We start from the raw sequence: 72,089 nt of genomic DNA, 5'->3' as shown, positions 1-72,089 counted from the left end.
GGAACTCTGGAAACACTGTCGGCAAGCTTCCATGTCGCAGCCGAACTGTTTGTCCTGTTCGGTCGAAGCATTCCGGGGTGAAATGGACGGAACACAACTGGTATCCGTCTTTCGGCTCCCAGCCCTCTCGACGAACCGCTTGTTTCCACTGGTTTCGCACCTCGGCATTTTTGGGGAATCTGTACAAGAAAAACTAGCTGTGATACCAGAAAACAAAGGACGAAGCGGAAGCAAGGCCCCCAAAATGGGCCCACAACGAGCAGCCGTGGGTGAACACACCATGTATTGTTTTGAACAAACTTCGGTACTTACAGATGAAAAGTTATTCCCGATCCTTTCTTCGCTCTATTCGTACATCCGTAGGCGACGCACGATGACACCATTTCCGCTATTTGCGTCACACTCGCGAACACACGTTTTTCATCTCCGCAGAAGCAAATGCAGCGCCCGCACGAACGAGGCCAGGTGCACGTTGGCCAGGCGTACCGGCGTACCTTCTGCCTTCTGCCTATGGCAAGATGGCGCCGTCGGCGCCGGGTGGCTTCAGCTGAGGAGCGCCCCCGCCACTCCAGCAAATTTATTTAAACCTCCTTGGTTACGCCTGTATTTAGGCCTAAGGTCAGGTAGCACGAACGTCGAGCTTAACGACGTGCCAAGCAACCGCAAACTCTTCGTACGTCAAACTGCGCGCGGTTCACGACGTTAGGCATAGAGAACGTCATGACGGCGTGCGGCAATCTCAACACAAAGAAGCCCGCTTGAAGAGCAAGAGCTTTCCGCCATTTTGGCCAAGCGCGGGGACTAGTCAGACTAGGGAGGCTTTCTAGCGCTTTACCGAAGACTAGGGAAAAATTTCTGGGGAGCAACAACAACTAAACAAACAAATGTAACGCCAAAAAAGTAATGACGTCATGCATATTTTAATGACGTCACACACATTGACCAATCAGCGTTTCCAGCCATTTCTCCCCCTATACGGATGTGTGCATACGGCGACCCCTCTTCCCGCTGCGGCACCAGCAGATCGAGGCACGCGCTTCGAAGCAACATGATGGGTCGCAGCCAACAGGAATTTAGGAGCCTCCTACAGATGCCGGACAACGCGCGCTATTTCGTCCAACGGCCATTATTGCTTTCTCATTACACAATGACCGCAAAAAAAAAAAAAAAAAAAAAGAAAGAGAAAAGCCAAAGTCCGATCGCCGTAATTTAAAATTTAATAAAAATCGTCGGGATGCAGTGGGCATACTCCAAATGACCTTCCGATTATTTTATTTATTTTTTTCTTCGGTGCGTCACAAAATGCGGTATTACGTTCCGAGATGGGTGCAAGCAAGACACTTCCGGTTCGATTCAGAAAGGTAATTAAAGGGGCACTGACACAAAAATTTTGCATCTTGTTTTTTTGTTGTTGTTGTTGCTGTTGTTGCGATAAGTAGCTAGTGACCTACGTATCACCTGTAGAAACCCCATTTGCTTCAGCGTGCGACGGTTGTTTAATTAGAGGCATTTTCAATGCGGCCAGTCGCAGTTTCGGCTACAGCGGGTGCCGCGAAACGATGGATTTTGTGTGAACAAAGCTGACCGCGTGACCGTCGGAGGGATATCACAGAGCAGAGCTGCCGTAGCACTGTCGAATCCGCGTCGCCGGCAGTTTCTGCGAATGCCCCCACGTACTGATCTCGCGAGCCGCTTAACTCAAAAGCGACCGTGGACGTGACGCAGGCGCTGCGAGTGCAAATGCTGCCGCGGCTAGAGAACGACGCGCGCTGGGAGCAGCCGGCCGGTCTGCCCAAATAATCTAGTAACGTTGGGTCTGCCTACAGGTCCGCCTACAGATGTGTTCGGCTTAGCACTGCGGCGGATATTCCATTGCCGCTCTCGTAAGCGGTGCAGATGACCATTTTTAATGCAACCCGCCATCGCATCATTAACTCCTTTCTCATATAAGCTGCCAGTGGCGCGCACACACGGGAAGGGGGGGGGGGGGGAGAGGGGGTTGTAACCCCCCCCCTCCCCCCAGATGTCCGTCGACCCAATCCCCCTCCGCACGCCTCTCCCACCGAACCGAAACCGAAGTTCACCGAGCGAAGTGTGTAGTCTCGGAAGCTTTTATTATTGTGCATTCGCAGTTAAATCTCGAAGAAGAATATTGTATGACCGGCATTAAAAAATAAAACTAGAGCACGAGCTTTTAGGTTTGTGCTTTTAAGACTGTGCGGACCAACTTGCGTATAACTAGAAGTAGTTTAAGAAAAAGAATGAGAAAAAATTTTAGTGACACAAAAAAGTGTCCGCGGGCAAAAAATTTGTGAGGTTTTAAATGATTCCGTAGCCCCCCGCCCCCTCCCCCCTACGGCACGCCTCATAGCCAACGCTGAACCGCAAAGAGTAGCACAAATTTTTTAGGGCCAGATTATACCACTTTCTGAACTTCTGTGCGGAACTTCCATCACGAGATTTGTATCATTCGTCGTCTTCTAGAAAAAAAAAGACGCTAAAATTTCTCCTAGGTTGGGATTGAAGTTATTTTATTTCATTTGAAAGCTTAAACAACTGTTTTCCTTCAATACTAAGCACTGTACGAGCCCTCCCTCTCCCGTTAATAAAAAAAGGTTCGGTTTTCCTTTATATATATCGCCTGAGTTTGTAACATTAAAGCGAGGAAGGCAGCAACGCTTCGTGCGCAGTGATTAAAACCACTGATCACGGATAAAACTGATGTGTTGAATAGGCTTTCAAAAATATGTGTTAATGTGACTGTTCAGTGCAAATTGTGCCAGCCTATACGAACAGATTTCATTCACTTGCAGATAGATCGAATTTGAGTAAACTTTCACATTCAGACGTATTTTAAGTTTGGGCCCTGTCTTTGTTTCTGGAAACTGGCTTCGCCGTGTAAGCCTTTTTTAGTATCTGGTATAGCAGCAAATATGTGTTGCGAAGCTCTCGTTGCGTTTGCTGTCTTTCCCTGTTGTTTAGAACTACTCCGGGCGTCAAGGCCCCCGTTTTAAGAATTTAGAAACGCATGCAGCCTGTGTTTGCACGCCGACCGACCGGAAGGCGCGGCTATTACGAGGTGAGGAGACCGTCCTGGCCGAGTGTCGCAGGGGATCGGGTATCCGCGTTGTAGAAGATTCCGCACCCCCTGTGGTGTTCGCTCCGGGCTCCGAGCCCTCTCTTTACTTCCAACGGCCGTTCCTGTTCTTTCCACTCCTTATTACCCTGCTTTGTCTCAACTATTTCGTCTACGTCAATAATTCTTCTGCCGGAGTGCGCGTTTTCAGGTTCAAACTTTGTCTGTTAGTGTTGGGTTCCTTTGTTGTTGGCGGGACCATGGTTGATTGACTGCGGGAAATGTACCCAGAATGCGCTTTTCTTTTCAATGACACGGTCGAAACAAATCAAAGCCCTGTCCGCCGGGTTCACGGGGAGCAGCTGCCGGCGCCCGGGTCGCAGTTTATAAACGCTGCCGCCCGGCGTTGACACCTTCATCATCAGATATGCCCCGTTCAGTACTCTTGGTCATGTCGCGAAGCCCCCGTTCAAGTAGCGTTTTTCTTCTTTCAACTACTTCTTCGGCCACCAAGGCCCAGGTTTTCTAAGAAATGCATGCGGAGTGTGTCTTTGCCCTCCGACCAACCGGAAGAAGCGGCTGTACGGGGAGCCATCGGCCCAGCTTGGGTTACAGCGCGGCAGCGGCGTTCCCCCCCCCCCCCCCCCCCCCCCCCCCCCCCCGTGGCGTCGGCACTGGCCCGGGCACTCGGTGTAGTTCAAGCGACCTTTTTTTTCCACTGTTTACTTTGGTGTGTTTTGTCTGAACTAAATTCTTTACGTCAATAACTCTGCAAGTGCACGTTTTCCAGTGCAAACTTTGTGTCTGCGTGTCATTGGTCCTTTTCTCTTTGGCGGGTTCAACATGGCTGATTGGTGTTCATAAGTGTCTCCCGTATTGGCTGCAGAAAGTGGGGCCAGAATTCGCTTTTCTTCCACGGGTCCACTTGAAGTAATTATAACGCCGCTCCGCCGGCTTCAAGGGAGTCCGCACCAGGAAATCATTCGAGAAACGCTTCCGCCCGTCGTCTAGCCCTTTCGCCAGGAGACCGCAATCCAGTCAGTCATGTCCCGTTAAGTACTGTTGTTCCCTTTACTGTTTTTCTCATTTAATGTAATAATTGTATTGTTTCAAATTTGTATGCGTTAAAGATATATCAGACAAGGTAATCAGTAAATTAAATCATAGCCTTAAAACTTCTTCAACGTCTCGACTGCTTCACCACTCGACCAACATGCTACCGTAACGGCAGTTATTGGCTAAATTTTGTTGCTACACTCTTTTAACTATTTTCTCGTTTCATGTAATAAGTGTATTGTTTGAAGTTTTTATGTATTATTGGTCTGCCAATGTTATTAGTAATTTCAACCAGTTAACTTAAAAATACTGAAACTTCTGGACTGCTTCCCTGCCGATCACCATGCTACTGTAGCGGCAGAGAAGGGACAATATTCGTCGTTACATAATAGTCAACTGCACTGCAAAGTTTTTTCTCTCTGCATTTTTGTAAAAATAAACGTCACGATGATACTGCACGTGCTTTACTCTTAGCTTGACTTCATCAGTGAAGAAGGCATTCAGGACTGCTTTAATTGTATTTCCTCCCCAACCTGATCTCCTGTCATCCCTTCCTTTCAATTCTTAGCTTGACTTCATCAGTGAAGAAGGCATTCAGGACTGCTTTAATTGTATTTCCTCCCCAACCTGATCTCCTGTCATCCCTTCCTTTCAATTCTTAGCTTGACTTCATCAGTGAAGAAGGCATTCAGGACTGCTTTAATTGTATTTCCTCCCCAACCTGATCTCCTGTCATCCCTTCCTTTCAATTCTTAGCTTGACTTCATCAGTGAAAAAGGCATTCAGGACTGCTTTAATTGTATTTCCTCCCCAACCTGATCTCCTGTCATCCCTTCCTTTCAATTCTTAGCTTGACTTCATCAGTGAAGAAGGCATTCAGGACTGCTTTAATTGTATTTCCTCCCCAACCTGATCTCCTGTCATCCCTTCCTTTCAATTCTTAGCTTGACTTCATCAGTGAAGAAGGCATTCAGGACTGCTTTAATTGTATTTCCTCCCCAACCTGATCTCCTGTCATCCCTTCCTTTCAATTCTTAGCTTGACTTCATCAGTGAAGAAGGCATTCAGGACTGCTTTAATTGTATTTCCTCCCCAACCTGATCTCCTGTCATCCCTTCCTTTCAATTCTTAGCTTGACTTCATCAGTGAAGAAGGCATTCAGGACTGCTTTAATTGTATTTCCTCCCCAACCTGATCTCCTGTCATCCCTTCCTTTCAATTCTTAGCTTGACTTCATCAGTGAAAAAGGCATTCAGGACTGCTTTAATTGTATTTCCTCCCCAACCTGATCTCCTGTCATCCCTTCCTTTCAATTCTTAGCTTGACTTCATCAGTGAAGAAGGCATTCAGGACTGCTTTAATTGTATTTCCTCCCCAACCTGATCTCCTGTCATCCCTTCCTTTCAATTCTTAGCTTGACTTCATCAGTGAAAAAGGCATTCAGGACTGCTTTAATTGTATTTCCTCCCCAACCTGATCTCCTGTCATCCCTTCCTTTCAATTCTTAGCTTGACTTCATCAGTGAAGAAGGCATTCAGGACTGCTTTAATTGTATTTCCTCCCCAACCTGATCTCCTGTCATCCCTTCCTTTCAATTCTACTTTCAAACTTGGTCTGGGGCTTCGGGCAATGGCAAAAGGCTTCGCGTACCCTCTTTTTTTTATGTGAAGGTGCGTCCATTATATTCCTCCAGCAGGCGCATTGTATAGGTTATGGTGGCTGATTTAATGCGTAATCTTTTCGCGTAAAAAATAATAAAAACTCGGCTACTCTTATAGTTTTATATATTTTATTGTTTATGGTTATTTATTTTTATTTATTTGTATTACTTACATTTGTCTTTATATTTTTACATTTATATATTATTATATTTGACATTTATTGTCAAAATTTCAACCCCCCCCCAGACAAAAATCCTGGGTGCGCTAATGTAAGCTGCCATGGTTGGGACCTGGGTCCAATTTCGTGCAACGGTAACAAGCTATCACTCGAGCTACCTGCGCCGGCCTGCGCCACTTCGCGGCCGTGGCCGCCGTCTGCACAGCGACCGTGCGGCCACGGCCTCCGCGATCGGCTGCCGGCGGCGCGCGCGAGCAACGGCGCGCCGCCGCGGAGGCCGTGGTGCGATCGCGGAGGCCGTGGTGCGCCTCGCTCAGTGGGCTTCAGTGGCGGTCCAAAAAGGGGGAGGGGTGGGGGGGCGAAGGGGGCGATCGCCCCCTTCCCCCCTTCCAAAGAGGGCCTCAGCTTCTTATTTATTATTTTTTTTTTTCGAAGCAGTCCACTTGCGCGAGGTTAAATCCCACTTGTGCGAGGTCGCAAACGTGTTGCGACCGTCAGAAATGTGGGCTCGAGTCAGCCGTTCCACCGCCTACGGGGAGTCAGAAACCACTGTGTCGCTAAGTGATTTGTGCGCAAGCGGGTTGCACCACATACGCGCACACGCCGGCATTGTTATCACCTCCTCCGCAGAACTGGCGCAAGGATAGGAGCGGTTCTTATTCGCCCCCCCCCCCCTCCCCCCACCCCCTCCAAAACCAATCTCTGGGACCGCTACTGGTGGGCTTTCCGTAATAATAAAAAGTAATAAAAGTAACAACACAAAACGCTGTAGAACTTTGGTCGTGGCCAGCTGCCCGATGAGCCGACGAAATCACGGCGCCTCCGCCGCCAACGATCGGGTCGTTCGTTCTCGAGAGCAGAAGCTCCGCCCTCCGATTGGAGCGGCGAGCCGGCGGAAAACGCCGGCAGTGCGGAAGTGGCAAACACAAACTCGTGACGTGTTTGGATGTTGTTTATTTACAAAATATCCAGGGGATGTCGATTGCGCGAGGTCCTCTGCTGGCTGCTCGGTTGCGCTTCGCACACTTTAAAATTGATTTTAAATATGTTCTAGGCTATATTCGCCGCTGATATTTTGCAGATGATGTATGTGTGTTCACACCAATCTATCTCCAAAGTTATCTCGTCTTCAAAATTTTGTGTCAGTACCCCTTTAAACGTCTTGGTATTCCGAGCATGGAGGAAGAAAAATGTTAGGAGGGAGCATGACGTCAGGCGGCCCAGCTTCGGCAAGCCAACCTCCTCTGACGCCGCTTTCTCCTCTCCTCGGGCTCCTCCCGCGCAATGCATTATGGAAAATCCACCACGCTCAGGCCCGCGGTAGCATTTAGTGGCTCCGGCTGGTTGCCGGTGGAGATGGAGGCGAGCGCCGTCGCCGAAGGCGCCGTACAAGATTGTTCGCCAGCGTTGCGCTCCAAGCTTCGTATCGTGGAAGTACTACCGCTGTCGCTGTTCAAAGCAAGGCGAGACTTCGATCGCATTCTTACGAAGCACCCTCACGAGCTGCAAGCCGAATTTCACTTCTGACGTTGGATCGCTCGAACGCGCCACCGTAAACATTCACAAGCATGGAGCGGCCTACAGCTGCGCGGTGTTTGCCAGGTGTGCTGTGACGATTGCGTTTGGCATTCTGCTGAGTTATCGAGCGTAACGTGTCGTGTTGGCGGGGAGGTGGTGAAACTAGCTTTGGTTTCGCTCGCGCGCGCTTTTGCATACGTTCGCCTTTTCGGTGCTCCGGCGTGATGGTACGTTTTTATCTACTTCAGTGCACTGGAAAACAAAGGGTTCAGAACCCTTATGTTGGGTGTGACCACCTCGCGCCGCAAGCAGTACGCCGGCTGTTTGTCCGGGACCGCTCGATCGGTGCGATACGTATATGAAAAAAAAAAAAAAAAAAAAAAAAACGAATGCTAGATTACGCCTGGGAGGGACCTTGCTGAATTGTGGACTGACTGCGCCTTGCCAATAAATGGTTTGAAGAAATGGTTGAAATTGTTGATCTTTTCAACTTTGCCTGAGCGGCAAAGTTGAAAAGATCATTTCCACTTCTGCACGCGGCGGCGGCACACAGCTCTCCGACTGCGGCGTGAACTTCGACGGGTCGGAAAGCTCAGTAAACAAAGATGTTTTCTGCCTCTCCCGTCCGACCACTTTGCCCGCACGATCAGGCCGCTGCGCGTTTCGGGTTGCAGGCAGAGCTGCGCGCAACGACTCGTCGCCGAAACTCGAATACGCGGACGGCCCGGCAACCAAACGGATAGACGCACGCACGCAGCGTCGGCGAAGGCCACATGAGGCGCAAAGAACTACCGCTTGCCTGTCACGTGAATAGAACACCTCCCATCAGTCTTTCCTTTTTATTTTTTTATGACTAGGCTTCACGATTGTCACGTGACGCTCCCTCCTAAACTTTTCTTTCCTCCATGATTCCGAGCACCGAGTACGCCACCACTATCCCCGATAAGATAAACCACTGGGTCATTCTCATTAGCGAGTTTTAGCTGACCGTTTTTCACGGTCCGCTCCGCTCCGATAGCGAGCGGGAGCGCCAATGCGCATGCGTGGCGCGCCTGGCCGCGAACGGCATTGGCTCCGGTTGCGCTAAGCGGGCCGCCGATAGCGGAGCGGACCGTGTCAGCTAAAACTCTCTATTCCACGCCAAACATCCCAGCCGTAAAGTCGACCATCGCGGATTTGTTCAGTAAAAATTTTGGGTCATCCTAGCAGGGACCAGTTGGAACCAGCAGCGCGCAGCTGCGAATTTGGCCATAAACCAGCTGGGACCAGCTACCATTTTCTCTAGGGGGCCCTCAAAGTGTTTTTGTCCAAAAAAAATTTTGTTCTTTTCTAGCCGCTTATCTCCAGGTTTTAACGCAAAGCTAGGTCTGACAAAAAATTCATAAAAATATTACTTCTTTTTCAATCACCACCATACTTTTTGTGGACATCATGTTGAGGCCCTGGGGTGCTCTGTGCAGCATTTTTAAAATATTTTTGCTTTTTTTGCTGTCATTACGCCATTCAGAAAACACGCGATGTTCAGTATTTTCAAACATTTTTAGCAAATACAAGCCCATTCTCTCAGCCAATGAATCGTTTCTGTATTTCACCATTGTGGACAATTGGTAAAAAATTGACACTGAAAAGAGGAGAAATGTGCGAAAAAACATTTGTCAAATTTGGAAAAATCTCCTTTTTGGGCCATATTAACCCCCAAAAATTGTGCACTGTTGTGCTCGCACTCAAAATATCTAATACAAGTCGTTCGCTAGCACAAACGATCGCAATTTACTTGATCAGAACAGCTTTTATTTTAGCAGGGAAAAAAACTTTTGAATTTGTGCACCGACACTACTTCACCACGTTGTTCCACACAGCGTCTTCTCTGCATGGCACGTGTTTGCCTGCACGAAAGACGCATGAGCCAGCGTGTTTGCGCTGCAAGAATACCTTTCCCTGCAATGGTATTTCGTAGCGGCAGTACAGGAAAAAGGCATAATTTGCGTGTTGGTGGGAAAAGTACAACGTGGAGCTAGCGGTGGTGCGCCCATTCTACGAGTACATGAAACTCAGCGGCTGGCAGGACATCGAATCCGCATTTAAAGCATCGTTGTACAGTCAAACCCGGTTATAGCGAGCTGTAATATGAGCCGCGATTAGTTCGATATAGCGAAAACCGCCGATAACGAGCTTTTTTGTTACGAGTTCACAATACGTGGGACACCCCCCTTCCCCATACCCCCATGCGGAAACCAGCACATAAAGTATTGCGTTACCATACACAAAACAATCCATTTATTGCAAGCAATACGGCAACTTTCCACCTCAACTGCCTACTTTACAAAAAAGAGATGATTCTTGTTTTCACTTCCATTTTGGCGGCGTAACTAGCACAGCATTCCAGTCCGAGTCTCAATATCGAAGCAATAATGGCGGAGCATATCAACTGCCAAAAGCGCTTCCTTAAGCGTCGCATGGCTTTCACTCGCGGCATCCTCTGCCTCTTTGGCGCTTTCAGCAGCACCAGCTGCCACGACATCGGCGACAGTGTCTGCGTCAGAGAGGGTCACAGTGACGGCAACCTGGCCGTCGACGACAATCAGGAAACTGGCGAAGCAACTCTATGGCCCCGTTTTGTTGTGCGGAGTTGCAGTCATGAACCATTTTCAATTAGCCCGGCTTTCCACTCTGCTTGAATTACAGAAAGTATCCGGTGTCACGTCACTCCATGTGAGGCTCAATGTCTCAACCGTGGCCAATCAACATTTCAATTGCCGCTGTGAGACCATGCGATGGCAATTCTGGGTTCGCCGAGTTCGATATATTTGATGCGAACTTCGTTATAAGGAATATGTTTCGTGTGTACTTTTGCAATTGATTTGTTTTTGTTCGATATATAGCATAATTCACCCTATCTGGGTTTGTTATAATCGGGTTTAACTGTATGTGATTCCCGCTAAGGCATACAAATAAATCCATGCTCAATGACTCCGCCGCTGTTTATTTCATTATGTTCGGCATACATAAAAGATACCACGTATAACATACTTTGATGCTTTAAATGCACGTCTATTGCCCTGCCAGCCGGTGAGTCTACACGTGATCATAGAATGGGCGCACCACCGCTAGTTCGCGTTGCACTTTTCCTACCAACACGCGAATTATCCCTTTTGCACATACTCATGCTACGAAATACCATTACAGGGAGAAGTACTCTTGCAGCGCGGACACGCTGGCTCACGCGTCTTTTATGCAGGCAGACGCATGCCGTGCAGAGAAGACGCTCTGTGGAACAACGTTCAATTTTTTCAAAACAACCAGTGAGAAACGATGAGCACAGTGAGAACACTGGTGCATGAAAGTTGCCACGGCTGGACCAATAATTCCATAAAAAAAAAAAGAAGCAAGTCAAGCAAGGATTATGAAGCCTGTTCACAATGTAATATCCCTGTCACACGGGCACTTTCAATCGCGATTGAGTCGATACGGATCGGGCACTGCTACACGACAGTTTCAATCACGATCGGGCCCGATCCCGTTCAAACTCAATCCTGGTTCCTAAAGCGCTACTGAGGCTTCCAAGCGTGATCGGACGAAAGTAGTGATACTCTCGTCCCCGCTGACTAATGGTACAGAAGGTAACAGCTTCAACTAATGCCAGAAATTGTATAAAATAACTTGACCCAAATCATTTATTAGATGTTTACGCAATGTTAGTGCACAATGTTCATTTGGTTATGTGGTGACGCCAGCAACTGAAAATTCCTTTAGCCTCATTAGCATGGCTCTTCATGATCACTGAAGCACAGCTTTAACACCAAGCACATAATGTCAATCGTCCGTTTATGCATAGAGACCAAACTGACGTACTGAATTACAGCCATGTTACTACCTGTAACACAATCATCCCGCTGCTTGGCTGCGATAACACCAGCTGCACACTTCTTTTTTCCAAATAAACACTAACACCACCTGTAGAGTTAAACAAAATACACCCCTAGATCAACAGCTTTCGTTGTTAATGGTTTCTGAAATAGCTACACCAGGTGCTCAGTACGTAGTGCTCACTGTATCACCCGCAAGCTTCAATGCTCGCTGTATCACTATCCAGCTCACAGAACAGTGCTGGATGTCGTCATTCCTGCTAACAGTGCAGTGTTGGTGTGCACGATCGCAGGTCGCACAAGCGCAGAAGCAGCAGCAAAGTATTATCAAAACAGATGAATGCACAAGCAATCAAAACCCTGGGAGAAAAAGTAAGTATTTATAGAAGGAGAAACAAAATAAGAATAGATTGAACTCGCCACAGCCACAAACAGGTTAAGCTCAAGGCCAAGTCAGCAACGAGCCTTCTCCGCCCCCTGGAGGCGTCCACACAAGAGAAACGGGAGGCTAAAGCCTCAAGGCTACACCTGATGGTTACGTGCACAGCCAGCCACCGGTCCGATGGACACCGTGGGGCAACGACACTCAGAAGCATGTAATGTCAATGCCGACTTCTAACCCTGCAAGACACCAGCCCCAGCAATTCATTGGGATCAATACGCCAACTGCAAAAGCCACTGTCTTCGGACCGTCATAAAAGAAGACATTCCAAGCTTCACAATGGCATGATCTTCCATTCCAGGCAACTTTCAAGGACATTTGCAACCTAGTTTTAAGGACTAGTTGCAGAGTCTCGAGTTCCATTCTATTCTTTGTTTGTACATAGTGTACCATTATTTCTGCCGGCTATTCACAGCAGTGTAAATCGTGAAAAGATTTCAATTTTTCTCTCCCTTGCTGTATTTTCACATAATGTAGCCACTGAGCACGTTATTTGTGTTTTGCCTACACTATAATTCGGCGGTGTGCTTTATCGACAACAAATCATCAAATCAACAACAAAACATTAAGATTGTTTTGTTGTCGATTTGAGACCAACTAACTCGCCACGGTGGCTCAGTGGCTAAGGCGTTGCGCTGCTGAGCACGAGGTCGCGGGTTTGATTCCTGGCTGTGGCGGCCGCTTTTCTGACGGAGGCGAAAAGCAAAAACGCCCGTGTGTTCGAGATTTCGGCGCTCGTTAAAGATCCCCAGGTGGTCAAAATTAATCCGGAGCCCTCCACTACGGCGCGCCTCATCGCCTGCGCTGCGTCGGCGCGTTAAACCCTACACTCAATCAATCGAGACCGACTAGCTTGGTACACTGCTACCGGCAAAAGCCGGGGATCAAGTGCTGACCTTCCCTGTCAAGGGTTGTCAGTGGAGGGCTCTCTCTTCCCATGGACACAACCCTGAAAGGTGACACTGGCCCAAAGATGGTTTCTGCATTCATAACAGAAAAAGTGCACCTTCTGCACCACGCACCTCCTGCAAGTTGTTGCAATGAAATGTGCCTCAAATGTGCCTTTGTGCAGTGAGCAGAAACACCAAAGCAAATATTATGACAATCGCCTTTAATCATCATTTCCTCTGATTATTTCAACATCACGATAATGGTGTCGGAAGAACAATGGGTCTTGCTAACCTATTTGTTACACTTCCATAGACACTCCTTGAGTAACCAACGTATCTCACGCACCATGCCGTACTGAAACAACACTGGTGTTTCTGGCAGATTAAGCAAGAGCACACAGTAAAACAAAGGTCTGCTCCTGAATTTATGCCTCTTGAAGCATCCAAGCACCTTCTGTGAACATGCAGGCACCTTCTTTACATCCATATAGCTGTGTGCCTAGCGCAAACCATAAAGAGGTCCTAAAACATGCTTCGCCACTCAAAATAAACTTGGGCAATCGGGAGGTTTCATGCTCAAGGACATCTGAGCCGAATACTGTTTCCCCCCTCTTTTCTGTGCTTATTTTTAACCTTTTGGTTTGAACACATAAGACTATTCTTTTTGGAAGAAGATTACTTATGCTGTATTCGGGTGGTCGTTTTAGAGCGCTCTGGAGCACTCTGGAAAGCGACTCCGTCTTCGGGTGGTCGAAATCGAGCGTTCGACTTATGTTCGGTTGGTCGTCTCAGAGTGTCGTCCTTCACTCCGAGCGCCAGCGACTGCTCTGACTCTGAAGTGGGAGCGCCGCCGAAATCTGGAGGCAATCGGGTCACGTGACCCCGGCCGCCGCGGCTCACCCCGCTCGCCTGCCTAGTCGGTGGCATTCGCCGAGGCCTAGCCAGCGGTTTGTTGTGGGAGTATTTCGACGTTTTTGCTTCTCGTGCTATTACTGAAGGCATCTCCGCATATGTCGGAACAGAGACTCCTACTGAGTGTAGGGGAACCGTCTCCACTGCTTCTGCGGCTCGAAATAGACGCCGAGGAGGACAGCAGCTCAGACGACGATGACTCGCACATTTACGCGACAAAGTTCGCCAAACTGTTCGCCACACCGCTTCCTGTGTTTAAAGTGCAGGAACACGTTCGCAACTTTGGCTTGGAACATACGCGTCAGATCAGGAGGCTGCCATTTGTTGAAACACGTTGGCCGGCCTGGCTGTTTGCAGTTGCCGTGTTGGCCGCGGCGCGGTGCCACAGTCGCGTGCTGCTCCAAGATCGGGTACGCGTTCGGTTGGGGAGCGGCGACTCTTTTTCGGATTGGGGGAAGCGGCGCATCGGCGTACTCCGAGTCGGAGTATCAGAGCGACCACCCGAATACAGCATTACACTGTATACCGTGCTCCATATACAGTCAGCAACGGGTTATTCAGGACCGCTTTAAAAGCTGCAATATTATAGAACAGCTCATAACGCAAAATCTCACCTTGACCAAAAATACCCCATTTTAACACGCTTTTCAATCATTGTTGGTAGCTACCTAGTTTAAGCCATATTGTTAATCTTTTGCTACCAAAAAAACAAAATTCCAGCAAAAAGGGAGCACTTTTTTGATCAAGCTGCAACGACGCACAATAAATTTATATGCTAAACACTACAATTAAATGAGGGCCCTAAGCTACTGTGTAAAACAACGTCGTCTCAAATGTTCACTGGAACACAGCCACTGGCTGGGTTAGCAAAGATGGACATCTTGCATGAGTAATTAAATTTGTTCCCCCCCCTTTCCATGCCAACATCTATGAACTTCAGCATAAGGAATGAAATCAAGAGCAAATGAAGGGGGAAAGGCAGAACCAGCTTCACATACAGGCAAAACAGTGGTCCGTGTCAGCGATATCACAGTTTTATATCTACAGGCTTCAGGTGCCCTAATGTTTCAGTCTAGGGCAGGCCAGTTACGATGTACAACAGATACACATTTGCTTGATTTTAGTGTAGCCACAGCTGTCCATCGGCTTTAGTTTAGGGCACTGAAACCCACCTGAAGAACACTATGCTACGAGCTCACATCAGTATTCCACGCTAATGTGGAAAGTGTCAGTCAGCTGTTTCAACCTCAGAGCCCTGCATCTTTACACACACCATGCCTTGACATGCAATCGTTCCATTCCTTTAAAATAAAGCGCCACAACCAAAACAAGGTCTTAGATCCGTGGCGCTTCGTTGGAAAACTGGCACACCAAAATGTGAACAATGATTATGCTAATTAAGAGCATTCAGAAATAAAATGTGCAAAGGAACTTGCCTTCACACCATGCCCACAACTCTCCCTAAGTCGCAATGTAAAACTTGAAGGATGGTACCATAACCTCTACGGATAGCGCGCCCTCCGCAACTGCTGTTTGTAACAACAATATTAACAAAAACGTATCTGGCCTGGTTCAGGTGTGGCAAAAATCCCAGACGTATGGTCCAGCAGTTGCAAGGAAAAAAATTATCACGACAACAACAACTCTAAGTCGAGAAAGATATAAGTGGTTACAAAATAATATCTATAGAAAATGTATTGCAACACTGAAATCTAAAAGCAAAAATATGCACTTGGCTAATTCTTTTATTGAATAGGATAGAGATAAGACAAGCTCCTCAAATTATTTTTACTCTGATGCAAATGTACGCATTCAGATTATGCCACCGTGTAAATATCGGGCGTAGAAACTTGCACAATACTCATGTACAATCTTTGTCAAAAAGAGCTTTGAAGATGCGACTCTTGTAGCATTTAAAATATTCATACACAGGGGCTTAGGTCTAAAATGAAGGTAAAAAACTGTGAGTGAAGAGACCAAAGTAGTCATATCCCATCATTATTGGGCGTCTTTTTTATCTTTTTTTTTAGGTTAGTGCACTGGTTTATCTACCCAAGTTGACCGGTTTCGTAGCAACAAAAACTTGGGTGAAGACTTTACACGTGAAGAAACAACAACAACAAGAAGAAAAAAGCATATTCTCAGATATTTACCTCAAAACCACAGTCAAGTTACCGTCACCCATCATTTTAAAACATGCTTTTTTTTTTATGTAAACAACAACTTCACAACTAGCAAAGCACTGCCGAAGTAGCAGGACACTACAAACCCATGACAGTGTTGCAGCCCACAAGCAGTAAATCTCTACTGGTATTTATTTCGTCTAGGAGTGTTGTTGCATAAAAAAATAATACAGGCCCCAAGAACAAGCACGACAAAGTGCCCCTTCTGGTTTCCAGAGTCATGAGGGAACCATGCACACCCAGTGAGTGAATTGTCCATCGCAACCCATTTGCACAGCTTCATCATTAGAACAGCACTCATCACTAGAACAAGTGACACATCAATCAATGTCTACACGGTGATTTCTTCATGCTGATCTGGCATTCTCTGGCCACAGGCATGGCATTCACAAACTTAAACAAGGAAAACTGTTTGTAAGCCAATAGTAGACGAAATCTTTAAAGATATCACCAGTGGTTCAGCTCTCTTTTTCTGTTGACAGCACTAAAGCCCCACACTCAGAAACCTCTGCACAGCCACTTTAAAAGAAAACACATTGAGGAAGTTGACTGTCCCCAATACTTGAACACTTGCACATTATACTTTACTCCTGGAGCAAAACAGGAGCAAAGTGGGAGGACAGCACATAGCAATCACATGCCTTGTGGCTGCCACATAAGTGGGCACTCAGCTCTAAGACAGCCTGCTCAACCAGGCAGCCAGCGCAGCTAACAGGCTGCATTACCCATCACTTGTGAATCTCAAATGTAGAAAATAAAGCAATCTGGTGGCCTGTAGCACATGGCAAACCACTATCCACACAAAATGACACATCCCGCACATGCAACACGACACCTTTTTCAAAAACACCAGCTAGGCACGCAGCGGGGTGGTTAGTGGCAATGGTCTGTCACGTCCACCACGGAAGCTTTCTTCCAGCCGAAGATGAAGTAGCCAAAGCCGGCGCCAAGTATAACACCCAGGCACAGCCAGACATTGTAGGTCATGAAAATCAGCATCAGGAAGTAGCTAATCACCATCTGAACCATATGTAGAAAAGTCTGTAGCAAGTGTGGCCAGCTCACCATCCGGTTCCTGCAAAAATGAATTTTAAAATTGGATCTGTTAGATTTCACACACGAGAATTATTTATCGCTTACTTCCAGCAGCAATCATTATTTTGTTGAAAAATATTAAGCCTGTATCATAAACTAAAAAAATTATTCTCTGAGTTTGGGCAGGTTACCTATACCAATAGAAGCCCAGTCTTTTCTTCGTCTACTTGGGAAGTAAAGGCATTTTGGGGCAGTTGTAGGGAGAGTTTTTCCCTGCACCAAGCCAGAGGCTGAATTCTGAGTTTTGCCCATTTCAAAGTGTCCATTTTGAGTGAGCCCTGATTGACTGAAGGTAGGTGACATGAACACAACACAAAACAAGCAAGGTGGGGCATTGGTTTCTGCGCTTGTCAGAAGCCCAGCAACGTACGTCACACTTCGAAAGAGACACAACTCTGAATTCCACACTTGGTGTCCCATGTGAGATGAGATACACACAGAGTTACTATATCTGTATATAATGATGGCCAGTACCACCTATGAGTATATGATGAGCCTCTACTCAGTAGAGACCCTACAACATTTATCAGGACAACGACCAAAAACTGGGTGCCCTTTTCTGTGTTCTCATGGCAATGGCAATGGTAACACAATGCGCCATGAAGGGCGTACAACTATTTTGAACAATAAAGTAGCACACTTTCTTTACGTCCACAATTTAAAATCGCCCTTCCAAGGCAAAAATCGCAGAATGGCTTAAAGGAACACTACGGCTTAATAAATTTGTTTTAACTGAAAGATCACTTTTCATGGCAATCTTTTCTTTTTCTCAACAGCCAGTGATGCCTTGTTTGCTTATAAATACATTGTTAAAGCCATATCTTTTCCCTCTCCTTTCCCTCCCATTTTCTCATGATCTTACAGAGCCCGTCACAAAGTGTGCTGTGAGCAGGGGCCCTATTCTCGACAAACTTTCGCTGAGCACTACCACACCAAGACAGTGCCAGCAAAAGAGCTGTTTATTGGCTCTTGGTCTTTATGATGCTGCTGAGGGCCTTAGAAAGACACCACTGAAGGAAAAAATAAAAAATAAAAGCAGGCTCTTTGCAGATGGCAATGCTCAGGCACGAGAAAAAAAAAAAAAAAAAAAGTGCGGGGAGAGGTGGGCCCTGGACTGGGCTGCTACCAAGACCCGCCTCTCGCGTGTGATGCCACACCGCCTGGCAGAGGGTGTAGAAAAAATCTGCACAGTTGGCCATCAATAAAGTTGATCAATAAAGTTATTAGTGCAGCATAGCCGACTGCGCAAATAATCTCCGACTTTTGCTGCAGGCTGTTGCATATATACAGGGTGCTTCACCTAACTTTAGCCAGAGTTTAAAAATATGTCGATGCACTCGATGATGCAACCAACGCAACCAAAACGATGCAACCAAATGCATGTTGCTCACTTTTTTGTATGTAGCGTGTCACGCTTCTTTTGAATTTTGCTTAATTAGATAATTAATCTATTTTAATCAGCCAACTTCCAAACCAACGAAGCTAGGCAAAAAATACAAATTATAAAGTTTCAGAGCAGTATGCAAAACGTCCGAATAAACAGCTTCTGTCGTTCTATCTATTACGTATTAGTGTTTTTCAGCTTACTGAGGATACCCGCGAAATACAAAAAAACACTACGTGACATGCCGGCTTGCGCGTCTTGATTGCAGTGCTCCCAAAGTTCTGAGTACAAACTGCCATAGGCGTGCTGCCGCTTAAAAGGCGAGAGGGCAGCAATGTAGGCGTTACCTGTGTCATTTATGCCAGCGATGTGCTTCTCTCGCAACAGTCCATCATAGCGATAAGCACACGCAGCGGTTATTGCTTGTGCTGCCAGATGCAACAGGTTCATCATCTGCCCTGTCACTTTTTAAGCGGCTGCGCACCTATGATTGTACGTGGAATGTTTGGGAGCACTGCAATAACGATGCGCAAGCAGGCATGTCCTGCGGTGTTTTATTTTTTTTTTTTTTTGTATTTTGCAGGCATCTTCAGTAAGCTGAAAAACACTAACACTTAACAGATAGAAAGACAGAAACTGTTTATTTGGGCGTTTTGCAAACCACTCTGCAACTTTCTGATTGAGATTTTTTTGCCTAGCTTCATTGGTTCAGAAGTTGGCTAATTAAAATTGACCAATTATCTAATTAAGCAAAATACAAAAATAGTGTGAGAAACTACATACAAGAGTGAGCAACATGCATTTGGTTGCGTCGTACCCGCCGCGGTGGGTCAGTGGCTAAGGCGTTGTACTGCTGAGCACGAGGACGCGGGTTCAATTCCCAGCCGCGGCGGCCGCTTTTCTGATGGAGGCGAAAAGCAAAAACGCCCATGTGTACAAGATTTCGGCACACATTAAAGATCCCCAGGTGGTCAAAATTAGTCCGGAGCCCTCCACTACGGCGAGCCTCATCGCCTCCGTTGCGTCGGCACGTTAAACCCTACAATCAATCAATCATTTGGTTGTGTCGTCTTTCATTTGGTTGTGTCGTCTTAGAGTGCATGAAAATATTTTTTAACTTTGGGTGAAGTTAGGTGAAATATTCCGTATATGTGCTGGTGAAACTGTTGGGAGCAATATTCTGGATTTCATGCAAACAGCATTGCAGCACTTCTTGGCACTAGATGCAAAGAAGCATCTGGTGCCAAGACACTGGTTATTCAGCCTATTTTAACTGCACGCATCTTCTCTGGCTCATTCCAGTTGATACACTTTTCATTGACAAAAGGACCGAGTGGTGTCACTTTGGCTGCGCTAGTTGGCAGTGTAGTTGGTGTACAGTGATGCATTAAACCGGTGTGCCTTTTTTGTTACTCCTTATCCTGAACTCAAACACACGACACTCTAGATTTAAACAAGGTGCAAACAAGTATTGGCTCACGCTTGAGTCACAGATTGCTTCTATTTGGGATGCACAACAAAGTTGAGTAAAAAAAAAAAAAATAGCACACACAGCCGAGCATTAGTATCTATTTATTTATTTATTTATTTAAGTACCCTAAGGGCCCGGGTGGGCATTACATAGGGGGGGATTGAGGTATTACACACTAATACATCGAGTGAACAGAATAGCAAGAAAAATAGTAATAATACAATAATTGCACTCAGAAATCGCACAGTACAACGCTAAACAAAACTATGAAACAGACAATAACAAGCGATATGATGTCGTACAGGCAAGAACCAATATGTTTACAACATAACCGACACAATAAAATTAAAGTTAGATATTGCTTTCAGTCGTTAAAAAGGAGAGAAGTGCTGTTTGAAAAGAAGAAGCGTCTGTTAGTGTGGCTAGGTTTGCAGGTAAAGAATTCCATTCGTTTATGGCCAATACAAGAGGAGAATTCTGATATTTTTTTTGTGCGGGCAAAAATAGGATTAACTTTGTAAGCATGATCTACGCGTGCCGAAGTATATGGTGCCGGAACGATAAATTTACGAGCGAAGGCCGATGGGTTATGGTACAGTGCATGGAAAAAAGATAACCTTGAAAATTGCCTGCGCAGGGTGAGAGGGGGAAGATTTAGTTGCTCTTTTAAGGCAGAAACGCTTTGGTATCGCGAGTATGAAGACATAATAAATCGAGCGGCTTTGTTTTGCACTGATTCGATTAAGTTAATAAGTCCAACTTGGTGAGGATGCCATATTATTTGCGCGTATTCGAGAGAAGGGCGAATCAGGGTATTATATGCCTGAAGCTTCGTGTCAGAATTAGCCAGATGAAGGCGACGTTTAAGCAATCCAAGCTTTTTAAACGCCTTCGAAGTGATTTTTTCTATGTGGGGACCCCAGTTTAAGTCGGAGGTCAATGTTACGCCCAGGTATTTAAAGGATGAAACCGTCTGAATTTCGTAGTCATTTATTAGATAATTATAACTATCTGATCTAGCTACGGAAGAAAATCGGACATGTTTAGTTTTTTCTACGTTTATTTGCATTTGCCATTTTTGGCACCAGTTAGTTAATGTTAATAAGTCAAGCTGAAGTGCACTAACATCATTTGTTGTTAATATTTCCCTGTAGATCACACAGTCGTCAGCAAATAGGCGAATCAACGAAGAAATATTAGTTACTATGTCATTGACATAAATTAAAAATAGGAGAGGACCTAACACCGACCCCTGAGGGACTCCAGAAGAAACGCCGACAGGATTAGAAACATGCTCATTTAATTTTACAGATTGCCATCTGTTTATTAAAAAGTTTTCGATCCAAGTTGTTGTTGTTTCATCAAGATTAAGGTTCCGAATTTTAATCATTAGGCGCTTATGGGGTACTCGATCGAAAGCCTTCGACAAATCAATAAAAATTGCATCGGTGGAGAGGGTCTTATGCTGTGAAACGTGGAGATCTGTAACCAGCTCAAAAAGTTGCGTTTGACATGAATGATTTTTCCTAAACCCATGTTGATTGCTGATGAAGTTATTCCGGTCAAGGTGGGTGACTATATGCGTGAAAAGGATATGTTCAAGTAACTTGCAGCTGATTGGGGTAAGTGAAATAGGTCTATAGTTTATGGGAGCAGACCTGTCGCCGGATTTAAAAAAAGGCAGGGTGTGAGCGAATTTCCAGTCGTCCGGCAAGCATCCTGTGTTCAGGGATTGTTGGAATAATAATGAAAGCAGGTAAGCTGAGTGAGGGCTCGTTATTTTGAGTAGCTTTGCTGTTATGCTGTCAGGCCCTGGACTAGTCTTAGAAGCTAGTCGGTCAATCGCGCATGCCACGCCATGGGCTGTAATTACAATGGGTGTAAAACTGTTGACTATGTTGGACTGCGACGGCGTCAAAGAGTCACTGAGAGGCAGTTCAACGGTGTAAACCTGGGCAAAGGCATGGCTAAATTCTTCAGCGCAATCTTCTAGTGATAAGGTATCCCCCGTGGCCATTTTTAGGACCGGTACCGAGTTTTTGTCCTTCGGGTTTACAATATTCCAGAATTTTTGGGGGTCAGTTTTCATAATACTTGGGAGCGTAACATTAAAATAGTTATGTTTTGCCTCGCGAATTGCTTGTTCAGTTGAAGTAGAAACAGTCTTATAGTTCCGCCAATCTTCACAATCATTGGATCGAGTTGCCTTTCTGTACAGTCTTTTTTTCCTGTTTAAAAGGCGTTTAACATCACGAGTAAACCATGGGTCATTCGTCCTAGAGCTTATCACTATTTTGGGCACGCAAGCTGCCTCTATCATCTTTAACTTGTCACGAAAGATACACCAGTTTTCATTCATCGTACGCTCTTGAAAGTTAGTCTCAAGTTCGACGGTTAAAGATAGTAGCATATGGTTCATTCTTTCTAGGTCCGCTCGAGGGTAGTTGAAGATTTGTTTTTGTGTTTCTGTTTTGATAACACGCGGCATTGATACCGCGCAGTGAATGGCCTTATGGTCACTTATTTCATCCATAACGTGCGCATTGGTAATGTCGGGTTGATTTGTTAGAATGAGATCCAATAGGTGATTGCCCCTCGTGGGTTCACGTACTATTTGGGTAAGGTGATGGTAGTCCATACAGTGAAGGAAACTGAGGCATTCGAGGCGATTATTTTGCGTAGTGACGGAATATGTTGTCCAATCTATGCCCGGGTAGTTGAAATCGCCTCCTATGATTAGTACACTACTTGGAAATTTGTTTATGATTACGCTTATTGCTTCATTTAAAAAGTCCACAAAATCTGCGCGACTGTCGGGAGGACGGTAACAGGCGCACAGAACACAGGGTGTATGGTCAATGTGAGCACTGACCCAGACCATCTCTAAAGGTGAATCAACAACAATTAGCGATGGACGATATTCTTCTTTAACTGCGATCAGTACGCCGCCTCCACGAGAGCAGCACCTGTCCTTGCGGAAAAGTACAAAGGTCGATGGAAGCGTAAGATCCTTATTCGCTATTTCATCAGAAAGCCAAGTTTCTGTGCCGATAATGATATCAGATGAACACGTGTGAATAATAGCTTTGAGGGCATCAAGCTTGGGAAAAATACTGCGGAAGTTTGCTAGAAGCAAGGAAACTGGTTCTACTTTTTTGGAGCTGCGCGTGTGGTTCACGGGGTGTCATTTAGGGGGAGGCTGATTTTTTGCAGAGACTTGGACGACTTGGCTAGTGGAAGGATCATAACGGTATGTGGCGTGCTCCATGTGAAGCTTGAGCGCACATAATATTTTTCTCCGTCTTTTTTGTTTTCCTTTGCAAATTCACGCAGTTTCATTCTAGCATGCTGAACCTTTGGGGAAAAATCTTCTTCAAGCCATACTTTGGGTGAATCGAGATTTTTTAATCTAGGGCCAAGACTCGGAGCATCTGTTTTTGATTTAAAGTTGAGAAATTTCACAATAAGTGGTCTATGAAAGTCAGGTCGACTGCGACCTACGCGATGAGCCCGTTCAATGTCGCCCACGTCATGTTTAAGATCAACTCATGCGAGGAAATGAAGATGCCTGCAGTTAAAATAGGCGCCACACAGTCAGTATTTTGACAGCAGGCGTGCTTTCGTGGATTGGCACTGCAATGTGTTTTGGCCACTGCTCACATAGAATCCAGACTTTTGCTCCCGACAGTATGCAGGTACTGAAGGCTCTCGCATTCACCTCCATACACCTTATGACTGCGCTTGCATCCCAAGGTGAAACATTTCACCGAAGCAAAGCCTACGATCTGTGGTAGTGAGACAGCCTACAGTCGGCGACCGATTTTTCAGACCCTCAAGGGGTCGAGATAGCGCCTGAAAAATGACTTCCTTCCTCCCTGCAGCTCGCGGGACGGTGCAGCAAGCGGTGCCTGCCATCGAGGCTGTATGTGCGATCACCTGGCGATACGCATGAAACACGGGTTCGAGGCTGCAGAAGAACTAAACGGCAGCGATGTTCTTTGCCTTTTTGGTAACTTTTGACTTCAAATTGAAAGAAGAAGTCAGCAAAATCGAATGAGAAGGCTTTCAAACGTTTGAAATTTCGGTTGGTGCTATAAATTGACTCCATGAACCGCATGAAGGTTGCCATGGCAGAGTCCGGATATTCGGGCAGGTCTGTAAAATAGGGTGTCGACTGTATATACAATGTTTACTGGTCGAGGTTTGTGTTTCTGTAAGAACATGAGCTAAGCAGAAGTTGCCAGGTCAATTTATTTGACATTTATATGAGAAATGCTCAGGCTAGCTCCGCTAATCCCGTATCAAGATTTCCGATTTTTAGTGCCGTAAATGTAGTGCGAAAAAGTGCACGGGGCGGTGATACCCGCTCTCATTCCCTTGGAATGTTCACTATTAACAAACAACTGCTGCTGCTGCGAGTGGCATATATGCAGTCATAGCACTGTAATCTACTGATACAGGCCAACTTGCTTTAACACTTTACTGGCCCTTTAAAAAAATGTCCTACCGCAGGACTTTACTCACACTAGCCAGACTGCGAGTAGCTCTTGGCATGCAGCTCCTGAGAGTTGCAGGCCTCTCAGCGCAGGACATGCAATAGTCCTTGCTCTGCACACTGGCCACAGTTGGTAGCAATACCACTCAATCTATCCCCCTCTCACTCATTTGATTTCAGCATCCCTCCCAACTAAACTGAGCATCCCTCAATTAGTGCTTATGCAGGAAGCTTTCCTCGAGCCCCCCCAGTTAGCTGATAAACAGTGACTACGTTGCTCACGGCAGGCCTGCATTTCAACCTGCACACAGGTTGCAAAGTCTGCTGTAGCTTGTAGGCCCGCCACCAGTGCATTGTGTGGGCTATTCAGCACACCCATATAGAGAAAGTTAATGATTCTGTGAGGAGACCACACAACATTGGCTCATTAGCATACAGGATGGCTTCAGTTGCAGAAAAGCAGCTTATATGGGGCCTATGGACCATGCGAAATGATGTTGAAGGATCGCAATATGGCATGTAGCGTTGGCAGTGGTGAATACGTAAACAGGCAGCTAGCATCTGCACTTCAGGCGTGCCTACGACCACGGCTGCCATGGCGCATGCCTCTGCAAGGTGCACGAATTCTGTAACCCAGGCCAGCATAGGGGCGAATGGTTCTGTCTCATCTATGTATGTAAGCTTGAATGGAAATATACAGCAACTAAATTGCGCATTTATTCCATCGGGCGGTAAACTTTACTCTGTGCAAGATGGTGAAAGCGATGTATGACAGCACGACAAGGGCCCAAATCGACGTTAAGTGACACAATGAGGGTCCAAAGTGATGCGAAGCGACATGACATGGGTTAGTACCCAGCGCTAATACCACTACAAAGCGGTTCCGAGCTAATGCTGTGCACCTCCTATGTGAACAAATCCACAGTTTCAGATTTGAAAAATACAGCAAGATGTTGCGGTTTATGGAATTCATGCTGTCGATTACTTGCACATGGCTGCATTGTCATTAAAAGCTCCCCCTCACTTACGGCAGGCAACTATGGTACATGGTGGCTGTTACCTTATTTTTTCCTCGCATTTCCCCCTTCCCTGAATAAACACTATCTGTTACCTTGCCTCCTTTCAAGCTCCAGGATTATGACTGCATTCAACCTTTTAACAGGGACCTCAAGCTTGTCATGAAGAGATAGTGCCCCGCATAGAAGAACAAGGCACCATCTTTGTGCTTACATATTTACTGAATTAAGTTTTTTACCGACCGGTATTCCAAAGCAACAATATGTCTGGGTGCATTCGTGGTTTCATCCCGCTAATACAGTGTAGCGGGACACTGTAGCAGTCTATTACACAAATGAATACAGGACGTCTTGATGTTATTGTTAAGAGGAGGAAAGCAACGGCCATCCGATGGAATGATTAATGCAAGCGGAAAATTGAAGACCACTTGCCGCAGTGCCGCGAGCTGCAAAACACAAGTCACAGCAGAGGGCATAGTATCGTCAGTCGATGATTCATTTTCTACTCAAGTAACATGGGCAACCATGACGGTAAGCTTACCCTTGCTTACACCAAGCAGCTACGCCGCATGGCTCTTGTTACCGCTTGAATGCAGAGACAGCATGCGTGTCATAAGGGTATATCTACGCACATTATACAAAAGCTCCAGCTAAAGCAAATGATCAAATCTGATTTTTCAGTAGGGAGCTCAAAGGCCCCGTAATGATCTGTTGCAGTGTGATGCTCTGGAGGGGCAGCAGCACCACTTACAAGTGAAAAGACGATCTGGCCCGGGAACCATGACAGTTGCGAACTCTGCGTGCTGAGCTCACACGTGATCTAGCGGGACTCGCTTTTTACTTCTTCCATTGAAAGACAGTCATCCTGAAGAAGGGCACTACAGGTCTTTCTGGTTGTGCCAAAATTACCCTAATTAGATTTTTTGTGTAACAATATTCGTATGTGGTAATATGTCACCACACTTTCTTATCGGATAGAGCAGTGGTTCTCAAATGGGGGTCCGCAGACCCTAGGGGGTCCGCAAAGCCATTTCTAGGATCCGCAAAACCCTCACCCGCTTTTTTTTTTTTTTTACATTTTTTGGAGTTTAGTCCGGCCGTGACTCATTTGGAGATATGCAACTCTGTTTAAGCGCGACTGTGCCACGTATTGATGAACTGTCCAAAATGAAGTGATGTGGCACGTTTGTTTGATGTTTTTGGTAGCAATAAAAGGCACATGTTTCACGCTCCAGTTGTGTTAATTTACCTACGTACCCCCCCCCCCCCCCCCCCTCCCCTCCGCTGCAAGGGGTCCCCCATCACTTCCACCAGTCCACAAGGGGTCCCCGACACATCCATGGCTGAGAACCACTGGGATAGAGCATGAGGCTTTATTGACGGCTGACAGGCAAAAAACAGGAGCCAAGCATGTGTACAAGAGTTAGGCCAATATTGCAATGACCAAAGAATTACTTCACAGAACAAATGCACCTCCAAATATGCGTCAATATTTCAGGAAAAAGGTGCGTCTATCATACGAGTAAATACATACGGTAGATCTCAGTGTTACAGCAAATCGTAACGCTGTGCATCACAACAGTTAATGCAAGTGCAAGAACGGAGATGAAGAATGTCGCCGCTAGTGTCACTAGATAAGGTTAGACTACCGGCACTCTTTTCTCCTACTGTTCCGTGCCGCTGCCATGACCATTGGTCAGTTAGCATTACGTGACATTTGTTTACACTGCGACGGTTCATGGGCGCCGCCGTTTTGTTTATGCGTTTTCGTCGGTCAGCTCTGGTAGGCTTAGCTTGGCCTTCCTGCTCTGCGGCTGCACACGACTGACGTCGTTCCGAACGCGAATCAAATGTTGAATTCCAATGGCAGATCCGGAGCACTTTCGGAGCAACTTTTCTGTTCTGTCAGGAGCAAACGTGTTCCAATGGCAGATCGGGAGCAACCAAATCCTGTTCCAATGACAGATCGGGAGCGCCGTCGCAGCCGAGATCTCTCCGTGGAGCAAAAAAAGTTGCTCCGCCGAAATCGGCGGAGTCGGCCGCAACTCCCTCGGGCGCTTACGTTTGCCGCGTGACGTCGCCAACGTCGCCGCCGTCTGCACTTCCAGCCAGTGCTCGCCTTCTCCGCCTCCTCCAGCCATGCAGCACGAGATGAACGCGCCCGCGGGAACCAGACGATTTCGGGGAAGGCGCGACGCAAAGGATGCTGGGGATTTCCTGTTCCCATCAGGAAAGCTGCCTGCATTCCAAAGGCAGCTTCGGAGTACCTGCTCTTCGCGGAGTCGGCGCGCTCCGCGGTGGAGCACGGTGACCGCTCCAGATCTGCCATTGAAATTCAACATAAGATAACGCGTGTAGCAGCATTTCAGCAACAGAAGTGTGTCTGTCCGAAGGTGCCGTTTTGCTGCATCTTCGGCAGCGTTGTTAACAAATGACCCGGTCGAAGATAGCGGCGAGGCTGTAGAAGCGGCAATCTCGCAACACTGATAAACACCCAAATTTTCGCCGTCGCCGACTTGTGTGCCTCAATGGCGGTACTCTGATACGTTATCTAGTGACACTAGTCGTCGCCTGTTGCAGTGCCCAAGCAGCAAATGCAAGCAGGAGCAGAGAAGATAGTTTTGTTGGTAGTCTCCTTAAAATGTGTAAACCTAAGTTTTGCTTTAAAGCGAAATTTTCATTTTCCTTGATCTTTTCCTCATTTTTTCAGACATGCAATTCTCGGAAAATTCCTGTTTGTCCCAGTTAGTAGAGACTGTTTGCAGAGTGGAAAGCAAATGTCTTATGTCTGTGCTACACGGTAACTTTCAATTGGCAATTGAACTCTGCCCCACAACTGCTCCCTGTGTATTTACAATGGGGCATTCGATAGACAATCAGTTCAACGGTCTTCCGAAGGCCTTTGAAACGACCGTGTAGCACAGGTATTACACTAACTGAAAAAGAATTTCAGGTTTTTTTAAGAGACGTTCTTTAGGTGAAATTTGGCACAAGTTTGGAGATAATTGTTTGTTGCTGCTTTTTTTTCAGGACATGACTATATATATATTTTTTTTTGTGTGCCAGCCCCCACGGGCAATAAATATTTTGTACCATTTGATTGATAACGCTGCTCGCTGGGGCATTTCTTATTGAAAAGTATTCATTTCACGTTGCTACAGGCAGCAAGAGACCTATTAAAGGGGGCAAGTCATACTGTGGAGGGAGGGGGGTGCGTACCTGACAATCTGATGGACCTCCGTGAGGGTGCGCCCGTCCCGACCCGTCACAGCCACCGACGAGTAGCTCATGCTGGAGAAGTGCAGCCGGAAGAGGTGCTCCCGGAAGTACTTGAGCGCCTCATACAGGGCAGCCATGAAGAACACGCCCACCACTGAGCCCACCATGCCTGGGAATGCAGCAGGGGGAACAGATAAAATGCCCGCTCCACCACTTTGCCAAGAAGAAGCACTGCACAGGGGGACTTGTACTACTGTAAACCCTCATTACAATGAAGTGAACAGGAAAGCAAAAAAGTGTGATACGAGCGGTTATTCGATGTACGCTCCATAAAGCACGGTAAGTGCAGCACTCCGTGAAACAAAGCTTTGAGTTTCAAAAATGGCGGTAAGCTGGGTCTGTCGGGTGTTTTCGTATGGTGCAAGGATTATCTGCTACCGTTCGGTCTGACATAGCATGAGGTCGTGGTTGCCCCCTACACACTCGACTTTGTTTCGCAACAGACGGGGGCCCTCCTACATCTGCGCTGCCAGAGTTGGCTGTTTGTATATTGGCTCATCTTCCTCATAGGGACCAGCGAGAACTAGACTATAGCATCTGCAGCTGGGCCAAGGGCAGAAAAATTCTGCATTGGTCATCCCAGACGATTTGAAGTTGCCTTCCACCTTTTTGCCAACGAGTCTGAGCAGTTTCGTTAAAATTTCTGCAGGCCATGTAATCATCATCAGCCTCTCTTGTGTGCAAACAAGAAACCCTCCTTGCACCAGGTTGTCCTGGTGGCGATAGAGACGGTCGCTCGCCCACTGCGAGCGCCGCCATGAGCATGCATACGCAAGTTGCTAGTTCACTCTAAGTGGGGTAAGCTATCATCATTGTTAGAGTAATCTGGTCTAAAATGCACGCATTTGGGTTGGGACTGCGTGACCTTTGATAAAGGGGATCATTTAAATAAAGCGACTTTCTTGTGACGAGGGTTTACTGTACTTCATTATAAAGTGAATTTAAAAACCCATAAACGTATAGATACCACAGAACAACACATCAGCTCCCATGGCACACTGTGTATAGTGAAGGGTAAAGGAGCGAGAAAGGAAGTATATGTAAACAGATGCCTCATATAGACAATCAGCTAGTGCTAAAGAACGGGTTAAGAGAAGTAAACGAGACACTGCCAGCTTTGTCTTGCATTTGCCCTGCATTTTTCCACCCTGGCAGGCCCTGCTGTTTAAACTGACCCTGGATGTCCAGCCCTGGCTAACAACCAGGGCGGCGCGGGCAGCTGAGGACCACGGCTTCTTGGACTGAGGAAGCCATCCAGGACTGCTATGACCGCTTTTTGTTTTAATAAATGTTTATTCCTCCTCCTCCTTTGCCTCTGCCCTACTCCTCGACTACGCTTTCACCTCAATGCCACTCCTCAACTACCATCGGGGTACCATTGCAAAGTACACTGTTCTCAATAAAGAACTGCACAACTTCACTCGCTGCGCCACACAAAAAGGGCTTTGTTTCAAAGTAACGTGTCAAGTAATCTATCGCAACCACACCAGTCTATCTGGTGCCAGAGGATGGTGGAGGAAAAGACCCTGGCAGATTCATACAGACTTGCTGAAATGGCACTTTTGGAGGGTTAACTGCTTGAAGTAAGCCAGGGGCCTTTCCGGGCAGAATTTTTCTTTTCTGGCAGCTGCAGCAAGACTGAGCGTACTGTTTCCCATCACCGGCAAGCTTTGGCCAGTCATACATAGGCCGCATGTGGGCTAGGGTACGGGCCAAGCTGAGATGGCAAAATGATATTTGTATACGACAGGCATGTAGAATTTCTTCATGTAGTGCTTTCGGTGAAACAAGCAAGTACATTATTTCTGTGGCACCAAAACTTCTTATGCACGACATTGCTGCACAAACAAAATGACTTACGACCATGTGCGAACGGCCTGGGAAGTCAAGAGGTGTGCCCTTCGAAATAATAAATGATTAAGCAAAGCTTCGGTTTATTCCGTTATTCTTGATCAAGGTCAAAGGGTATTATGGCTCCAAAAACGCCTTTGTCATCAACTGCGTCAATCGAGGCTTTATCGATCAGGGCATGGGAGAGGCAGTCTGCGTCACGTGTTTACGACCCAACTTGTAGATGATATGAAATCAAAATCCTGTAACCTGAGGGTCCAGTGAGTGAGGTGCCCTAAACAGCTGTCGAAATTTGCCCACCAATAAAATGTCACCCACACAAATATGGTCGAAATTTGCCAATGGCCCACATGCCGACTCAGCATTCTTTCTCGGATGTTGTTAGTTGGCTTCGGTGCATGGCAAAGTTAGGCTCACATAAGCTATGACCTCCTCTGCATTATCTTCCCACAGTACAAGTACCACAGCAAATCCCATGTTGCTTGCATCTGCGTACAGTTCAAAGTCACCATCCTCGCCAAAGTGGCCAAGTACAGGCGAACCGAGCAACCGACTTTGGAGCTTGTCAAATGCTGCACATTCTTTCCGGCCCCAAATAAACTGCACATCTTTCTTCAATAGGCGGGTTGATGGCTCAGCTATGCTGGAAAAGTTTTCTACAAAGTGGCGATAGTACGTGCAGAGGCCTAGGAAGTGGCATGCCGTGCTGTTATTGTTTGGCGTTAGAAAAGTGACGACAACAGCCGTTTTTACAAGGTCAGGGTGAATGCCCTGAAAGCTGACCACGTGGCCCAAAAATTTTAGCTCTTTGTACGCAAACCAACACTTTGCCGACTTAAGTGACAGTTGGGTGGAGTCGATGACTTCCAAAAACTGCACGAAGACGCATTAGGTGCTCATTGAATTTTTTTCAAAACATCACAACACCGTTCAGGTATACAAGACATATCTGCCATTTCAGTCTAGATAAAATAGCGTCCATAATCTGTTGGAAAGTGGCTGGGGCTGAGCAAAATTCACATGAACTGCCAGTAACCACTGCACAAATCAATGGACAAAAAAAAACCTAGCATGGCCCAACCAACCCAATGAGTCATCGATGCATGGCAATGGATAAACTTTTTTTAGTCACTTTGTTAAGCTTCCTGTACTGAAGGCAAAAACGAACTGTCTTTCCTCTCAATGAGTACGACCAGTGATGTGCTGCTGTAGCGCCTCCTCCATTAACGTCACTTCTCAAACGAAATCAGCAACCATGGCTGGTGGGATGCATACAAAACCAGCGAAGGGATGCTCCTTGACGCCCCACATATCAGATGGCGCATATTATTTGCTTCGCTCATACCAGGGTAGCTAGCAATAACAACAAACGCGACATCTCCTTGGTGAACACAGCAATGCTCCTGCTCAGTTTTCGAGTACCAGGCTAGAGATCAATTTCAGCCTTTTTCTTCCTCTTGCTACTGTTGTAGATGTCCAGCAATAGCTGGCCGAAACTCTAGTCAGCTTGCCAATGAGCTCTCATGATTTTCAAACAGTGTTCTCACCGAAACCTCAAGTGAGATAACATTTCGCAGCTTACATTTATCATCTGATTCACTGAATGCAGCTTTGCGGCTGAAATGACCACCCAGTCCTCAACGTCGTCGAAGGTATCACCCCGAAATGATTGCAGTGTGCTTCGCAAATCAAGAACCAGTGGTGAGGACGCTCCGCTGCTCTGGTTAATTTGGCTAACCGCTGTCATTGTCGTGATAAAGGGTGGTGTCACCAGTGGGCCAATTTCTGGATGTAGACCTTGAAGGTGCTGACTTGACTTGCGCACAGGTGTCAGCTGCAGATTACTACTGCGCAAGGTGCGTGGGATCACTAAGCACCTTTCCACGAACGCCACGAGGAAAAGGAGAAAAAGCCATTGACTAGCCCAGGAGGACTTACAGATGGCGCCCAAGCTGGCTGTGGGACCTAAATATCAATAGCTGCCACGCTAGCACCTCACCCTTCTCTTCTTCTCTGTCCCCAATATCATAACAGTTGCACATACCCTGGCAGGGAAAGTGACCGCGCACAAGAGTTAAAATGAGAGAAAACAGGAAGCAATATACTCGAATTAAACAAGGCCATATAGGTAGTACGAGCCTGAAAAAATGCTGACCCGAACAAAACTTCTAAGAAAGGCAATGTCAAAATTATAGGAAGGCAGGCCGACCAGTATACAAGATGTTCACCAAAGTAACAGTTCACCACATATAGGTTACACCCTATATTTTCCATCAACCTAGCAGACAAGCTATATTCACAAAAAGTTACTCAATGACAAATCCCATCCCAAGACAGTTATATTCACCCTTCCCATCTAGTATTTTGTTGCCTAGGCTGAAGGGGACACTGCTTGTATATATGTAACATTACTTTTGTTTTACTCACATTTATCTTTAAAGGGACACCGAAGTTTAAATACAAGCTGCTCCAGATCGATAGATTAGCTCACCGAGAACATGCATATACCACTCTTACACGCAGCTTTTTTTTTAAATAAGGTCGAAAATAGCGAAAAAGACAGGTGCGCCATCACTGGCTATACCGCGCAACTTGCACCAGAAGTGCTTAAAGTCGCAAGGCGTGTGCAACGTCTTTCCTGGCTACTGCTGGATGGCACTACCCATCCATACTTGGGGCAACGGTACCACTTTTCGAGGAACCATGCGAGCTACAGATCAGCGGTTGGTCCGACACCAACATTCGCGGGGCCTCAAAAGGACGACATGTTTTTCTTCAACAAAGTGTCACTACTGATCACAAGTTCCATGAAGGAACATTTTTCTTAGTGGTCCAGAGCTGCAAAGGATGTGGGAGTTCGGAAAAGTGCGACTGATTTAACCGAAATTGACCAAACCACTCGGTACGTGATAGCATTGTATTCGGTTGCTTCTATACCACTATATATCACCGCTGCCTCGCTTGCTTCCCGTTTATGGTGATGCAAACAGCGGCTGCAGTTGCTGTTTGCGTCACGTTTGATCAGCCTTTGATTAGCGATTTCTCAGCAATTAAGGCATCTTTCGGCCCCGAATCAGCGCTGCAATGGCTATGGGAAGGTCAGACTTTCGATTGAAACCAACTTGTTTGTTGCCTTCAGTGTCCCTTTTATTCAAGAAAAGTGCTTTTTAATAGGCCTGCAGCTCGTGAATCATCTTTTGAAGGTCTCCTCTCAAATCACCCAACAAGATGATATCATTCACAAACCTCAAGTGACTCAAATGCTCTCCATTGACTCTTATTGCAGAGTTCTTCCAATAAAGTATCTTAATACCACCTCTAGACATGCTGCAAATGATTTCAGTGAAATGGTGTCCCCTTGTCTGTTGCCTTTTCTAATAAGGAACTTCCCACTCTCTTAATGAAGAATTATCGTAGTTGTACATTCCTTGTACTACATATGTCCTTCTAGGAGCTCTGTGTTCAGTTAATGCTTCCAGAACTGCAGACATTTCTACTGAATTAGACTTTTTCATAATTTATAAATTGCATATAAAGAGGTTTTTTTGTTTTTTGTACTCAGCGGATTTTTACATTACAAGGTTGATGGCCTGAATAAAATCCATTGTTGAGTACGCCTAGTAAAGGGTTTTGCTATAACAAAAAGAAAAAGGCAGGAAACCGAAGGATGAGACAGCCCACAGCACCATATACTGCCTGCAGGAGAATCAGGCTTCTCCCATCCTACCCTTTGTTCATATAAGTGTAAAAGTATACTCTATAGTTTTGTGGTCACTTGTACTCTTCAGAGCCATTGCTTCCCAAACTCTACAAGACTGTGACCTATGAATAATATAAACCATCGTGCTGCCAAACCTTACTACAACCCTTTCTGTGGTTTCTTGGGACATTACAAGAAATTTGATTTCACTGACAGAACGTCAAAACAAATTGATGCAGATATTTTATTTGATAAAGAACCCAGTGCAAGTGAATTGTCTGGGCCACACATAATGCAGCGTTACCCATCTCAGTGACTTAAAAGTAAGCTGGCTTGATAAATACGATTTTTCAAAGGAAGAATAGAAATTTGTGTGCTGCAACTCTCATTTCATATAATGCCCACATTTGGTGCCAGCAAAAGGTATATATATATATATTAAATCAAAGCAATTATTTTATACCTAAAGGTGTAGACAAAATAAGAATTTTGGAGATTATTCAGTTTGCTGATTCATTGTAACTGCTCCTCAGTTGCTCAATTACTATAAGAGTACTGCGAAGAATGTTTGAATACTAAAGTTTACACAGCTTCAGGTTATGCCCCACCAGTGCTTTTTGGCGACAATTTTTAAAAAATTTCTTGCCTTGTGTAGCAGAGGTCGAAACATACTGTGTATATTCTAAGGAAGTCAGAACATTTAATTGTATGAACTTGATTCCTACAATGCTGCTCCTAAGTGTAGCAGTGTCAGGGCAGGCGCAAGATACAACAAAAATATTTGGGTTGTGACCACATCTTGTGACCGCCTCTTGTGACCGCATCAACATCTTCCAACTGCATGCTGCTCCCACCATCATAAGCCCCGCATGGACTCGGGATGAAAGCCGAAGGATTAGAATGTTAGAAACCCTGGTGGAAACCACCGTTGTTACGAAAGTATTGCAAAATAAGCCAGCAGACGAGACTTGTACGGGGCACGTATCCAAAAAATGTACACGTATAGGAGTACTTTATATGAGTGACTAGTTCCCCACTATGACAGGCATCAGACAAGACGAGCCCATGTTTTCCGATATTATTTACAACCTGTCGGGAGGCCGCAATGAGGAAGCTTGGTTCGTAGAAGTTACAAATTACATGTAAATTAGAAATACAAAATTTCTCAGCCGCATGATATTTGTGGATGAGATTTTGCTTTGTGAATCCAAAGAAGGTTGGTTCAGAGAACATAAATGTAAAGAAATATTGAGTGAGGTTAAAAAGCCAAGCAGTGAGGCCTAAGCAAATAATTACTGGAGGAAGTAGAGAAATACAGTAAGCCTTCATTATAACAAAATTGCTTCGATAAAAATCTCGCTTTATTCAAAGGGTTTCATGGTCCTTACTGCAGGGTAAAGAGAACATATCATACACGCTTTTAACAAAGTATCGCTTATAACAAAGCCAGTTGCCTGTCTTGAGGACTTCGTTACAACAGTGTACTGTATAATTGACTCAAACCAAAAGACAGAAACTAGGTGAATTAGTATGAAGCGAGGTGCCGTCAATAAAATCACTATAAAATAACGTACAGTAGTTACCTCCCTTACCAAAAAAACAAATGCTATACAATCGATGTGTACTCCTGTGCAAACTTTTAGCGTAGAATTTTGGGCATCTTAGCACACTGAAAGAGAGATTAGGCCAACTCAAAGAGCCAAGAAAAGAAGTGATAAGTGCAATACTTAAGGTTAGGACGCAAGCATCATGGATTAAGTAGCAAAACTGTGCAAAAGCCATTAAAGGAGTATTGACACGAAATTTTCGTGTTACGTTTTTTTCGCTGCTATGCGTGCCTACCAGCCCACTAATCATAGAATGACACATTAGACGGTCGAGCGCAGCGTAAACTTTCATTTACGGTGTCATTGATTCGTGTCAGTTTCGGTTTCAACAAAACGAACGCCGAGCGGCCACAATGACAGGAGGTATCATGAGACATCACCATTCTTGCCTGCCGTACCACTGCCGCTCTGGACGCGCGCAAGACGAGCGCACGCGCAAGCTCAGACCGGCCGAGGTCTTCACCGTCCCCACGCGCCCGAGCAGCATGACGTCAGTCCCAAAACCATGACGTGTACACACGCCGGAGCAGCGTGCACCAACCACAACCAGCGCGTCGGCTTCGTCACGGGAGCCCTGACGTTGGCAGTTTGGGGCAAGTAGCAGATGATGTCACGTCGGCCCGCTCTGGGCTTTCTCGTGTGGGCGAAGATTAAAATGGATTTAAAATATGTTACGCTGAACGGTTGCTGTTGAAACTTGCTGGGAGATATCTCCTCATAAAAAGGAAGCATTTTACATAGTAATCTCAGCTTTGAAATTTCGTCAGTACTCCTTTAAGGAAAAAAAAAAATGGATGTGGCTTGATGATCATGATGGCCTACCACTATGAGTAGTTTTAACAAAATTAGACAAAACTGGTGCTATAGAAAAATTTGTAGGCTTTCTACATTAAAATTAAGTTACAAATAGGTAACATTAGTACAGTGAAAGCTCGTTAATTTGGATCTTCATAGAGTAAAAAACATGTACGAATTATACAAATGTCGAATTATTGAATGAACAACAAAACAGCACACTTACAATTCTTTTATGCGTACGTTTACTTTGCGAAGAAGTCGGTAATGCTAGTTAACGCTAGGTAATGCTAAGAGTATTGCATGGAGCATCACAGCAGAATTCTTCCAAAAACAGCAAAAGCATCTACAGCTGCTTTTGCAGTACGACCCGCCCGGAGTACGGCATCACACAGGTCCTCTTTGTCGGACATTTCTTCTGCCACACCAAGGGCATCGTTGATTACCTTATCACCGCTTAACTGGCCGGCAACAACAACGTCATCATCGATGGCAACATAGCAGCCAAGCTGAACTTCGGAAGGGAGCAGATCAACGAATTTCCCATCGTCGTCCTAATCTTCTGGCACCATAGACACAAGCTGTTTACTGGCCGTGATGTACACTCGCATCCTCCCAGCCACAAGGCGGAAGGAGCAGGTAGGAGCCGGACGGTGCGTTTCAACTCAAGTTTCGAGAGGGCCTTGGTCCGAATTAATCAGTGCACGCGTAAATTTGGGCCATAGGGCAATGTACATTTCAAAAGGAAGGGAGTAGGAACACTGAATTATCTGAATTAACGAGCTTTTACTGTATCGCTGTATAGAAAGCTTGCAAATAATATACAGTCATGAAAATTATTTATGTTATAAGGCAGTTAAAAATGAGACACAGCACAATATGCCAGAGGAACCAGTATGCATCAAACAACCATGAAGAACTTTTGTTTTTATTTATTTTTAAGCAATAAATTCCTTTAAGGAAAAAAAAAAACAATGGATTCATTTGTACTGGCCCATAAACTACTGCATGTATTTTTTTCTCTCCCAGAAATATCAGCGAAAATATGTAGCCAATATTACGAAAATTATATTGCAATTTTTAAACCTGTCATCACCTTGACAGACCATTGAAACCAGGATGACTGCCTGCTTACTTCCGACTGCCTGCTTAACTTTAAGTTTCTGTGAAGTCAGGTGAGCAGAAAAACGCAGTCGATCGCTGAGTCCTACAAACAGGCTGCCTTTGTTTTTTGGAGAAAAAGTCAAGGTCCCACCAAAAGCCAAGGACAACCATGTTTGGGGGATGGAGTATTACTCCGTGTATCACCACAGTAATTTGTTTTTAGTAATAAATGAAGCTAGCTTCCTAATGATAAATGGAGTTTACCAAACCAGTGTTCTTTAAACAATAGGTGCTCAGATTGCTAAGATAAAGAACTCTAACTTGTAGAAAACACCTAAAAATATTATGTAATATGACCATAAATTAGCACATGTACTAGTACTTCATCCTTCTTAAAACTAACCTGAACCACACTCAGGCTTGTTTACAGCCATAACGAAAGTTCAACCCTAAGTTGTACTGTCAGTATTGCTGAAGCCAGTCAACTCTCCCCCCCCCCCCCCACCCCCCCTTCTATTCCCCCTCCATTCAGAAAGAAAAAAGAAAACGAATGACTGCAACAACGTTGCACATATTTTACAACACCTGTCTAATGTTATAATAGCTACCTGCGACAGAAGAAACGGCCCAGTCCTTGAACAGTATGGTCTCAGTGAATCCTGTGTGGAAGTACTGGGCAAAAAGAGACAAACAGCAAACAAATGGGAATCAATGTGTCGCTATATCAGGCATATGCTATGCTAACAACAAAACACTAAGTTTTTGTTTGTGACGGTTCCAGACCCCAGACTTCGGCTCCGAAACTCATTCTTTACAATAGCTCCATGAAAAAAGCATCAATGTGGGCTAGTTGGTTATGGTTGCGAAACATTATTACTAAGCGCACGGGAAACAGGACATAAGAATGGAAGATTTATTCATGCTAGCACTTGTCTCGTGTTCTTCCATCCTGTTCTCCCATGCAATAAGCAATAATTTTTCACATCCACAAAACAAGTTTTTAATGAGCTTGTTAATAGCACATATATTAAGAACGACTCCCTCAACGAAAGGAAAGAAGCACACACGGTAAATGTCATGCACTGTTTTGTAACAAGTTGAACTCAAGTGGAATGTCATATTGCACTCCAGAAATAGACTAAGCACACTTGCCTTAGTTTTTGATTAAAACAAATTTACACTGGTCTAGTACAGTTCTTTGTATGTCTATTCATCTTGTGGTAAAACATCTGAATAAACTGTGTGCTTGTCATGGAAGACACTTCCCAACACACTGCAGCCCCACTTCTGAGAAAAAAGAAAAACACAGTGGTAACTTGTAAAAAATTGACCTCAACCTAACAGGAGGCTCTAGGCTGAGCCCAACCTCCATCGTACCAAAGCAAATACACTGCAAAAGCAGAAGTCCTTGGCAACCAATGACCAAAAATTACCCTTGTTGCATTTAATATAGCAAGCTTCAAGGGACACTAAAATCAGAACTATTTGTTTTAACTAAAATATAACACGTTTCATAGCTCTCTCTGGGCTTTTGTTCAACGGCCAATGTCACCTTGTTTCTTGAGAAATAAATAATTAAAGCTGGCATTTCTCTCTGCTGTTTCCCTTCCATTTTTCTCGTCACAAAGCGGCCAGAGCGAGCGGCGCACCAGTCTCTACTTTACTCAATATTTACAGTCTTCCAGAACGCTTTCCAAATTGGCTTTAACTTTTGTCACAAAAATGTGAAGCCAAAAAGGAAGGGTCTTTATGACGCCATCTTGGCAAGGCAAAGTCACCGACCATGCCCCATCTCCCTATGCCTCCCAAAGCAAGGCATAGAGGGTGATGCAGTGCCGCCTAGGAGGATTAATGGAGTTGACGGCCGCATAGCCTATTGCATTAATAATCTGCGACTTTTCACGCTGGCTGTTCAGTACACACGTACGCATGCGTGCTAGTGGTAAGTAGGTAAGGAAGGCCTTCATGTTCATCCACGTGCACCTTTTGACTGCCTGTGTACACCTCTACTGCAAGGCAATACATTTCAATAAAACTGAAACAAAGCCTTCTGCCTATGCACAAGGCTTTGTTCCTATTCTGTATATAATGGCATCCTATTTTATAATGTTCGTTCACTGAGGTTTGCATCTTTTTTTAAAAGGCGCACTATCAGCAAAAGTTCCCACGTACGTTTATTTCACCTGTACACGAGCTGTTTCAGTGTCTTCTTCAGAAGAACACTTAAGCAAGCTCCGCCAATCCTGTGCTTCAAGGTTCAAGATTCGTGATGTCACAAATTGCAGTGCAGTAAAAAATGACATGTTTAGCCAGTTTTCACACTTTTTGCATTTTCTGTGCTAGCAAGAAACTGCTGCTGCTGCAAGTGATATATTTTTATTCACCATAGCCTAATCAGCTGATACAGACCAATTTGATGTTACACTTTAGACCAATTTGATGTTACACTTTAGTGTCCCTCTAAAGCTAGTAAATCTAGTGCAAGTGGAACCTTGGGTTAGGCCCTGTATTTTCTATTACGTGATTAAAACTAAATAATTTGCCATGCTAAAATTTTGCCACTGTTGCTTTTTTTTTTCATTTTCGCTGACTTGGCCTTATTAGAGCATTCAAAGCAGGCCAAATTGATGTATTATGTTGTGTTGTGCTTTGCAACAACATTATACAGGGTGCTTCCCTTAACTTTAGCCAGAGTTTAAAAATATGTCGACCCACTCCAAGACGACACAACCAAATGCACATTGCTCACTTTTTTATGTAGTGTGTCACGCAATTTATTAAATTCTGCTTAAATAGATAGTCAATTTTAATTAGCAAAATCCTGAACCAATTAGAAAGTTGCAGAACGGTATGCAAAATGTCCAAATAAACAGTTCCCGTCTTTCTATCTATTAAGTATTAGTGTTTTTGAGCTAACTGAGGATGCCTGCGAAATACAAAAAAACACCACGCGACACACCGGTTTGCGAGTCTTGATTGAAGTGCTCCCAAACATTCTGTGCTGTCTGCTTTTAATGTTATGGCGTCTAAAATCTGAAGTAAACCATTGTGGTCCCCAAGATATAGCCCTGTATTTGGTATATATTCTCAAAACTGAAATGTTCTAACATGCACAAAAAACTCAGACACGTTTTTTTTTTTTACTTTTCCTCTCTAACTCCTCTTTTTTCTTTTTTTTTAATGACTTTCCGACAGCGCCCCAAAGCAGGTGAACTAACACTTTCTAGCTTTCTTAAAGGGACGGACAACCGATTTTTGTCACGTATATGTTCTCTAGCTGATATGAAAGCCAGCGTTTCATATAGCCCCGGTAACCACAAGCAATTTATAAAGAAATTGGAGGAAATAATTTTAATTTGGCACCAAACTTTCTGAAATCGGAAGGGTGGCGGTTCGTAGTGTTGAAACTTGACACTACAATATGTGTCCCGGTCATGTGACCTTCAAACCTAGCAGCCACTGTAACTGCTGACATGTTTATTCACCTATTGAAAATCTTTTAACACAAGTATTTGTATAAGTTTAAATTGTGTATGTATTTTTAAACATTATTTTGAAAATGTTTAAGACACGCCGCCCGCCGCCGCTGGGTTGCTCTGTGTGGCTAACTGAGCCTCCATGCCCAGACTCTATTGCAGCGTTCAGTAAACAGACCCAGTGAAGGAGCTTTGATGATTCTGCTGAGTCAGGGGTGTTTGTTCTGGCGAATTATTTGATTTCAGTTTCCAAATACGCTAACGGCAGCTTAAAAAAAAAAAAAAAAGAAAGAAAGGACATGCCCAGGGAGAATCGAACTTCCGACCTCCACAACAAGAAGCCAGATTCTACCTGTCGTCCATCCCAACAGATGGCACCTTCGTGCAAAATAGACTAAGGTCCCTGAAATCACTAATTTTAGGGCCCCTAAAATAGACTAGAGCTACTAAATAAGCTACTAAATAAACCTGATATAGTGGCTCTAAAATAGACTAGCGAATTAAAAAAACACACAGAGGAATAAGAAAATCTGCTATTCACACATTTTTTAGCTGGGGACAAGTTTTTAAATATCGTTTTTCATTTCGCATACAGACAAAAGTATGTTGCCGCGCTAGTGTATGTCATGGTTGCCAGCATTATTTTTGGGAGGACACATACAGCTCGTAGATCTAAAAATTTCTATTTAAAAAGTTCTAGGGCGCTATCAGCAAAACCGTTTCTCGTTAAGGTGCTTTAAGTGATGCCCTTTCATTTGGGATAGAGCATATATAGACGACAAAAATCGGCTGTCTGTCCCTTTAAACGAAACAAAAACTCCAGTGTTTGGTTTTCAAAGAACTCTCCAACAAATCAAACCCTCCCGAAATGTAACTTCCAACAGATAGAACACAATTTACCACTTTCTTTCTGTGCAGTGTAACAAAATTCAACTCCAATGCTCCATTATTACATATGAGAAAAAATTGTGAGACACAATGGGCGTTTAAGAGCAGGTTGCAAACTTGGCTCATGGTGTGCCATCACTTTTTCACTGCATGCAACAAGCAAGTACATTTTACCTTCTTTGACTGAACTCAGGTAAAATTTGATCGAATTAGGTGATAAAATTGACTTAACTGAGGCCAAAAGAGGGGACTGTGCTGTTAAACACAAAACTGATCAACACAAAAAACAACTCCTGAGGAAGGTTGGAAAAATAAACATTCAAAATGCAGCTGTACTGCTCAAAGATCCACTTCACAATAGCAGCTTCTTCAAACGCATGCACTCTGTCCAAATGTATCATTCTAATCCCTACTTGAATTTCAATACACACACACAAAAACAGGGGCCTTTCAGTGGATTTCAGCAGTACACTTTAAAGTAGTTTGCCTGGCAAAACTATCGCACACATTGTGCATTAAAACCTGGAAAAAAAAAAAAAGGAGGTCTCATCCGGCAGTTGCCATGCACGTCATGTACAGTGGCTTAGCATGTGAGAAAATGCCCAACAGCCCAGCTGCCGTTCCCGCACCTTACCATTGCCATGTGCATGTCCCCCACGCCGCCGTGTGAAGAATCGTGCCCTTGGCCATGGTTGTGCCCACCCGGCGTCTGGTGAGTGGGAGTGCCAACTGTTGTTGCTGCCAGCGTAGCTAGGACGACAGCCTGCAGTGGAGACATAGGCTGCACGCTCGGGCCGGTGAAGTTTGGTGGTGCGGCCTGATGACCGGCGTGCATGTCATGATGCCCATGGTCATGGTTGTGGTCCATTTTCCGGTCTGCACAGAAAGCCCAATGTTTCCAGTGAGCCACTGATACTGATACAAAATTGAAAATAATCATATGTGCACGCATGATCCTCGATGTGCTTTTTTTTTGCATTTGATAATTTTGCATTTTCGTATTTTTTGACATTTTATCCCACACTTCTAAAATGCAGATTATTGGTTTTCGTTGTTGGTGCTCAGCCACTAATGACTGCATCTACATAGAGCATCATGAGATAAGGCAACCCCCCTGACATCCTTATTTCTATTTCGCCCATGGCATAAGCACTCAAACTGGTAATAAAAAACAATTTGGTAAAGCACTCCCTCTCGAATCACAGAAAGCAGAACAAAAAGTCTCGCAATCCAATCTGTACGATTTCTTTTAATACATTAACATCTGTAATGGGAACTACAACGGCTGCCTTGCTAACCTAACCAGTTGCTTGTGTTCACAATTCAAAAGGGTAACATGTTGGGCTAGTTGGTGGTAGATACAACTCAAGCGCCCTGGTGTGTGTTTCTGTCGGTCCTTTGTCAAAATGTGCACTGTTCCTACCTTTGTATTCACAAGTTTTTTCTAACAAAGTACTACAGGACCTCCCTACTGTGAGATGGAGGGAAACCCCATTTCTTCTTCAAGATAGCCAAGAGGCAACCTGCATTTTACTGCAGCAAAACAGCCTTGAGTCTGAGCGTAACCTGCCATGCCTCTGTTTAAGAGATTTTTTTTTCTTTTTTCAGTGGATTTGAGAGATCGCGTGTGCATGTTAGGCGGAGAGGGGAAAGTGAGCAGACAGTGGAAGGCATCTATCTGATACTGAAGCTCAAGAAGACATATTAAACATGGTCAATTCTTGGGCTAGTCAGTAAGCAGCTGCCAGGTGTTAGTTACCAAGAGGCATTGTTGCTGTAGTTGGTGTATATACAGTGGTTAAAAAATTTGCTAGTGTAAAAAGGAGACCATGCACACAAATATGACAATTAAGCAATTGTCCTGATTCCATCCTTGTGGGTCATCTCCCTTTTGAGTAAGCACATTTTAAAATGGTTCCTCATAGATCAAGAGCAGATAAAAATAATGCCTCAATGATATTCCTTCATTTGGAAATTGCTTTGTTCAAGTGAAGCTTTGAAGTAGGAAACAAAAATAGCACTGAAGTAGCATTTCTGGAGTGGCGCAGACAGCAACCGCATGGTTAACTGGAGCAGAGAAGTGCACAGACATTCACGTGAAATTAAGAGTAGGGGCTATTAAGATGAACGCCTTTTTTAGACCTTGCCATACACAAAACAGGAGTGCCCCCTGCTCAACAAGGAGTTCGTGTTAAACTTGCTCAAGGTCGACACTTGCTGGCTCGTGTGGCCAGTTAACTGCAGTCTTCACCAGGCTTCACCAGGCCTCAGCCCTGCACGCTGAAGAACAAGGTGCCTAAATGGCCCAACTAACCCCATCCCTAGGAACAGATTCAATAGAATTATGCCTGCAACAACAATGGCTTATACTCCACTTGCAGTCACTATTTTGTCTGCAGCAGTTTGCATGGGTTTTCAGAAAGCAAAGGAAAAACAAGTGTGCCTTTTAACCAAGTTCCCGTGCCAGCTGCAGGGATAGTTAGAGCTTACTTGTCAATTTTTAAATCCAAAGTGCGCATAAACAAATGACCTTTTTCTTAAATGTACATGTTGAGCAGTTCAGTAAAATATCATTACCGAAACAGTAATACGACATGTTACTATTTACAGCCATGTTCATTTTTTCAACTGTGTCATGCTTTAAAAAACCGTGATCTGCCAGGATACCTTGGGTTCATAATTGTCACTCCGCTGCCAACAGTCAAGCTTGAGATGCTACCAGTTACTGTGCTCAAACCTAGCTCCTATGCACTACTGTATTAAAATGAAGCCTGAGTGAAACACCAAAGAGAAGCTAACACAATTTATGCCCCACACAGGTAACATAACATTTACTTTTGAGCCAGGCACAGCTCCTCAGCCAGAAGTAATTTTCAGTCAGCTAAGACCTAGCTCTTGCAAATAAGCCAAGCAGTACCATGGAAGTATGCACCATGGTGTCACCCTGTTACCACTACATTTATTTTCCTGACAGTATGCACGCAACATGCAGCACAGTGTAAGTGGCCGAGTTTCAACACACTGTCAAAGCTTTTTATTTCCCATACCCTTCACGCTCACAACTAAAGGAATTTGAAAATTTGGCTAAATTTTTGTAGCACAGCTGGATCATACAGGTGAAGCCTGAAAGCATGAAGTTGAGCAGCCAAGAATATGTATTTACTCTTAGTAACTAATTAATGATGGATCCTTGCCCACCTTTGTAGTGTCAATGGAGCAAAAAAAAATTAAGCTATGAAGGTGTACAAAATGGTAATAAAAAGCCAGTGTCACAGTTGTGGCCCATTAGCTTCTGTGATAGTGCATACCATCCATTTAAATTACTGGGAGTGCCATATCCGAGCCCAGTGTACGTCCCAGTGCCCCTCACCACATCGCACTGGGGCATGTGCAGCTGGCTGCCCCCATGCACACAAGTGGCTGAACAGCAAGGATTACTTTACCCCCAATGACTCACAGCCGCTAGACCCATTGGGAAGGCTCCCGATTAACCGAAATTCTTTGAAATATTTCCACGACTGCCGAATGCCACGCATTCGAGTACTTTATTTTCATCAAATGTACAGCCCTTATAGCTGTTATTGACCTCATGACCATGTGGCCAACAGTCACTGAGCCCCGGTTACAGGCTCAGCACTTCAATAGGCATTACTATTACTGCCAGGTTTACCTTCCATCGCTAACCCAAGGCTTTTCCCCCACCAATATATCCCACCACTTGCTTCTTTCCCCTCTCATGCATTGCCTGCTGGCTGACCATGTGGACAGATAGCTATAAGCTGCAGCCTGCAGCATTCCTTACGGCACTTGCAGCAGCTGACGACTGTTGCCATTCCATAACAAGTCGAAAAGAGAGCCCACACTTGATACGAAAGTATCATCCTCCTCCTCTTCTTCTTCACACTATTCCGGCACATACCCACTTAGCAACATTGGCCATGTCTTGGGTGCAATTGCAAAAAACGAAGTAAGAAAAATGACAGACGATCTATAATAACAAAAACAGGAAAGAAATATGCACAGAAGTGCATAAGCGAGGCTGCCTTGCTATGTACACAAAATTGCACCTCCCCTCGTGCAGATCCCGAGGCACTTGCCCAAAAGGAAAGGTCTTTTTGTTGTTTGCTGTTATTTTTACTGCATTACTTGTTTGGAGAATTCAACGACCAACCAGCCCAAGCAAACCAATTAGTCTAGCACTTCAGTATAATAGTATGATGCAAATATGCACAAGTAGAAGATTATGCAATTTTTATGGCGACAACTCTTTCATTAATATCGTATTAGTTCTGGCCTACTCCAAGCGCTGGGCAAGGTTGTGTGATATAGATGAGTGTGAGGCTGTGTGTGTGTGTGTCAGATTTTTGTAAGCATCATTCCATACCTTTCTTGTTTTTCTTTCTCTTATCGTGCATAGCAAGTTGGGCAATTAACGGCTTAGTTACCATTGCCTTCTTATTTAAACATTACTTCTCTCTCTCTTTCTCTAGCACTGTGGAAAACTTTGACAGGACCCCATTTTCCTCAAGAAGGTTCCAGGGCCAGGCGCCAGTCCAATGCTCAACAGATAAAGGCTCTTGCAAACCTGAGGGGCTTTGCTGAGGAATCCAGCATTTTAAAAGGCCACCATTCCACAGCAAAGGGAATTTCATAACTAATACTAAAGCCTTGTGGGGGTGGTCTTGGTTGTGCTCGTGCATTTATGTACATAGAATAAAGTGGAGAGAAGTCACCTCAAACGAGGACTCCATTTAGTAAATGGGGCAAACCTGTGTGAAGAAAATGGCTGAACAGCATTAATAAACTTTTTTTAACAAACCTCCTTGACCCCAAGAAATGAAGGTGGCTTATACCTCTGCAAACGAGATAAACTTCGCCTAGTAACAGCTTAATGTGGGCAAGTTTGTTCAACATTACTGAGAAATAGAGGCCCGAAAAGACACGACAAAAAAGAAACAAGTATGACAGCAGTACTTATTTCTTCTTTGTCCATGTTTTTCGTGTTTTTACATGTCAAGTAAACTTTGCCTGCACTCTTCTGACAACGAGCAACAAGGAGCCTTGCTTAAAAGGACCTAAGAAGATTGGCAGTGCTGGCTTACGGGTTCAACACGATTACTTTGCAACCACAAATGACGGCTCAAGCAGGAAGGGACTAATGAAAGTTTGCCAGCACCTTGAAAAATGTTCTAGCACCAAACCACAAGCACAATGGAGTTATCTGTAATCAAGCTCACACCAGGTTTGTTTTCGCTGACCAAGTGTGCCAGTAAGCAAATATTTATCTGTCAAAGGAGCGGCCAGTCTCCTAGGTAACGAAAACATTTCCAGACACGAGGCAGATGATAATGGCTCATTTTAGAAAATCCAGGTTACGATAACAGGTGCATTTGTTTCAAGAGAAGCCGTTTTTTAATGCAATTCTCACCCTACTAAAGTACGATCAAGTGACTTTTTGCAGTATGACAGAATATTAATTCAGAAGGGCCCATATATCACGTACTGGTTTTCGAGAAAATTCTGCGCAGCTCGACATTTTCTGGTTTCTCGAGAAAGTTCACAACATGCTGCTCATAGAGAACCACCTCAGCAGAAAGCAATGACGATTGCATAGACAAGGAAACATTCTGTTTACATGGTGAAATATGGCGGATTTCCCCCCGCCAGAGCTAGTCCCTGGACAACATCCGCGTAGAGATTCCGAGGTCATGTTCTTGGGACTGTCTGACTGTTCGACCACACGCGGAAAACGTAGATGCGACAAGCATTTCTTTCGTCTTCCTTCGATACGTCTAAAGTACTTTAAAAGCATGCCGAATCGGGTTTTAAAATACCGCCAAGAGTTCGATCGGCCAGAGCACACCGCTAAATGCAATTAAAATAAAAATGAACTCCACTTATAGAAATTGTTGCACACGATACACGAAGCACCCACCACCCAAGATGGATTTCAAAAAACCCCAATGCGTTTGGCGCGAAACGAAGGGGTCGGCGACGTGAATAGGATGTGGCACCGAGAATGAACGCTCTCACTTTTGCCTTGAGTACACAATTGGCGCAAGATTGCCCGTGCTTGTTGGCAAATGCCAGGGAGGGCCTTGAGTCCATACGCGCGACCTCATTCTGACCGTTCAGCGGGATTCGACGGCGTATAAAAACAGGCCAGCGTCGCATGCTTTCAAGTCAGCAGTTACGGCGTACATAAGTGCGTTAACATAAATTGTGCTACGCAGTGCAGCCGTGAAGTCAACAACAACAAAATGTTTAAAAAGTTTTGATACATCGTAAACCGATCGAATTTACAGTTGAAATCCTTCGTTAAAGCAGCCAAATAGGCGACAATTCTATGGACCAATCGGCTAAGTTATCGGGTAGACAACTGAAATGAGATACACCCCCTTGCTTCTGCGCGTCACCCGCGCACCTTGCCAAGGCGATACGAACACAAGACGATCACTGATCGAAGTGCCACAAAGGTCACGGATGCCACGGTTTCTTTTTTGCCACTGGCACACCGTCTCAAGCACTGCTGCTGCGTGTAAATTATTTCTACGATCCTCGCAGTTATCGGTTCACGTCTTTACAGGAACATATGCTGGTGATGATGGTTACGTTGGTAAGGGGCCACCTGCACAGCTGGGGATGACCTGTTGAACTTTTCTAGCGTCTAGTTGTTTTGGAGTTAATTCTCACATAAGTGTGACTGTACACGACGACACGAGAACGTTTGCATTCGCAAATAATCTCGCAGAAGTAAGTGCGACGAGCGCTAAGTACGGATCGCTGGCTATTTATGCGGATGAGAAATGAGTGTGCGCCCGGAACGAAGGCAAAGGAGACGGATAAAAAAACGACGAGTGGCCAAGGACTCACCTCGGCACAAGCCTGCGTTGAATTAGCGCTTATTGGTCTCTAAGGCGTATGCTGCAAGCGAAAAGCTATCTAGCAGGCAAGCACAACACTAAACACACGAGGCACTGTACGGTATCACATCACAATATTCCGCTGATAACCACCGACGACCGACCCGGCAGACCCGGCGTGTCCGACGACGACAACGACATCTGTAGGCTTTGCAGATCACCGCGAACTTTCTCGTTGCTCAGCCAGAGTGCAGACGGCGCGTCAGTCTCATTACCGATTCACAATACCGGAGCCACTGGCCAACGCCTCCTAACTGGCGCTCGTAGTAAGACAAGACACCTCCCTGTTCTGTGGTAAGACATGGCCTCCTCTAAAAAGAGAAGGCGATGAAATGAGGCGGTACAAGGCGATATGGGTTGTGCTTCATTTGAGGCGAGGGAAGCGCAAAGTAAAATACGTTTTGAGGAGCGGCTTAGACATTTAGATGAGAAGAACTGGGCAGCCAGAGTGCACAGGTACCTGTGCCTTAAAAGTGTGGACACCCAATGGCGGAAGAGGACGCGAAAGCTGGCGACTACATATAACTTGACCGCGGCAAATAAACAATGGGGGGCAGTTAAAAAGCAAGTGAAGGAAACAGAGACGCTCATGTGGAAAGTGAGGATGGAAAAGAAGGAATCACTGGGAATCTACAAAGCAAACAAACAAAAGATCCGGGAAGAGAACTTTTATGACAACAATAAAGGTAGTGCGTTGCTCTTTGAGGCGCGGGCTGGCTGCTTGAGAACTCGAACTTACATGAGCAAATACTCGTCACAGGATGAGACATGTGTGGGATGTGGCAGGGATAAAGAAACGATCGACCACAATACCAAAAGATTCCTGAGGCACTGACTGGGCTTCGCAGTTGATGGAGTCAGCAGTAGGTACATTTTATCGACTTCCCTGCTTTTTTTCCACCAATACTCTAGCCGCTGCTTAGTAATACCTACATCCCAGCCAGGGGTAGCTGCAGGACAGAATTAAAAAGAAATCCGAGTTGAGGGACTAAACTAAATTTAAATTCAAACTACTAAGATAGGCTAGATGGCGCACGCCGTCACCCGGGCCCGATTCAAAGGGGAGGCCTTTAATCATCATCATCATCGATTCGCAAGAGGCCGTGCGAATGCTAACGGCAGGAAGAATACCACTTGCACTTCGAAAGATTTTCATACTCTGGTTGAGCGCATCCAAAATGCTTCGCGAGCCTCGAATGAAGAGGTCACCTGCTCGACTGACACACCGACGGACAACCATTTGGCCAATCTGTGGCAGCGTGCCAAACACCTCCCGCGCAAATACAGACAATGGGAAAACGCCATTTCGATCTCATGAGGTTACGACGGCAATACAAGCTAATTCAAGAGTACCAGCGACAGTTTCCTAACGACCACTGGCAAGAGCTATGTTCGAGTCTAGGAAATGAACGCGGCCTGTCGAAACTTTGGAAAATTTACAGAGGAATGGCGGGAAAAGGAAAGCAGCACATCTCGTTATTCTCAACGATCCCGAGACGGTGGAACGAGAGAATATCTCGACGCTTTTCCTAACTGCTAGTAGACAACCTAGTGTCTACCTCCCCATCATTGACATCGATAACGAAGATTCATCACTGGACTGCCCATTCACGATGACAGAGCTCCGCACTGCAATCGTCCCCGGGACACGACGGGGTTACCTGGCAGCACATACGAACAACCTAATCCCGAAGCCTGGAAGACCCATCAGTAGTTTCCAACCTAAGACCCATATCACTTACACCTACTTTGGGCAAGTTAATCGAACGCCTTATTAACAACCGAATACAATACCACTTGGAATATGTCAAACATTGCCTTCACCCTTCCCAAACTGGATTCCGGCCGCATTTGGGAACGCAGGACTGCCTTTGGGTGCTGCGTCGCATCATCAACAGATTTCCTTACGACCGTGGACTTCCCGACTACGTCTTAACTGTGGACCTTAGAAAGGCATTCGACAGAATCAGACCACAATTCTGAATGAACTTGCTCAAGCCTTTCCCAGCAAAAAAGCACAAATATGGATCCGAAACTTCCTTCACAACCGCCCCTTACTGTCAACTCAACAGCAAGCTCCCCGGATGGACACCTAACACCTATTACAACGACGAGGGAGTGTCACAGGGATCCATCCTTGCACTGGTCCTCTTCAACATATATTCATGGCGAAATTGGCTAAGAGTCGTGAACAAGGAACGTCGGCCAGATTTGCTATATACGCCGATGACGTCACAATATGGTGCGAGGGCAGAAACTACTCAAGGACAACAGACATGCTCACTGAGCTACAGGCAGCAGTAAACACCATACGGGCGCCTGTATCTGTTCTATATGGTCTTCGCCCGCGACTGTTTAACGCCACGTTTTCTTTTTTCTTCGAGTATAAACCAACTCGCTCAGCAACAAGTTTTGTTAAGCTGTAGCTGACGGTCGGCGCACCGGTTCACCACGAAGACGAGTTTTCACGGTTTTCATAGGCACGCTTAAAAAGCTTTTTAAACTCTTCAAACAACTTATTACCCGAAATAATGGTAAAATTAATAAAACAAGTCTCTAATGAGTTTCCCCAAAATATTGACATTGTTGTTCAGTACCAGCTTGGACTGCAGCATAGTAGGCACAACCGTTCTTGCGGAAATACGCTTTACTTCCTTTTCCTTAGCTTTAAAACAGCCTGTTTTTTTCCCCTTATATAATAACACACCAATCTTAGCGTTTTTTGTGGCACTGTGTTCGAATATACAGGCCACTGAAGCGTTCCAATCCGAGTCAATGATGAAACTAAGGCGAGCGCATGATGTAATGGCGGTCCCCAGACAACACCAAACATCCTAAGGACATCCCAAAAAAGGCCTTAAATCCCATGTCCCAAACAGCACAGCCTATGGGCATCCCTGGGACTTCCGCACTGGGAGTGTCCTAAAAATGTCCACGAATGGCTGTGATTGGGATGTATGCGGACGCGCATGCGTGCTTTTTGTTGATTCGGTCAGCCCAATGTTTTGTTTTTGTGCATAGATGAATAAAACGCATAGGCGCGTGTAATGCGCGTGAAGGAGGTACAGCCGTAAAGCAAATGCATGGAGGAAGAAAAACTTTTCTTTCCTCCATGAGCAAATGCCTCGCGTACCCGCAGGTAGCGCGTGATTGTTACAGGAAGTGCTTCAGAGAAAGGCTAGTACACTGATTAAACCAAATGAAAACGCTGTTTTGAGCACAGCAACTTTCTAAGGGAGGAAAGAACCGCCCCGCTCAGATGGCCTGCTGCTTGGTTCTGGGTCTGCCTTGTTGCCATTTTATTTCGTATTTATGTACAATATTTCAAACTATAAGTTAAAAACTAAAATTTCTATTTTATTTTAATTATACCTCAATACATTTTTAAAGCTTCGTTGTTATTCTACACCATTAGAGACGTCTGTGAGCTTTTTACGAAACTGATTCAGCCGATCCAGCCATCGCAGTTTTATAAACATGGCCGCCCGCGGATGGAAATGTGCGCCGTGCTCCCGTGCTGCTGGAACGTCATTTCACAAGGTGACTATTGCAAATTGTTTATATGGACCACTCGGTGTTTAAACCCTTCCAATGCCCCTCTTGTGTTTTATGCATGATTTCTTGCTCTGTGGTTGAAGGTGGGTGCTCAGTGCGGAAACGGTCGAAAGGCTTCCCCCGGGGTGGCGGGAGAAGTTGCAACGCTTGCTGCACTGTTTCGCGTCGCTCAACTTGTTTTGTACCTCTAGCTGTTGATTATTTTACATGAATTTATTATACAACTAGTGTAGAAGGGCATCACTGCAACAGATTAAAAAAAACGGCGCAGATGCCGGAAAGCCGAGCAAGAACAACTCTAGACAAAGAGACATTATTGGGCCTCAATAGTTTGACTAACTAAAACTTTTCGCGTAGCTTAGTTCCTGGTTCTAGGCCTCAATCATCAGTCCCGCGCTACCCGGAACGAAATCACTCATTTCTCGCATGTATTTAGATAAAACCACGTCTCGGGTTTTGTCAACGCGTGAGACAGTCCAGTGACAGCCCTCAGTACTGACTGCGTTTTTTTTCGTTTTTTTTTTCAGAAATGATAGAGCGGCATAGCGCAGGCGTTATGCGTTATAATTTACGCGTTTAACATTTTTCACTGAGTAGCATGTCAGTGTGTGATGTGCTCAATTTACTCAGCTCGCGTGATCGCCTGCCCTTGTATGTGCTAATGACTGCTGCAATCTAAATGTGGCTTGCTGCTGTAACTTTGCGGCCGTTTGTAGATGGGCATGTTGGCGACTACACAACCTCCACAGCAAAGAGAATTCCGGCAAACTATGCAACAAATGGCAACGTGATCTGTGCCGCTTTGAATACCCAGATCTGGGCCGCTTTGACGACTGTTTTAAAGAAGGGCACTGTGGGGGTAGTTGTGCATCATGTTTAAAGGGCTGCGAAGACTGACTTCACAGTGCGGTTACTCTTAAAAAGCCTTAACAATTTTTCATGAGCAGTAAACACAACCTTTCACTCATTTTGTTTGTAATCTTTCTCACATTGCACAATATGCTCTGAATATAGGTATTGCAGTCAGTCTTTAACTGCCAAGCAGCTATATTTCTTTTTTTTTTTTTTTTTTGCCAGTTTCCTGTAGTCTCTTGTCAGTAAGCAGACACTCAGAGATGCAGTTAGCAGTTTTTACAGGCAGCTTTAAACCTGGTGGGCATTACCAGAAAACTGCGACTCCCGTGTCTAGTGTCGTCCTTGTTATTGTTACTCTGTTATATTTCATTGTGCTTTGCACCATTGGGTCCCAGGGAAGACTAATGTAATGGCGCATTTGACAAACGTTTAATGGTAAATGGCTGCAGTAGCTTGCATGTGTGTGATGCGTTGTGCCAACAAGCATGATTGTAAGAGCCAGTTCAAAATCTCTTGGCTGAAAATTATTTAGAAAAACTGTTTCATTTACATCTGAAGCAGGTGAAATGTTTGGGCAATCATGGAATGTAAAGGTCATGTCCATGAAACAGAACTAAATAGCAAAATTTCCATTACACATCAAATTTCTGCGCAAAACAACCCGCAAGCTCCTCAAGGTTTCGCGTGGCAGCGGGCTGCTTTAGTGTTGTGAGTTCTGGCCGCGAGGTTTATTTTGACTGTAGCGCAATCACGAGAGCATGTATCAGGAAGGGCATTGTGAGAGATCATCGAAGCTCAGCTTGTACTCGTAAGCATGCCGTTTTACCCATAGTGTGAAATCACCATGGGTAAATGTTTATCTGTACACTTCGGTAATGCTCGAGTTGTGTTTCCTTAGCCAGTGTTCAAGCTAGCCGGTGTCTGCACTGTTCATTGAATTTATTACAAGTTGTTTTCTAAATAATGTGCAGGCAGCTTCATGGGCCATGGAAAGCCTCCCCAGCCACAAGGAACTCCAAAGGATAAGAAGACAGCAACACGGTTCTGATGTGCTGCAGAAAGAGCTGCGGCACACTAGAAAATCCTTGGAGCTCCAATGCAGTGACTCCCAAGGAATGATATGAAAGTCGTTTAATCTGATTTTCTTTTTCTTGATTGCTCATGTATATTTTCCTGACACTAATTTAAACTTTTTTTTTGTGTGTGTGTGTGGTAAGCGACTACGTGGTAAAAAAACTACGGATTTCGGGGCATCATGCCAGAATAAGGTGCATGGCACCAGTACTCCCTCAGGGTGTGGTTGTCCATTTGGACGTTTGTATGGTCTCTGCTGTGAGTCAACTAACACCACATACATGGCTAATGTACTATTACAAAGTGCAGCCTGTCTAGTTTGAGTGATATCAATATTATTTATCTTATTGTATGAGAGACAAATTCAAATTTAAAACTCGAGAAATCTTATTTTGCTTCACTTGCCTCTGTATTTTCGAAGTTATAGAAAACAATTCAACAGAAATTGGATAGATTGCTGTGCATTCATAATACATACCAATTAGTGGCTGCATGATGGAATTCAATTGGTTTCAAAATTTCTTCATATTTCTGCTAAAAAAGTCTAAAAAGGGAAATTCTCTACTTGATATTTACATGACTCAGTGCAGAGCAGTGATAGTTTTTGTACATGTTGGCTGTAGACTGATTTTTTTGCCGTCAAAATTTGGCTGCATTTATTTGGAATTTTTTAATTGCCAAGGTTAAAATGTCGCAATATACATCCTTACACGGTCCCACATTTTCAACGCTAACTCATAAGTATGCATGCACGTATATTTCCACATTTAGACCTCAGTGCGTAAAATGGTAACAAAATGCAGCCAAATTTTAAAGGTAGGAAAATATGCATGCAGCCAACACGTGCAAAGTGTTATTCTTCTGCTCTAAGCCGTGTAATGTTACCTGTTCATCAATTTTCTTCTGTTAGCATTTATTTGCCTTTTAGCAGACAGGTGAAAACCTTTTTGGCTGAGAACAAATTTGTCATCATGTGGCCAATTTGCATGTCTTCTAAGCACACAGCAAATGTCCTCCCTTTACGTTGAATAGTTCTACATAATTCTTTTCGAATGTAGGTACACGTGATCCAAAATTTTATTCTACAAGTTTTTTTTTTTTTCATTTGCAGTAGGTTTTAGAACTAGTATTTTATATCAATCAGAACTAGATCAGCTGGCCTTTCGAATGATTTCTATGTGTGTGTGGTGCAAAGCGATGCCTTACGGTAGCCCCGTATTTGTTCAAAAGTGGCCGCGCGGCCTGAGGGGGTGTGACTGCCACATTAAAGGGCCATGCAGACAAAATACAAGCTTGTTTTCTTCGAAAGATGTGGGTATTTGTAGTGCCCTTTGCACGTGTCGGGCAGCAAATGATGCTTTATTCGCCAAGAAATTAATCAGTTCAAGTTAAAATTTTGATTCTCCCGCCAAATCGTGTGTTTTGTGACGTCTGCCATGACATCACAAGGAAGGGTCTTCAAGCTAATTTCAAGTGCGCCGTCCTGCCTGCAGCGGACTGCGGAGCCTTGTTTACCATCAATCCTCTTAAATATCGCCACCATGCGGTCTTCACATTTGCTTTGTTTTTGACTGTATTTGCACCTGGCTTGGTTTTATTACGGCAGGTACTAATTGCTTCGTGAAACATTGGGTACGTCTACAATTAGGGTCACGTAAGACAATGTCGCTTACACCGCTCGGCCAGTGTCGTCTGAGACAACCCCAAAGCGCCACAGTGCTGTGCTGCTATAACAAGCATAGTGTGCGCAGTAGTTAACAGCAATACGCACTGGTTCTTCTTTTGTAACTTCTATTGTTTCAACCCACCATTATTACTGCTATAAAATGAATATGCATTACACTTAAGCGAAAATAGCTTATTCTGCAATCTTATAAGCCCTGCCTAACTTGTCTTTGCTTTTGCTGGCCTCAGCCAATCGCACGGCTGTGCGTATGGTGTCATGTGTCCTAGTGTGGGAAGTGAGCTAGTGGGTCGCATGGCAATTCCCTTTTTTCCTAATTATGTAGCTTATTTGAGCAACGTTTACATTTAAAGGGGCCATGGAGACAGGCCAAGTTTGCTTCCCTCAAAAGATTGCCTCGGTAGAATCAGGTTGACACCACTTTTAACGTAAACTTCACTCAAATAAGCTACATAATTAGGAAAAAAAGGGAATGGCCATGCGACCCACTAGCTCATTTACCACAGCAGAACCTATGATGTCATATGCCGAGCTGTGCGATTGGCTGAGGCCGGCAAACGCAAATTAGGCAGAGTTCATAAGCATGCCCAAAGAGCTATTTTCATTTAAATTTAGGGCACATTCTTTTTATATCGATAAGAATGGTGGGACAAACAGTGGAAGTTAGGAAAGCACACGTAAACATTGAAGTACCTCTGCGTACTGCTGTTGGTACTGCGTGCACTACGCTTCGTTTAGATGCATAGCACTGTGGGGCTTTGGAATTGTCTCAGACAACACTGGCCAAGTGACGCAAGCGACGGTGTATTACGTGACCACATTTGTCGAGCGAGCACCATGTTTCACAAAATGATTATTTTCTCCATTAATAAAAACAAGCCATGTTTAAATACGGTCACAAACAAACCAAAAAACATAAGACTGCTTTCCGTGGTGTGACTAACAGTAAACAAGTCTCCGCACCACACCAACTTTAGCTGAAAGACCTGCTCTTATATCACTGCAAACGTCATTCAAACACACGTCTTGGCGTGAAAATCAAAATTTTAGCTTAAATTGATTAATTTCGCAGTGAACAAAGCATCGTTTGCTTCTGGGCAAGCGCTGGGGGCACTATAGAACATGAAATCTTTCGAATAAAACAAACTTGTATTTTGTCTTCATGGCCCCTTTAAAGTCGTGTCAAAATGTTTCTATCGAGGCAATCTTTCTAATGAAGCAAACTTGTGTTTTGTCTGCATGGCCGTTTTAATGGTTTTCAGTAACTTTCTGTGCACTAATGTGCTTTTCCTGTGTAGTGTAACATGTTTCACCTTTTGGTATTTCATAAAGTACAGCACTTTCAGACCTTATTCTTTATACCATAAATTGCTTAGAAATTAGGCCCACTCTATTTTGTAAATGAATTATTCAGGTGCATGGCACATTTCTGATATAAAAGAGAAGACTCTTATCTTTCTGTACATAACTCGTGCTACCTTTAGAAATTTTTCATGTGAAATTTCACTTCTGCTTCAGCTAGTCGAATTTATTGTCAGAAACAGAAGTAAAGCCATGTATCAAGTTAAAAAGAACTTTTGTTTGTGGTATTAAAAGTGTATGGTGTACCTTTAAGACTTAAGTGCTGCTTGATTTTGCCACTGATCTCTGTTATGTACGAAATTCGTCCAATAAAATGGTTTGCAAGGTTTTGCAGAGTTCTAATTGTGCACTTGAGTGGCGGAAAAGCTCCATTGCAATGGAATGTTGAGCTATAACCACAAGCATTAATCAAACGTCCTGAAAAGGACCTACGAGCACCTTTTTGGAACATCCCAAAAATTTCCTTTCTTTGTTGTACATGGGATGTCAGACCTCCCAGCAAAGTCCTAGTCTGGGACATCCCAGCGAGGTCTTTTTTTGTATCACTTGGGATGTTTTTGGAACTTAAGTGGGATGTCCCTGGGAGTTCCCGAACTCCCAGGTGGGACATCCCTGGAACTTACCTAGGATGTATGTGCGTTGTCTGGGTCCATGACTACACATGTAGTACACAAACGGTCTTGATGTGAGCCGCATAGACGCTAGCGCCAGATTCCTCTCTAGTGTGTCTTGTAAGAAACTCTATGCTTTCCCGGTCTTGACGTTCTTCGGAATGTAGCAGCTGTTGGCCGGTTTTCCTCCAGTTGCAGCAATGAACGCTTTTCGATAGCAACTTTAAAAACAAAGCCACAAAAACAAAGCAGAAATGGAAGGCGTATCTGGTGCGACGAGCAAATCACGCAGTGCCGCTCCGTGCTGGCGATAACTATAGCTTGCGTAGTGGTTCCAGACGCGAAGGAGAGAGTGAAAGCGCTTATCGAAAGTGTTGCAGGGTCCCTTTAAATTTCTCGGCTATGTTGCCAGTGCGGCCGGCGTTCGGCCGGACCCCGAGAGGACTACTGCCGTAGCTTCATTTCCTCGACCTACCGATAAGAAGGCCGTGCGACGCTTCGCCCTTCTACACGCGATTTGTGGAAGCCTCTCACGCGACTTACAAAAGATGATGTTCCGTTCCTCTGGAGCAAAGACCAGCAAGAGGCAGTTGACACGCTGCGTAGCCGCCTTCAAACTGCGCCAGTTTTAGCCCATTTCGATGACGCCGCCGATACGGAAATTCGTACTGGTGCCAGCAACGTGGCAATTGGGTGCTTTCCTTGTACAATGGCAGGCTGGCGTGGAAAAAAAGTTATTGCTTACGCTGGCCACCCTCTTTCCAAAGCCGAAAGAAATGATTCGGCGACCGAGAAGGAATGCCTCGCCGTCATCTGGACTATTAGCGCATTTCGTCCATACTTGTACGGCAGGCCATTCAAAGCAGTCAGCGACCACCATGCCCTCTGCTGGCTCGCGAACCTGAAGGACCCAGCGGGGTGACTTGCTCGTTGGAGTTTAAGGCTACAAGAGTACGACGTCACGGTCGTGTACAAGTGCGGAGGCAAGCACAGCGGTGCTGACTGCTTGTCACGGGTACCAGCTTCCGCGGTTCCTTCCGAGGCGGACGAGGACCTTCTCTTCATCGGGATCGTCCACAACGTGGGTATGGCATGACTGCCAGCTGGCCGACGCGAAGCTGCGACCGCTTATCGAATACCTGCGAGATTACAACGCTGCACCAACCCCTGCTTTCCGTATATGGAGAAATAGCTTCGTACTGTCTACGCGACAACGTTCCCTTTAAGCGGAACTACGACGACAGTAATGAGAAATTCCTGCTTCTCGTACCATCAGCACTATATGCGCATGGAAATTTTGCAAGCATGCCATGAAGAACCCACGGCTGGGTGCTTAAGCGTCACCCGCACATTTGCAAGAATCTACAAGAAGTACTACCATGGCCACAACTGCTGGAATCGGTCAAACAGTACGTAAGAACATGCCATGATTGCCAGCGCCGGAAGACACCACCAGTAAAACCAGCAGGCATACTCCGTGCTGCTGACGGCGCGTTTTAATTCACCCCGCGCAAAAAGTGCTTCCCGCATCTTTTTTTACGCTGTACGATAAAGGTTTCGGTTGATTTTAATTCCTCAGTACCTGCCTAACCTCGCTGACCCTTCTCCCGCCTCTAATTGGCCTTAGATTTTTCTACAAGCGTACCAGTCAGCGGAAGCGTCGCATGTGCGCTTGTCTGGAGCGACTTGGACTTAGAGCTTGATACAGTCTACGAAAAAACAAACTAAAGGCACATTCTTCCAGGCCCAAGCGTGCAAACTGAGCGAACGAAATGCGACGACCCGCCGGCAGCCGGCCGGCTAAACGCTGGCCGACTGAAAGAGCGCTGCAAGAAACAAAAACAGGAGATTCACCTAGCGGGGATTGCAGCTCTGCCTGACCTTGGAATTCGGACAAAAATACTGCCTACATCCGCACCTGGAAAAACCAGAATTGGTTTCCTTGGTGAGAAGCACAGCAGAAAAAGCCAAGAGCGAAGAAAAAGAACGTTGCATTTTGGAAGAAGTCGGCATACTGGCACCTAAGAGCGCACGTCGGCGCAGCAATAAGCGCAACGTGGTGAAAAGCTTGCAGGACGCCAATTTGAAGCTATATACTTCTCGCGGACAAGCAAGGCGGCTTCACTGTAGCATCAACCGAAGAGTATGAAGCAAAGGCGGATCAGGCGATTGCGGAAAACTTTCGCCTTTTGTCAGGAGAAAAGCCTGAAAGAGCCAAGAAGGATGATATCCGGTTCTGTGAGACTCACGAGTTGAGCTGCAGGCTGGCTACTTTAATCAAAAAGTCAAAGGTTCACACCCGAAATGCTTCTTCAGCGCCAAGACTCACAAGGAAACATGCCCGATTAGGGTCATAGTCACTGAAAGAGGTACGTGGCAAAATGCCTTAGGGCAAAACCTCCAATCTTCTCTCTCAAAACTGCCGGTAGAGGACCTTTTCTTGGTGCACAGCTCCAGAGCCACCCCAAACTTCTTTGAGACGCAGCACTCAGATATTCTGAGTGGCTTATCGGTGTACCTCAAGAATATGTATTACTCCCTTCCTCGTGACTTGGCCTTGATGCTGTGAGGTAGGCCATCGATTGTTTCGGGAACACCAGGTTCCAAACTGAATGCGGCATCAGCACGGAAGCATTCCTGGAAGGATTAGCTTTCCACTTACGCTCAACTTTTGCTGCTCACAACGACACGCTGTGCACGGTCGTTCACTTTTTGGTGCGAACATGGCGCAGCGTGGCCGTGCTCCGCGCAGCACCAGCGCACAAGCCGCGGCCGCGCGTCGAAGCTAAGTGGCGCAGGCGCACAGGGGGCTTGGGCGGCTGGGGTTTCGTGTTGTCTGCTAAAGCGCGGGATCGTGCCGTGCTTGCTAAGGACGTCTAACTCTCAACATGCTTGTAGCGCCTTAGCGCGCCGCGACCGCGGTTCGGGAAAGCGCACTTCACTCACTGCCACGCGTTGTGTGATTTCTGCGCACAACTGAGCGCTTCCTCTCTTTAGTGCCACGATCACAGTTAAACGCATGTATTGTTGCGGACATTTCAGGACTGGTTTGGTTCGGGTTATGGGGTTTAACGCCGCAAAACCACTCTGGCTATGAAGACGCTGTAGGACTCCGGATAACCACCCGAGGCTCTTTAACGTACGCTGCAGTATCGAGCAGCAAACACGCGTTCTTGCATCTCGCCTCTATTTAAACGCGGCACCTGCTACCGGGATCGACCATGGGGCTCAGTATAGCCAAGCACCCTACCCACTGAGCCCCCGAGGCGGGGCAATCTCAGGACTTGACTGCACTCTAGAGATGTTTATTCTCTCTCTCACTCGAAGTAAAGAGGATCACGGAACAAAGCTTTGTTTTCTGCGTGTGCTCTCTAAAGCAGATGGCCATATGCCCGGATATGGCGTCTGGCTTACTTCGGATAATAGTCGGATAATACTTTCCTTGAACAGAGCAGACAGCTTGGAAATCATTTGCAGCCCCGCATCAGCGTCGCCAGCAGGTAAGAGAGAGTCATGCCGATGTTAGTATGAGCCGCCATAGCGCGCTTTGAGCGATCTTGGGAAGCGAGAACGCGAAGGCGGGTGAGGCAACAGGCTACTTCCGGAGGGAACACCAGAAAATTGGAGCATAGTGTCCAATGTTGAGCGTAGGTTGAGCGTGGGTTGAGCGTTTTTAAAACAGTAGTCTCGCGTCGTACCGTGCTGGAAGGCGGAGATGATGAACGGGGTACGTCGACAGTCCTTGGGATTTGATCCACAATGAAAACATATTGAACATATTGTTGATTTTTCTGTTCGTGGTGTTTGGCTAGGCCATGAGTTTGGGGACGGCAAAGAGGGGAGTGCAGAAGTTACGAACCTCAAGAACGGAGAAGCGGTTCCACAACGGTGGGGCATGAAACTGTGCACAGCTTCATTACTTGCGTAGGCCCATTGGAGGAAGTACGGGTCGGACCAGAAAGAAGGGTTGTAATGCAGCCGGCTAGTCCGGGACCAGTCCAGGACTCTGCCGGAGTAGGGCAATAATGCTGGGTGAGTGAGACCCGCTTGCTGAGAGGCTGCTTGAACCGCCTCAACGATGCACGATATTCATATATACATATATATATATATATATATATATATATATATATATATATAGAGAGAGAGAGAGAGAGAGAGAGAGAGAGAGAAAAGGCAAAAGACATACAGACCAAAGTTGCGGGATCGAAATCTAGCCGCTGTGGGCGATATTCCGTAGAGGCGAAATGCACGGACACCCATGCGCTGTGTAACGCCAGAGCAGATTAAAGCAATGCTGGTTGCCGAAATTATACGCAGCCCTCCTCCACAGCGGGTCTCATTAAACCAAACCAAACCAGTCCTGAAATGTTTGCAACAAGACATGCATTTAACTGGAATAGTGGGACTAAAAAGAAGAAGCCCTCAGTTGTACGCAGAAACCACACAAGGCGTGGCAGTGAGTGAAGTGCGCTTTCCCGCATCGCGGTCGCGGCGTGCTAAGACGCTACACGCATGCCGAGAGTTAGGCGTGCTTCACAGCAAAGCAAGCACGGCGCGCTCCCGCGCTTTAGCAGACAACACGAAGCCCCGGCCGCCCAAGCCCCCGTGCGCCTGCGCCGCTTAGCTTCGACGCGCGGCCGCGGCTTGAGCGCTGGCGCTGCGCGGAGCACAGCCACGCTGCACCGCGTTCGCACCAAGAGTAGACGACCCTAAACATTCAAAAAAGAGAGTGTGCATATCCATTGCTGCAGTGCTCAGCCTCAGTGACTTGCTACTAGTCTTCGACAGGCGTTTGCCACCCGCCTTTCAGAATTCGGCGGTCGTAAAGGCCTTATAAACGTACGTTGTTGGGCTAGTTGATCGATCATATTTAAGGGATGTATAGCGCAAAAAAAGACGAAGGACGGAAAGGATGCCCAAGGACAAAGCGCTAACTTGCAACTACTGGTTTATTGAAGGACTCACTTATTTATAACAATGGAGTTGCCCCAAAACCGAAAGAGTGCTCGAAAACCAGTTTGTGAAATGTGTGGACAGTGTGGTGTACGAAATCCCACTTTCATGCGGACGAGTTTACGTAGCCCAGACTGGTAGATGCATAAATGAGCGCCTTAGACTCTTAGAGAACATGCTTTCACTATGCGCACAGGAACGTGCAGCAATCTTGCAATACATTGCAAGACATGCGAGAAATGTGATTGCCACCCAAAGTTGCAAAAAAAAAAAAAAAAAAAAAAACACGCGCATTTTGAAACGCTATATGTCCATGTGCACTAGTGTTGTGGAGTTACCACTCCGGAATTGGAATGACTCCGAATTCATTCCGCCTTTTGGAGATGCCGGAATGGAATCGAATTAAGCGTCTTTTGCCCGGAATGGAATGGAAATGGAGCTGGGATTTTTAGACGACGGCGTCACCATTGCTGGGCGTCCTGGGTACTTAGCCTGTGGCGATGACTGCGTCGGTATATCTCAAAAAGAGCACCAGCTACGAAAACGAGAACGTATACCCGCCATCTCCAGTAAGTGAATCCGAGCAGCCTGTTACAGCGCGTGTGCAAGTGAACTTCGAGCGGCGCAGCTGCGCCTGTTCGGTGTAGCCGTTAGTTCGGCTCTTCATGCTTCGGCAGGCCTTTTGAGGCATATCTTTTTCTGTACAACTGTCTGTGGCGCCGCTGGCAGACCAGCGTCTCTCTCAGTGGCAGGCCGTATGACTAGGCCAGCAGACGGGGAATAGCATCAAAAGCAGGGGGGAGGCGGGATACGAACGGCGCGCATCTGAAGCAGCGGTGTTTCTCACGGCAAGCTGATGCTGCAAAATCTTGGAGCTAACAATTTAAAGCGTTTGCTCATGAAACACGAAACAACGAGTCTGCTTGGCATTCTCATCCCACCCGCTGTACACGACACGCAACATATAGCCTCGTAGCTCTTAAGCCGACCTGGTAGGCATCTCGCGGGAATACAGCGCCAAGTTGTCGACCTTCAGTCCGTGTGTTGCAGCGGGTCTCCGTGGCTCCAGCAAATCAAAACCATGACAACAAAAAGAAAATTTTGGGTGAGGGACTTGCATGCCCGGAACCCGCCATAAGCGTAAGAAGCGAGCTTGGGATATGTTACTGAGCTTTCTACCTCCACGCTCTGCTACGACGGCTACGGTCTGGGATATACGATTGCACTATATGACCATGCAGAACACACAGCTGCCGAAAGGCGTTTGTTTCTAACAGTTCTGGCTCCAATAGCGCCCTTTTTGGCGAGTGCATTAACAGCTCTCAGCAGCACAACACCGTAGTTTGCTTCGATCTCAATGTGCGGCCCTCTCCTCCAGTTCTGCCAAACTGTTTGGTTGCAGTGCTTCTGTGAACATAGCCTTTGCGTCAGCGTACAGACGTACCTGATTACTGAAACCTTAGTCGTCGGTTTAAAAGTTGGAGCACCGCCAATATTCAAGTAGCAAGGTCTCATTTCAAAATTTTGATCAGGTCATATTGGTTGGCGTTCAAGGAAACAAACTGCCTCACCATACTTTTTTATTTTGACAGCGCTCCCGTTACGGCATACGGTTCCGTCACCTTAAATGAGGGGATCATAAATACCCCAGTATATTGAGCGGATTGGGCTGAGGTAACTCCAGGGCAGTAAACAAGCGCAATTGAGGTCAACGTGAGGTGGTGGCGACTTTGAATTCAACGGTGAATTCAAAACGGTGAATGCAAAAACTGTTAACGGTGTTTCGTGCCGCTGCCCTCCCGTCTCTCACGTTGGTACAGTAGCATTAGTAGTAAATTCTGTAAACTCACTTAAGTTGTTCAAGTAAGCATTTCGAATGCGTGTACACGTGAGCGAGCTCTTGGCGGCATGCTTGCGAGGTATCCACAGCATAGTAATTACGCTGGTATGACGGTATACGCAAAGCAGCTAGCAAGATAGCGCGCCACAGGCTGTGCAACAGAACGGAAAAAGCAGCAGACATCAACTTACTAGCTGCTTCATCTCGCGTTGCACAAAAACAAGCCGTTAAAACATGCTAACGTGAAAATACTATAATACATAGCGGGATCCCACTAGTTATGCAAAAAGTGGCATTGTGACACTGCGGCTTTTTAAAACGAAAGATTTTTTTAGTAGGACCGATCGCATTGTGACAAAAAACTAATATATTCTTCCTTAGACCTGTTGCTCGACCGAAAACTTCTGATAAGGTCTCTACACACACTGCGCGTGCGGGAAACCGGGGACCGCAAATTAACTCTCTATCTCTCTCTGTGTGTGTGTCTCTGAAACTGGGCTTTCATTGTGTCAAAATGCTTACTTGAAAATCGCAATAGATGAACGGTTCCAAAGACAACACGCGCGCCGGTCACGATTAAGGAGTACAATGGTATACCTTTATCTCCTAAATCACGTAGTGGTGTCCAGATCATTAATAGTTTCGCTTATTTAGTGCGCGAAATATCGTCGCATGGATTCGTTCTTCAGTGGCGGTTTGGGTGTTAGAAGGTTGGACGATCGGTTAGTCGCACTTTCAGCTAAAGTTGGACGCAGTTTTAGCTTCCCCACTTCCCTCTGCTTTTGTTAGGAAGGGACGGAATTTTTTTTTTGCACTGGTTTGTTGTTCTGCACGAGATACGTAACCAACCTGCTACCACCTCACAACTGCGGTGACAATTCACATTTTGCATACTTTTACAGTTTTCAACGCGTATTATAACGTCAGATTCATGTTGCGTTCCTCGGTAACTCGATAGGGCACCTGAGCCAGTTTTTACGTTGAGGAATTGAATGAATGGAATTGTACTGTCCGTTCATTGCAAGAGTGGGAATGGACTAGAGCACCTGTCATTCCGAGGTATTGAAATGAATGAAATCACGCTCAGTTGTTATTCCTCGGAATGGAATTGGAATGGAATGGGGATACCCATTCCGCAACACTGATGCACATGTGTTTTACATGTCGCGTCCAGAGAAATACGGCTACCGTGGCCGGGAATCGAACTTGCGTGCAAGAGAAATAGCACCGCTGAGCAACCAGTGGGTAAAACATTTCAGTGCACCTACAGTACTCGTGGATTGAAACGCTGCGTCAAAAATTTCAGCATACCAACTTGTGCCTGAGACAACCACGTGGTGTCGCCAAGAATCTGGTAAACAAGGCGATGGCAGTTCTGATAAAAGAAAACGCGCTATTACTGCACCGATGTAACGTGAACTGAAGACAGTGAAATCTGAAGTATGTGCCCCACTTTACCTTCAATTCTGGCATTTCAATCCATGAGCGCTGTACACGTACGCCAGATGCTCCGCCTGATTGCCCGCTGCGAAGGGCGCTCAGCCAAATATATTTTCTTCAGCGTCTAAGCGCAGGGATGGCCACGCGCACGTGGGCTCATTCTATACGCTTAGAAATAAATTACCAGGCCCGCGCCCGGCCTGGGCTTGAGACGACTGGCCGGCCCGGGCAAGGCACACTTGCTGACGCCCGGGTCGTGCTCGGGCTTGTGGTCTCAGCTATATATGTGGGGCATATACACTTCTATTCTTTATTTCCTTGAATCAAATACTTGCCAGTTAATTCACAACAGTTGGGCTGTTCTTTTTGTGCATCATGTGCTCTCACAAACTAGTTGATAACTATCCCAAAGTTTTTTAGCACACGACATGGGATTGATACGGAGTGTATTGGAAAGGCACGGGCAAATTTTATTTTCTCCCCCGCGTGGACGGCGGTAATTTCGATTTGATTGATTGTGGGGTTTAACGCGCCGACGCAACGCAGGCGATGAGGCGCGCCGTAGTGGAGAGCTCCGGATTAATTTTGACCACCTGGGGATCTTTAACTTGCGCTGAAATCTCGAACACACGGGCTTCTTTGCTTTTCGCCTCCATCAGAAAAGCGGGCGGTAATTTCTAAGAAAGACATACCCGCACACATTGATCTTGAATATAGTGGCTATTAACTAGTCTGCTCACAATGCATATCAAAGTGATGATACGTGTGGTCTGAGCGGTCTAATTCATGTTTCGATCTTGAAAGTGGTGCGTGTTCAATTGATGAGGCGTATATCCTTGCAGTCGAAATCATGCTTCGAATGGCGTGCGACTTCGGTGGTGACCTCGTGAATGTATCAAGTACACCGGGACGTTCGCGTACATGGAATCCTAGCCATATGAGCTCTGTTTTAAAATACCACGACGGAGAAATTTTGCCGCGACTTCTCAGGGGTACATTAGCCCCGATTGGTAGCGGCGGGAACGGGAGAACGGGCCGTCGGGGACACATTCGCTTCTTTCGCACGGGCACGCGATACCAGTCTGCAAAGCAGACGTATGAATTTACTAGAGCTTAAACACTTTGCCGGGAGCTTCTGGCACTTTCACAAACGTGGTGCACGCTTCATCAAAGCGGTGAGGTCACGCCGGGATTCTGTCATATGCGCCTTTCGGGATGAAAGCGCGGGAATTTGAAACCAACGATTTTCAGGCCGTTCAATATAATTAATTATCGAGCGCTGAAGTATTTCAAGCGCTGTTTCGGCTTCGCCAGACCGTTAAGCATCGTTAAAAGCAATAAAAGTGGAACATAAAATTTTCGTGTCAGTACTCCTTTAAAACAGCGGCGGAGAACCAGTCTTGAAGTAAAATAGGCGAGGAAACGTACCACCCTGTTGCATATGGACATCGGTCTCGTATGATGTAACAAATTCTTCGACGGAGAACGCCAGCACACGTGAAACTATACGTGAAACGCGCGCAAGCAATCCGTTACAGAATAAACCCTTTGAAGCACTGACACTGCCACTTTCTCGATCAAACTGACCAACACCTCGCAGCCGCAACCTTTCACGCCCACATGTTAAGCCGCAGAAGCACAGAGGGGCTCAGTCTCTCTCTCCTGGGCCACGGCGATTAAACACCGTTGCCGCTAGTCTTTCTCTCTTCTCTGACCTTCAGTGCTCGTAAAGCAAACATCGTAAATGCATCATTTTCGTTCCAAAACGCTTCCTGGCAGTCTAAGTAACGCTACCGCGTCGTACATCTAAGACCCAAACGTAGATGTCATCTGCAACTTTTTTTCGTGCTGAATTATACTTTTTGAACTGTTTGAAAGATATTCGAGAAAAACAACATGCTTCCCTTGTAGGACCCGAACCCACGGCCTTCGGAATACTCGTTCGGTGCCATGTACTAACTAGGCTACCGGGGAGGCTGTGCTCCCCTCCACTTCCTTGGGTATTTATGTAAATGTGATTGTTTCCTAGAGGAACCCCCAAGCGTATACACTTGTAGGCAGTAGCTGCAGCGCCGCTCCGACAGCTAGTGGTGAAGGTGGACCTTCTTGTTTACCCCGCGGCAGTGACCCGAGTGTTCACGCTGTGTCAGTAGTAGTCTGCTGGCCACGAACCCTTGTACGCTACCAGCTAGAACCGAGGCATTCGTCCAAACAAAAACTTCAAACAAAAACGGAAAACGTATGACCGGTGCCTGTATTCTATAGGTAATACTTCTTGAATACAAACTTTAATCAACCTGACGTCGTGGGTAATGGCTGATATAAGGTGTTGCGCTATGAGAGTGCGGTCGTGGGTTTGAGGCTTAAAACGAAAACAACTCGTCCCAACCAGCAGAGAAACTCACTTTGAGATGGTTGTTCAGCAAAAAACGTTTAAGGGCGAAAATTCATAACGTATTCCATCTAGGAAATATGGAATCACAAGTTTAAAGTTGCTAAGCAACGCTCAAGTACTTTTCTTTAGCAGGCACGTACTTGGTATCGTCGCTGCCCGAGTGATGAACGCATCCACCGGCGTCGCGAAAGTGACCCCAGTCGGCCTTTGCAGCGGTGTTTTGATCCCTCGCCTTATCTCATTCGAGTCGGTGTTGTTTTGACGCCTTTACATATTCCCAATAAGCAATCGACGGAAGTTGCGCCGACGAGTGCAATCCACGGCTAGGGGTTCCGGGTTGATAAAGAGGTGCGCATGGTCTAAGATTCCGCGCAGCATCGCACGTGTACGCCAAGAAAGTGCTACACCGTCTCGCTTCTATGCGTGTGCCACAAGTAACTTCTTCCCTCTCAAGACGGAAAACCCCACAGCCTCCGGACGAACGCCAATCCTCTGCTTATCAGTGCGTTCTCACGTGGAGGGTCTGCATGCAGGTAGCGACGTCGGCTGTTTTGCCTGTGTGCGCTTGAACTCACCTCCACGATCGCAGTAGTCGTGTAAATCTTGTAACTGAGATTTTACTTCTTAACATTTAGCAAGGCATAGGAAAATGGTGTATCTAACTACGATATGCTAACTGCTAAATTATGAGCACGTTTGTAGCAAGGTGGGATTATTCCCACGCAGAAAATAAAATCACTTTTTAAGTTTTTTCAATTTTTATTGCATTTTCCGCTGTAGCAGATATTCCCGTTCAGAAATATTCTTAACTATGCTGCAAAACCACTCCCACAAGTCACCTGTGGCCAAATAGTGCGTAGGTACTGCAGTACGCGCCGACGTGCAGACCTGCAATTGCCGCTCAAAGCTTCATCGAGTTGACTTTCACATTAAAGGAGGAACGAGATACCAGGGGGCAGTGGCCCCGCCTGATGAGCGACGTTTTTCGCTGAAAGGTTTCGGTTGGTACTTCGTAGAGCATAACTAAGCCGCATAAATGCATCATATGCAAACGTACTAGCGAAACGGAGAGATTTGGCGCAAACTAGCTCGTCGGCAACGAAATTTCATCTCCTCGCTACAAAGCTTGACACATCTCGAAGCGGCTTCGTGATGTTGTCCGGACATCGAATAAATAAATAAATAAATAAATAAATAAATAAATAAATAAATAAATAAATAAATAAATAAATAAATAAATAAATAAATAAATAAATAAATAAATAAATAAATAAATAAATAAATAAATAAATAAATAAATAAATAAATAAATAAATAAATAAATAAATAAATAAATAGAGTTGAACCTCGATTTATCGAAGTCACTGGGACCAGCTAATCATTTCGTGGGAACTCCGTAAAATCGAGAGAACGACAAATTTATTGCCAACTTTCAAAGCTCGCAGTTTCCGCCTACGCGCATTTTGTAAGCAGCGGGAGCCCAGCGGGAGCAGCGGGAGCCCCAACAAACCGCCTTGGTATGCCGACGGCGTCCATCACCTGGCTTGGTGTGGCACGGAAGCTTCGACAGTATCCGAATCATTCGCATCTTTAGACTCCTCCTGTGCGTTGGGAACAAGCTGCACTATCTCCTCGCCGTCGAGAACTTCTGTTGTGTCAAAGTCTGTGTCTGCATCGGCGTTCACGAAGTCGTCGAAGTTCAGATCTGCGGCCACATCGTCACGCCGACGAAGCTCTTGCCAACAACTGGGCGATGCCTATTCCTGCTCGTGTTGCGGTCTTGTAGAGCCCGACGCAGCCTCGAAAGTACTAGTGTGGAAGCCACCATGCCGGAAACAGTTCACAACGATCAAGGGCTGGGTTGCTCCCCACGATTTTCCCGAAATGATTCGTTAAATCAAGCTTGGCGGGAAAGTTTGTTTCGTTATTTCGAGTTCATAAAAGCATTAAGCTTAGGGGCGATTGCGAGGGGAATGCGAATTTCTTCGTTAAATCGGGAAATTCGTGAAATAGGGTTTAGCAAAATCGAGTTTCCACTGCAAATAAATGAATAAATAAATCGTTATTAGCGGTCCCAGGAACAGCCGGAGGGCCTTTGTGCTGGCGCACGAGAAGAAAAAAATAATAAGCAAGGTACGACACACACACCTCATAAGTGATGTGGTTAAGATATAGCATTGGTAACACACAGAACAAAACTTACCCACTTGGTCGAACACCCAAACATAGAAGGACTCACGCACACACACAAACACAAGTAAAACAATGCCTAGCTGTGAGGCATGTGACACCACACCAGTGATTGCCGTACACCAGAGGAGTCAGGAGGTCAGAACACCCCCAGAAATTTTCTGAGCGGTGCATTCTCCCCTCTGTCCCCTCCGCATTTCGGCCTTTTTAAAGCGAAGCTTTCTTTTCCTCACTGATAGCGACCGTCCACACCAAAACGCACTGCAGAAAAGCCAACTTTCCCTCACGGTGACGATTCGTGGGCGGAGTGAAAGATGGTTGAAACGCGGAGCTTTCTCTGGTCTATAGCCAGCCAATGTCTTGAAAGCCCAAAGGGAAAGTACAAAATACAAATCGTTACGCCCGCAACCCATTGCAGGAAAGCGAACTTACACTACGGGTCTCCACAAAGGCACATCAGGCGCCTCAAAAGAAAAAAAATCACGCCATATCCACGGAATGAATGATGATAAGTGGGGCGAAGCTCGAGAGGGGGAGATCATCGGTAACCGTAACTCTCCCGTGAAAGTTCGCCCATTACATCATTAAGAAAGATGTAAGACTGTGTGCGTACATTGTACAAATCAACTTTTATTTTCGGAGTCAATGCTCCCAGGCCCAGACCTGGTGAAAGACCCCGCGCCATCGAGGACTACCCCGCACCTCCACCACAATTTGTCACGTAGGATGGGACACAACGGTAAAGAAAGAACTTTTATTTAGGGCGAACTTGTGCCCGAACAAGACGAGAGGAAACGAGCAAAGGTCCTTGCGTCTCGTTCGATCTCCGAGAACGACTGCCTGCGTTCGTGGCGTGATCTCTTGCGTGATCTCCCCCTCGCAGTGCACGTGCGCTCGCGCCTCCATCGGTGAACACAGACAAGCTCGCGCTCCCGGTGCCGAGTTTGCGCTGCCGGTTGCAGCCGGTTCTTGCGCGTGCAACGCGGCCCACTTTGCGACATCTCCGAAAGCATGCGGCGGTCACGTACCACGAGACACAAGGGATGGACAGACCCATGACTTAAGGAGCTTCGCCCCTAAAAAAAAGAACACGCTTCCCGCGTTCGCATTCGCAATCGAACCAGGGTACCTCGCGGTATGAAGCCGACGTTTATCCGACTGCCCCTTTCTTTTTCTTTATTTCCGGATTTGGACATCAACAAACAGGCATCAACAACAAGGGTAAAACCGCTAGCGCTGCGGTTGCTAGCGTAGCATAATT

General features: G+C 45.6%; 1 protein-coding gene across 6 annotated transcripts; it reads right to left on the bottom strand.

The window, feature by feature from the left end:
- Nucleotides 1-12,891: 12,891 nt before the first annotated feature.
- On the bottom strand, nucleotides 12,892-68,979 carry Ctr1a (Copper transporter 1A). Of its 6 annotated transcripts, XM_077685060.1 has the most exons (7): nucleotides 68,779-68,979; nucleotides 61,867-62,013; nucleotides 42,578-42,819; nucleotides 38,188-38,251; nucleotides 28,463-28,631; nucleotides 27,306-27,565; nucleotides 16,765-16,857 (listed from the first exon to the last, which is right to left on the bottom strand). In XM_077685060.1, the coding sequence occupies exons 3-7, from the start codon at nucleotides 42,809-42,811 to the stop codon at nucleotides 16,844-16,846; spliced, it is 741 nt and encodes a 246-aa protein (XP_077541186.1). In that variant the 5' UTR covers nucleotides 42,812-42,819; nucleotides 61,867-62,013; nucleotides 68,779-68,979; the 3' UTR covers nucleotides 16,765-16,843. The 6 variants fall into 6 exon arrangements, with proteins under 6 accessions (XP_077541207.1, XP_077541186.1, XP_077541180.1 ...); XM_077685054.1 differs by lacking the exon at nucleotides 61,867-62,013 and having other exon boundaries at nucleotides 68,779-68,967; XM_077685048.1 differs by lacking the exons at nucleotides 61,867-62,013; nucleotides 68,779-68,979 and adding an exon at nucleotides 48,817-49,006.
- Nucleotides 68,980-72,089: the final 3,110 nt, after the last annotated feature.

This window comes from Haemaphysalis longicornis, unplaced genomic scaffold, assembly GCF_048455015.1.
Source record: "Haemaphysalis longicornis isolate Haplotype H1 unplaced genomic scaffold, Haemaphysalis longicornis Haplotype H1 scaffold_1, whole genome shotgun sequence".
NCBI lineage: Eukaryota > Metazoa > Arthropoda > Arachnida > Ixodida > Ixodidae > Haemaphysalis > Haemaphysalis longicornis.
This window is presented reverse-complemented; position numbering and strand designations above follow the sequence as displayed.

Excerpts from the sequence above, each read along its gene's own strand:
- Ctr1a (XM_077685060.1), bottom strand. The coding sequence starts at position 42,811 with ATGGACCACAACCATGACCATGGGCATCATGACATGCACGCCGGTCAT. Across the intron at positions 38,252-42,577 it reads GGGACATGCACATGGCAATG|TACTTCCACACAGGATTCAC; the intron begins GTAAGGTGCGGG and ends CTTTTTGCCCAG. Across the intron at positions 28,632-38,187 it reads GGCCGTTTCTTCTGTCGCAG|GCATGGTGGGCTCAGTGGTG; the intron begins GTAGCTATTATA and ends CTGCATTCCCAG.